We start from the raw sequence: 72,089 nt of genomic DNA, 5'->3' as shown, positions 1-72,089 counted from the left end.
CTCCCCTCCCAGGCCCTCTGCACTGCACTGGCCTCCCACTTCATCTCTAAAACTCAGGACATCCTGTCCTCACTCTCCTCCTATCACCTCCCCCCCTCTCGTCCCTGCTCTTCCTCTGGCCCTTCTGCAGCCACCCCTCCTCCCTCCTTCTCCGCCTTTCCCCTTTTTTCTGCTGACGAGGTTTCCAGACAAGTCCGATCTATGAAAGTCTTGTCTAAACAGATTCACCCCTGTTCCTCCAAAACTATCAAGGACCACATCGACTCCCTGGCTCCTGCCCTGGCTGACTTTTGCAACCACTCCTTCGCCTCTGGAGTCTTCCCATCCCCCCTCAAGCACTCCCTTGTGCACCCTCTCCTTAAGAAACCCTCTGCCGACCCCTCCTGTCGGCTAACTATCGCCCAATCTCCATCGCTCCCTTCCTGGGCAAGCTCCTGGAGAAACTGGCCATCTCCCAGCTTAACCTCCATGCTGAAGCTGTTGATAGTCTCCATGACCATCAATCTGGCTTCAGAGCGGCCAGAAGCACGGAAACTGCTCTCGTGAACATGCGTGAGGACCTGCTCTTGAACCTCGACTCCAACACTCCGTGTGTTCTCATTCTGCTCCATCTCTCTTCTGCCTTTGACACTGTCAACCATGCCATCCTGCTCAACCATCTCCGTGATAACCTGGGTATCACTGGTCAGGCTCTGGCGTGGCTGACCTCTTTCCTTTCCAATCGACCCACCCAGGTCCAACTTGGGTCCTTCCTCTTTGACATCTTTTTCTCCACCTGTGGCGTTCCCCAGGGATCTAATCTCTCTCCCTGGCTGTTCAACCAGTATCTGGCACTCCTTGCCCACTGCATCGCCGCCCTCTGCCCCAACTTTCAGTGCTATGCGGATGATACCCAGCTCATTTTCAGGCTCCCCTCGGCCTCCTCCTCTCCCTCCCTCATCTCTAACTGTCTGTCTGCTATCCAGGAATGGTGTGCTGCCAATGACCTCTGCCTTAATGCTAGTAAGACTGAGATCCTACTCATCGGCACACCCACTCCCTCCTTCCCTGCAGCTCTCTGGCCGGCCTCTCTTGGCCCTCTTCCTGCTCCTACCTGCAAGGCAAAAAACCTCGGGGTCATCTTTGGCTCCACACTCTCCTTCTCTCCTCATATATCTGACGTCTCTAAGAAGTCACATTACCAGCTGCACCTCCTCAGAGGTATTCTTCCCTTCCTCTCCTTCCCCCAGAAGCTCACTGTCTCCCGAGCCCTGTTTCTCTCGAAGCTGGACTACTGTAACAGCCTCTATCTTAATTAATCTGCCTGCCTCCACTCTCCGCCCTCTGCAACTCATCCAGAACAGAACTGCGAGACTTGTCCTTGGCCTCAAGCCCAGGGACCGTATCTCTCCAGGACTGAAATCTCTACACTGGCTCCCAGTGGCTGCGAGGATTAAGTTCAAAACCCTCTGCATTGTCCACAAGGCCTTCTGGGGCCTGGGGCCTAAATACCTTCAACTCTCTCTTCCTAAATATCTTCCTTCCCGAGCCCTACGCTCATCCGTCTCCAACTCCCTCAGGGTCAGCCGCTTCTCGAAGCAACGAGCTGGGGGTAGATCTCTCTCCGCGGCAGGGGCCTCCCTCTGGAACAGCCTTCCTGCCTCCCTGAAACTTGAGGAGAACCATCTCCGGTTCCGGAAGCACCTCAAAACCTTCCTCGTCACTTCTGCTTTCTCTCTCCCTCTCCCCTGCTAAATTCTTCACCAAAACTGCACTGATTCTGCAACTGGGCCACTCTCACCGACCTCGGTCCTGGGCCCAGTCACTCTTCACTTGCACTGCCTCCCTGGCAACCCCTGCACTGCGGGACTGTCTCTGTATCACTACAGCCCCCCCCAGCACTTGTCTGCACTTACCTTGCACTTGCCACCAGCTGGCCCTATTTATTTATTATTTTATTTCTATTCTACTTATTTGTACTGCACTCCCCCCACCTCCCCCTTCCCCTTGCACTTTTTCCCTTCCCCCTACCCCTGCACTTGCGCGGTCTGAATGACACCTGGTCTAGTAGGATCGCTGTCTGTCTTCCCCTTGTTCCCCCCTCCCTGCCTCGCCGCGCCTTGAAACACTTGTGTTTAGGCGCGTTACAAATGCCATATCATATCATATCATATCACCAGTCATCATCCCCAAACGGACGGACAAACCGAGAGAACTAATCAAACCTTAGAACAGTACCTCCGATGTATGTTGCATCAATCTGAAGACACTTGGTTTAATATCTTGTGGGTGGCTGAATACGCTTACAATAACTCTGTACACGCCTCCACAGGTTTGAGTCCATTTTTTACCTTACATGGCCGGCACCCTCGGACATCTGCCTATGATCCTCCTGAATCCTTAGAAATGCCAGCTGTGAAAACTCTGCATGAAAAAATTGCCACCGCACTGGTCAAGGCACGAGAGCATTTGTTTGTTGCCAAAGAGGCCCAGAAGAAATTTGCTGATCTAAAAAGAAAAAACACTCCTGATTACAAGGTTGGAGATTTAGTGTGGCTGTCTACCAAAAACTTAACATTGAAGGGGTCACGAAAATTCCTTCCAAGATTTCTGTGACCATTTACAATCGAAAAAGTGATTAATCCAGTGGCCTTGAAATTGACTCTTCCCAAGAACTTGAAAATCCATCCAGTGTTTCATGTTTCCCTGTTAAAGCCAGTCAGCCCGAATACCAGAATTCATGAAGTGCCAGCCCCAATGGAAGTTGAGACTGATCAGCCAGAGTATGAAGTCAAGGCTATTCTGGACTCCAAGGTGGTGCGCAAGAAGTTGTTCTATTTGGTGGATTGCAAGGGGTATGGTCCTCAGGATAGAACATGGGAACCCCAAGAGAACATACATGCCCCTAGATTGCTGAGAGCCTTTCATAGAAATAACCTGTGCAAGCCTACCAAGGGGGATTCTGGCTTAGGAGGGGTTTTGGGGGGGAATACTGTCATGAGCTTGGGTCATGCCCCCAGATTAGCCTCTAAGAATTCGTGGACCACGGCTTATCATGCTTGGTCTGTAACAAGGAAAAAAACATGTTTAGGCTATGTGGCAAAAGACACTTACTCATTACCTAAGATGGCGGCCTAGTGGTTCTATGGAAAGTGACAGTTATGGTCTAGTGCTTCACACTCGCAGCATATATAAGCCCCTCCCCTCACCTGCTCCGCGCTTTGCGTCATCTGCTTTGCAGTGTACGCTTACCGCGGCTCCAGTTCCAGTCACAGTTTTTCCTCAGCTCACTCTTATAATCTCCTGCCGTGGTTCCATAGTTTTCTGCTGAAGTTAGTCGTATACATTCCCGTCACTTCCACAATATTTCCATGGTGTCTGGTTTTAGTCAGCATTCTCGGAAGTTGCCTTCACGGTTACTTCAGCACTGTTGCCACGCTCATTCCTGTCAGCGGAACATTTGTGAATTTCCCTCAGCAGTCGAAGCATGTTGTTTCGTCAACCAGCATTTATCGCAAGTATTGGCTGTTAATGTTGTTGCGCCCTGTTTTTAGTGTGCATTTCCAGTCAGCGGAGTAACATGGTTTTTGTGGCAGCGATAATAAGTTGTTCCCCTGTCAGTCAGCCTTTCACACATGCTATGTAGTATTACATTTTGGTGACAAGGTTTTGAGTCGTCATATCTGGGGGTGTTACAGTTTCTTCCAGTCAGTAAAACTACTAGGGTCATATTGTTAATTGTGGGAAGTCTTCTCCATTAGTTAGCATACACCACACGTTTAATGTAAAAAAGGACAATACAATTTCTCTGCAGTTAACATTGTTCTGGCCAATTGTTCACACGCATATTGAGTTGTTCCTCATTTGTTGGGTTGGATATGACTAGGTGTTCATGCACGTTAATTGTTAATGGAACGGCTTAATTGTGCTATTCTTGTCGAGGATAGTATCAAACTCCTTATCCATTCCTATTACCTCTTCCTCGCATGTCACGCACACTAGCGATCCTTCCTTCCCTCAGAAAATTACATTTCATTTCCATTCTTCAGAACAAGCGCCCCTGCGTAGAAGCAGGATGGAGAGCTCACAAACAAATAACTACAGGTAACGCCTCCCGAAGTGTCTGAGAGATAATTCCTGAACGTGTGCATTAGACTAGCATACTAAGGATTGCTGAATGTTTCCTTGTAGATCACCAGACTGCATAGATTAACTACGCACACTGAGAATAGCACCAAACAGATTTTCCAGAGAAGTGCTCCCGCAGAGTTTCTGAGGTAAGCGTTACACGTGCTCGAGGCAAAATTGCTCCTGACTCCAGTTTAATCTTAACTTCTACAAACCCCTTCAATAGGCAAACGTCATAAGGGCCTGTTGTCCATAATGAAACTGCCACTTTTGCCATGTTCTCATCAAAAAATTTAGGACGCTTCTATTTTCTGGGGAACCTCACGTCGTGTTGCTCTCACCCAATAAGTGATAGTCATTTCAATTACTACTTTGTCATCTGATGGGTGGTCCCTAAACATATCCTCGTCAGTGACATCAGTCAATCGTTTACCCTCTCCAATGGCAATCACTGTGCTCCATCGTCTGCCTTCATTATCAACTCCATCAAGCATAGCTAATTCTCCTCGCACTATAGCTGCTTGTAACTCTACGGGAAAGATATGTCCCCCTTCTTCATCCATAGGTATCCTTGGCCTGAATAGAAATTCATCAGGTATCCTCACAGTCTTACCCACTAGGCCAGGTAACCATGTTAACAAAATGCGTACCCCATAGTGAAAGACTTCTGGTTCTAACAGTATTCCGCGTATGGCCATTTGCCCTGTAAATGCCATGATAAATTCAATTACGTTTAAATAATGCATTCCTGGAGTTGAACATACTATGCCTTCATCAGTAAACAAAATCGTCATGTTTAACTTTGTCATTAAATCTCAACCCAGTATATTAACTGGTGTCTGCCTTGAATACAATAATGGTACAGACATATAACATTCTCCTATAGAGACTGGCAATTTCTCAGTAAAAGGAACACTACTTGTATTGTGAACACAAAATCAAAATATCGAAGCTGAGTACCCCAAAAGGAAATACACCGAACACGGGTTACAAAGGAACATACAAAGTACTTTATTTTATACTGAGCCCAGTTACAAAAACAGAGCAAAATCAGATAGCTATCGGCCCTCAGTACAACACAACGAACTCCAGCGTGGTTCAGTGTGTTCAGTGAGAGACGTACATTAGAATGCATTTGCTTTTTATGCATTCGGTGGGCACGATGTCCAGCCCCACTTCGGGTTAATATTCCTTTTAATACATCACCGATCTAGGGTTTGTGCCAAGTCTCGAACAACCGCATATAACTGGTTTGCCGTTAATACATGTATCAACAAGCCTATGCACTAACTGTGTATTCTAAGATTTTCCATGCAGGCCTTCTCTAACATTAATACAATGTAATTAAACAGATGTTCTACGTTCAGTATTTGAATACATTGTTTCAACATATGCTCGTGGATTCGTTTCATTGCACGAGTAATCCTTTTACACACAGGTCAACGAAGGACAAGGTCTCAGTTCACAACCTCAACAAGTGGCCTGCAGGCAAGTTACATATTAGCTATGTACAGAGGTCAAGACAGCCATGTTGTATTCTGGAATGACATCGTCCACCATTTTAACTCACAGGGTGACTTTTACAAAGCGAATCCTAAAATGGCGCTTTGACCTAAAATGGGGGTTTACATGGATTTAAGGTCAGGACCTTGCAACACGGATTTCTTTCGCAAGCGACTTTCGAGCAGCTTGGCGTAAACCAATATTAATATATTTATTATAATAGGAGGCACGATATACTTTCTCTTTCGACAGTATCTCCTGTGAAACCTTGAGCATTCATGGCATTTCCAGATAATGTAAACTTCCCCTCTTGTATACATGAGCGTGTTGCACCTATGTCTACCAAAAAAGAAAAAGATTTAACTCCTATAATGACATCAACCCTCGGTTCCTCTTGAGGATTGGGAGTCTCAGATAGCACTGAACACATCAAGTCACCCAGTGAGCTGTCCTATTGTGAGTACATGCTTATTCACGTGCCCATGAAAGGGTTCCCTCCCTCAACGGTGACACCCCCTATCCTAGGAGTCAGTAACCGTCCCATGCTCGGGCCTTGCTGTATTTGCATGGGTGTGTGCTGTGATTACCCTTGTGGCAGATTCGACGCTGTCTGCTGTATTTGCAAATCTTGTTGCATACTCAGCGTTTGTGCTTGTTTCATTGTCTGATTCTGGGCAAACCCCTCTCTACTTTGCGGACTATATGCAGACGGCTGAGTGGTCCTCCCTCTTGATGACTGCCCATTTTGTACAAACCCTTAAGTTCCACACATGCGCGCTATGTGCCCTGTCATTCCACATGTCCAACATACAGGAGGGACTCTCCTAATTTGCCCTTCCTACATGCCTTGGCTTTCATTCTGCGTATCCTGAAACCCTCCTTGATTATTCTGGAAATTTCCCTGATTATTCTGGAAGCCTCTTCCTCGGAAACCTCCCCTACCTTTTGGTACAAATCCATTTTTACCTTGATCAAACTGCCTTTGGTTATTCACCTGTGGCGTTCCTGCTGCTTTCTGTGAACCCGACTCTCCTCCGCCAGTCAACATCGGCTATTCTATGGCATATTTTGACAATTTCTTTTGCAAACAATTTTGCTTCTTCACCTTTCCTAAAATCATCTTTCTTTCGATTCTTCTCCTGTAGCAGTCTGCAATAATGCACAATGGTCAGCTGTAAGTCTGACCAAGGTTTTGCCTCCATACCGACCAGTTTCCTGAGCTGTTTCTACACTGGTTCTGGCAGCCCTTGACATAATATATGGTAGAATACAGGTATAGATTTCCCCCATGGTTACCGCGTTTCTAAAGACCACTGCTCTTGAAAATTCTGAATGTAAACAAGAGGACCCTCCCCTTCCTGCATCTTCTGTGCCATTATAGCTGCCATATCTGATGTATCTGGATACTCTAAGCACTTTCCAGACTGCTGCTCTACAGTTATTAAATGGTGCTCCATTATGAGCAGTTTTCTGCGCAGTAATACTCGAGTATCCTGCTCTCAACCAAATGGTGACTGTTCTCTCCCCAAGAATAGGGGCTTATACCAACAAAGTTCCTCTTGTCATTTTCCCTAACTCATGTATCCATTTCCCAGCACTGGAAGTTAAACTCAGAGGTTGGCACCTTAAATTATCCTTATCCATTTGTGGCCATGGTATATACTGTGGTCTGGCCCCTCCTTTCTCCAGTTAAGGAAACTGTGAGATCCCAAACTCACATTCATTCCCCTTTTCTGTCTGTCCATCGTAGGGACAATGGTTCTGCACCGCTTTCTTCCCAGTACCGACCTTAGCCTGCTTCCTTAAGGTGGCGAGTCCCCCCTCTCACTCTGGGATTGCCCTCTTGGTCGATCTAGCCGCAACAGAGATTCTGACACCTGAGACTTGGGTAGGTCTAGATCTGACCATCTCACTTCTCTGTCCGTCGGAGAACATCCCTCAGGACCACATGCATTATCTCCCTTCTCCAGATGGAAGGCTTCTCTGTCCTCGTCTGACATATCCTGTCCCCAACTTTTATGACTTCCCTCTTTTTCATCTCTATTCAGAGTTAGCCAGCCCAGAGACAACTCTTTATGATCGAAATTGTATAAGCCTCCCTCCTTGTTGTGTAACTGCGTACTTTTGAGTCGATCGTTTTTACCCTTTCCTTTTGGTTTTTCCTTGGCCCTCATCTCATGATAGACCTTATTGATTGCGTACCCAATGCTTCTTGTATCAAACTCATCCTCTAAATTTGCTCTAGATGGACCTGTCATTGGCTCATGTGTCGTGAAGAATTCTTCTATATCTTCCCATGCTACTATTGGATTAGGCTCCATTCATTCTTTATCTATGCGATCAAGGTTGCGTACCCTCTGTCTTCTCTTGCATTCTATTTCTTCATCAAGTTCTCTTCGCTTCCTTGCCTATTCACTTACCCTTTCCTCTTCCTGTCTTTTCACCTCTTTTCTCTTGTTTTCCCTATGTATCTCTTTGTCTCTTCATCTTTGTATTCTTTTATCTCTTAATTTCTGCTCTTCCTCTCTCTTTCTTTCTAGCTTATCTCGTTCTTCAATTGCCCTCTTCCTATTATCATACATTCTTTGCTCCTTTGCCCTTTCTTCCTTTTTTGGATGCTCATCTTGATACAGCTGTTCCCGTCTTTGTCTATCCTTTCTTTTAGCTTCATCTCATTTTAATCGTTCTCTCGTTCTCTAGTTTTTGATTTTTTTTGTCTTGACCTTCCCTTTGCCTTACTTCCTCAATGCTCTTTCCGTCAAGTTTGAGCAAAATCTGACCGGCCATCGATTCGTTCTGGATGAGTGCTACCTCATCAGTCTTATCTTTCTCTCCTTCCATCTCTTTATTTCTCTCTCTATGTCTAGAGACATACCTGGTCTATCACTTCTCTCCTTGTCCCTTCTCTCTTTGTCCCATGGGACTTTTGGAATCACATCCCATTCTGGAGTCTTTTCTGGACTTTCGTCGCTGCTATGCACAGGCGACTCATATGCTGGATTACTGTACCCCATTGCTGCCTTAAGCTCCCTCAATGCCTGTCATCCTTCGTACTATCGCCATTTACTTCAGGCACAGCGGGGGAGCTGAAGGCTCCCCACCCCCTCTTTGCATTGGTCAAGCATCCAGTCTTCAGGAGGTGGCTCTTCCTTATCCTTCTGGTACATTTTCCAAAGCTCTAAACTCGCTAGCATTTTTTCTAAATTTTTTCCCGTGCAAGTATGTCGTCATGTGTTGCAAAATTGCTTTTGATAGTGATTCCCCTTGTAGCCATGGCATGAACATCTTATCTGCTGTGCCTTGACCCATTCCGCACTGTACTGTTTAAGCTTGGATGCGTGTTTTGGCAAAAGCGGAGTAATATTGTCCATTTTGACTTGTAACACTTGACTGTCAATACTCGCCGTTGTTTTACACTTTATAAATACGTTTCAGAAAAATAACACAATATGAGCGTGCACCAACTGTCGCAGCTCCAAACATTTTATATCACATTCTATTTTGATCTATTTATTCACTAAACATCATCATTTCAACTAAACACATAAATAATACATTTTCAAATCTCTGTGCTTGCTTTTCACTTAAAATTTCACAATTTCTTCACCACTTATACATTATACAACACATAAAACAAACAGACGAACTGACAGACTTGGCCGGCCTACATATATCTCAGTCTACGCTCCTCGAGACTGTTCCTTTATTCACGCTCTTCATGACTATCCTTGCCCCTAAAAATAATCCTACAGAGTTTGAGTCGTTCCCTTTAGACAATCTTTAAATGTGTCCATAGTCTATGTCATCCACTATTGGGAATCTGGTTACGACTCCTGAAAAAGTGCTATGACGCAGGACTCTGGGCTTAATCTAACTGTGATGCTCCTCGTCTCACAGTTTCTAAATTGCTTGACTTTCCCCGCCCAAAGTAAATTGCTTAATAACTCGATGCTCATCATCTCGAGCTATTCACCTATTAACTTGACGTTCGTCATCTCAAGTTGTTTACCCCAAACAGCCTCCACTATTGTTCTGTCCACTCACTACCCATTTGCATTTTGCCACCTCACTCAGTTCTCCATTTGTGATTTTGACTCTCAGGATTGTGGCCTCCTCAACCAGCCACTTCAGCCTTCCGTCTGCTCAGCTTCCTGTAGAAATCGGGAGGGGATTCCGTAGAAACCGAGGAACCCGTCCCACTTGCACTTGCAAGATTCTTTAAGCTAATTTCCGTATCTACGGGGAGCTTCAAGTCTTTTCAGCTGAATGGCGTAGGACGTCCGATATTATCGGGACCCCAAAGCTTACTAGGTCGACGGTTCTTTAACCATCCTCTACTACCACGTGAACCGGGATTACCGACCAAGCCCTTTAAGACGAGGTAGCAATACTTTGAGACGTATTGGGTCTATGGGAACCTCTAGGTATACGTTCCATACTTGTCTAAGAGAGTGATATGGTCTTTAACGTCAGGTGGGGCAACTAAGCCCACCCCCCAAACAGGTCACTATGAACGTCAACAAATAGACAATGTCCCATTGGTTACACAAACTATAGGGCTCTGTACTACGTGGCCCTCTATAATTGTTTGGCACCCTTGCATCCATCAGTACTTTTCCACCTACACCAGCAGCACCCAGGCTGGTCTCCAGGTGCTGGTGGGTTGGTCTTGACTATAGCTTCCCACCAATTAGAATATCATCTATCATCACCTCTGTGGTCTGCACTTCAATTAAGGCTTTGAACTCGGCCTTGGAAATATTCCTTGCTCTGGAGAATACGAGGGAGTGAAGCATGCTCTGCCTTCTTGCTTAGGAGTGGTTTGTACGATTGCCCATTTTCAGCCATCCACATGAAGACCATGATTTTGAGCTCTGGTGTATTTAAAATACTACTATTTAAGGCATCCTCTGACGTCTTCTTTATTTTCGTGCACGTCTTCTTAACAGGAGTTTGTTCCTTCACACGTTTGTAGCTACTGTCTGATCATTCCAGCTTAGAGCAGCCTTGGCTTCTTGGGGCTGGTCCAGCATCGCCCTTCTTGATTCCCCTCTGTAATTCAGTTGCTTTTCAGCTGCAAAACATTGGAAAAGCCTTCCTTTTTCTAGTCCAGCTCTGCTAAAATGCTCACACTTATATATATATGTCGGTGCATGCCGCAATCTATTCACTACATAGCTAGCCTCAAGAATACTTGTACACATGTAAAATAACTTGATATCTTCATCTTTTCTGTAGCATGAACATCTTCATTTCGATCCCGAAATGCTGCACGTCTTAGATACTTTCTTGATGCCTATAGAAATATCTAGGTTCTCTTGTCTCTGCATCTCTTCTGGGTGCATCAGTCTTAGTTCGTGTGACATCACCAATCTGCTCTTTTGCGCACTTTTCACACTTCTTCTGGTATCTCATTCAAATGGCCACCATACTGTTGCGTATGCTGGTATGGTTTTCGCAATGGGAACCTTGCTTCCAGGGTTCTCCTTGGTATTGGTATCTTCACTGGCACTGCACGTGTTTTACATTCTGGTTCCCAGAATATAGGCAACATGGGAGCGGTGCTTAAGGTGGGGATACTTGGCTCCTTCTCTACAATTGCACAGGAGGGATGCACAGCTATTAATATGTATAAAATAATTAAAATGTCTCCTTGATTTAAATAAGCTCAAGGTGCACAGGGTTGATCCCAAACTGGGGGATATATTAAATACAAATGAAAGCCCTACAAAAATCATAGAGAAACCCAAGCACACTTATATGGACAACAGTCCTAAAGATTCCAGAAGACTTAGCGCTTCATTACAGGTTTCACGGTATCCGGCGGTAATTCCAGTGGGATAACGGCAAACTGCCCTACAGTTTCTGCAGCTTGACATCCTGCTGTTATCAGGATATTACAGGCAGAAGAAAAGGCAGTAAATCCCCATCCCATATGGAGTCCCATCGGACTCCGTGGAGGGAATCGCCGGAATTACCGGCATTGGTATTGCCGGTGCCGGTAATTCCAGCATTTATTTGCATTTATTTGCGAGTGGGGGCCTGATTTATCTCCACCTCTTGGCTAGAGGTAAGTCAGTGCCCCCCACTGGCAAACTTGTGTTTTGTCGGTCTGGGGAAATATCTGGTGCTGGAATTACCAGCAGTTTTACCAACAACTTTCCCAGACCGGAAAACATCTAATGAACTACTTAAACACTTTAATAAATATTTTCTCATGTGGACATGAAAAGGCAGCCGCTACCTGATCCTGAGTCTTGGGGTGGTATTATGTCAGAGGATCACATGAGGGGAGGCCCAGGTCAGGAAGAAAGGGAAAACACTCTAAATAACGTCCCTAATAATCGTACCATGTTAATGGTTTATTGCGAAGTTGAACATTCTGAGGCTAAAATGAATAAGAACATCAGGGACTTCAAGTCCCATAATGCTATTAGTATTGAAACGATGAAGAGGGGCTCAGAGTTGCAGAACTGTAGTGTGCAGTCTAGTAGTTGTAAGGACCCATATCTGAGTAGGACCTTTAAACATGTGCCATATCACTGCATCACCATCTGCCTCCCTAAACCTTGCCCATACCTGTTTACCTTAGTGATGGGCCCTTCACAATAGCACATGGCTAGTTCTTTAGGAAGAAGGGCCTCAGAGTGTATTCGGGTCACAGAGGCATCCACACTGTATACCTACCATGCATGCTTCAATATGGCGGTGGGACTCTGGGCCTCATTACAAGTTTGGAGGTAGCCATGCCCTTAAAAAGGGCATGGCTACCCCCAAACTCAGGTCCGGCTTCGGATCCCGCGAAAGGGGAATTACTGGGCCATTCCAACCTCGGCGGGCCCGGTAATTCCTCTTTTTGCAGGACCCGGAGCCGGTACGTCCCCATTCCCATTTGAGCCCCCAAAGGGCACAATGGGAATGGGGAGGATGGTAGCAGCAGTACCGTTCATAATGTTACCGTTGCTACCATCCTGTTCTGCTCGCGTGTGCCGCTTTGCACGCCTGGTCTGACCAGGCGTGCAGAGCGGCACCCGCGGGCAGAACTCGTAATGTGGCGGTACAGTGACATCGACGCCGGCAGCACTACCGGGGGCCGTTATCAATGTACCGCCACTGTCGTAATGAGACCTTTTCCATTCTCAATGACAGAAGGGAGGCAGGCAGAGCAGAGGAAGCCCGGCTGTAGCATGCTACGACCTCCCCCTGCCCTGACCACCTGCCTTATGTTAATACCAGAGGGACCTGGGATTCGGGAGGCAAGCTCTGCTTCAATGTCCCTGGACTCCCATGACCACACCTACGTCACCATTGCTGCCTGAATTTGAGCAGTGGGGATGGGTGAGTGGGGATAGTGCAGCACATCTGCACTCTTCTCCTGCTGCCCAAACCTCTTTAATGCCAACATGTGAGGATAAAATCGTTTATTTATAAATTGCCTCACTTTTCTTGACTTGCCCTAGATGTGTTCATAAATGACCCAGCTGTCTGAAAGTGTGGTTCTGAATCCTCGTGCTCTGAACCCCTACCTTGTTGGTTTTTGATTCCACAGTGTATTGATTGTTAATGGATCATTTGTTCTGAAACCTATGAACTGCACTTATGATACAATTGCAGAGGAATGTTCCTTGTTTGTATAAGTCAATAATACAAAAAATATAAATAGATCCAACCTCATGACTGATGAAACATAAAATGACATGTGGCACCATCAATACTGTGGTGCTTTATACTCTCCTCCTCTGGATGAAAAAGGACAGAGGCTCTTTGAAGGTTCCAGTGTGAGGTTAAAATCTTTTTTTCCTTTTACTATTATTATTATTATTATTAGTATTATAATTACTATTATTATTATTATTATTATTATAAATAATAATAATACGTTCTTATATAGTGCTTTATTCCAGACTTCTTAAACTTCTAAGCGCTGTAATAAGAGGTATTATCACTGCTCGATTTTTTAAGGTACTACTCCTTTACATTGTTTTTTTTTGTATTGCTCATTAGTGAATTTTGTTTCATCAGTTTGTAAAGCTGACCCAATGATTGTCAGGGTTGAAATGACGTTTGGCTACTTTTGTAAAATGTGCTTCACAAACGAACCTGGAGGCTGTTAACTTAATTATGTCTTCCGCTTGTTTATTTAATAGCCACTTTGACTTTCTCTGAAGAATGATAAATGCATAAAATGATTTAAACAGACCCCGAAGGGTCGGGAGTTCACTTGGTTTGGCATTTGCTTATTTAAGGTCCTTTGCTGTTCTGAAAGTTGGAAGAGCAGTTCGTGGCCTAACTGGAGTCGAGAGCTGACATCCAAAGTGTGCGGTTTCTGTGGCGCACAGCTTCTTCTGTTTAAACAGTTATGGGTCGCATAAACAAAGAATGATTATTTAATTGGTGAGTCATCCAGTTGAATGGAAATGTACGTGGATGGGACATAGCCTTCGGTTTGCCGATCTTGCGGTTTCAACTCCTGTAACCATCTGCATGTTGTGCAAGTGATTGTTTAAGTAGAACTCTTAATGCGGTTTGTTTTTAAATGACTAGAAAGTCAAAATTCCCGTATAGATAACGACAACCTTGTATTTGAAAGAATATTAAGCTGAAGCCGAAAGCAAACAGCTGAGTATTAAGCAATCGGAAGAGGGAGGTTTTTGTTCATGCGTGTCAAAGTTCCTAACTGACAAGCATGAGCTTTGCTGCTGGCTGTAATCACTGGGGCTGTTTCACATGTTTGCTTAAGCAAGTGAGTGAACACGCCATCACATACCGTTCACTTGTGTGAAAAAGAATGTGATTCACAGAGGACATTGGAATAGTCACATCATCGATGGGACCCGTCCAATGCCCCTTTTCCGCTCCAAATGCAAATTCACGCAAATGCCATTGTATAAACCCCTCCCTATCTAGTGCCTGATCCTCTCCTGTAGCTGGGGAAAGTCTCAGATATCCAAAACACGCTCCAAAATATTAACACCATCCACCCAGAAAGCGAACTCCAAGAAAAACCTTGACCATTCTCCGTGAGCTCTGAATGGATCAACAGCTTATTTTCCTCAAATGAAAACTGCAATGAAGAGATAGATACCGGTGGGAGTAATAATACTCGCCTTTGTGCTTCTTGATAGGATCTAAACCCCCACTCACGCTAGTGAAGGGGGTTGGTCGTCCTATGTGGAGATCACAGGCTTCCTATTATGCAAGTTTAAAGCTATTGCAAAAAAACATTCGCCACATGTTGAATATTTTTATGCTAAAACACTTTAGAAGTAGATGGCTCAGACCAATCAGCTGCACAGAGTATTTCCTTCAACCTGCCCCCCAGAAGAACTGACTTAGAAGCCAAGGCCCCACTAGCAGAATTGGCACCACAGATGGAACAATCCATGTCCAACGCCTTCATGACCCATGCCCAACGCCTTCATGACCCATCTCACACAGCGAGCCAAAGTGCCTGAGGAAATAGCCCTAAAAGCCTTTCTCAAGGAGATAAGCAGCTGAGGGGTGGTCGGAGAGCGCAATACACCAGTTACATGGGCATAGCACTCTTAACAATGAACCACACATAGTTTCTGATCCTCCCAGAAAGAAGGAAAAGAAACTGAGGAAGTCATAAATTTAGTTCTGCGAGGGATAAAAAAGGTTACCCCATCAGGAGAGAAAGCTTTGTTATCCACATCCAATGCTTTAACATCAGACACTCTTTTAGTGGAAACAAGACATAGCAACATTGTTAGCTTTGCAAAGAGTTGTTGAAGCGACAAACCTTAATTGGCAGCCATAATTAAAATAAACGGAATACCATGTTAACATCACAGAAACTAGGATATGCCCTGCAGAAATGCCTGAGGGAAAATTGTTAATATTTCTATAAGCTTTCCCTTCCTTAAATAAATAAATTTGAAAGTTAACTACTTCTATCGGAGGGGCAGAAAAAAGGGATCGATAACCCCTTCCATGTACCAGCCAAGCCAGTGTGGGAGTAGGAAGATTGTGTGGATCGGAACCATGAGTTCCAGATGACCTGACAAGCGTCTCCCCGAAAGGCCTTGGAATCCCAGGACTAGCATAAATCCTCTATGCCATGAGAAGAAGTTGATACTGTAAGATTAATTCATATTAGTACCCAGCTGGGGAGGCGGGGGGGTTCATCCTCTCACCAATGAGGAGGCTTGGAATAGGGGAATTACCAGATGGTAATCCCTCTGCTCTGAGCCTCCTCACCGCTGGAGGCTGCCATCTTCCCCCGCCGCAGAACCAGGTAAGTGGTCCTCCCCCCCCTCCCCATCCACAGAATTCCCTCCTACACCTCACCCCCACTTACCTTCTTTTCTGTCCATTTCAGGAGTGGATGTACTGGAAACACTTCTGTCCCCAGCGCGTCTGCTCCCGATCTGCAACAGGCCATCATGGAAAGGAAGAAGGGACTACAAGTAGTCCCTTCTTCCTTTCCATGTCGACCATTTTTTGTTTACCTTTCCCTATTTTATGAATGACCATCATTGGAAAGGGAGAGGGGTCTATAGTCCCTTCTCCCTTTCCATGGTGGTCATTTAGTTTGTTTACTTTTAAAAATTGTTTTCAATGGCCTCCATGGAAAACAGACTTTGTTTTCCCTTCCCCGGCAGTCATTTTCTTTTACTCTTTTTTTCTGTTGTGAAATGAGCGCAACAGAAAAAAATACTTTTAGTAGCTTACGGGCCAGGATACTAATAGCAATAAGCCCCTAGCAGGGGGGCCATTACCACTTCATGTAATGTCCCAGGGCTTTCGTTAAGAGCTCTTTGCATTGTGGGACTTTTAGTGTTGCATTTCACCCTTGTAAGCTCAGGACTACAAGTCCCAGAATGCAAAGTTACAATTTGGACAGGACTAACATCTCCTGAATGGAATGGAATGGATAAGGTTACGGTGGAAAGAAAGACAAATAAAGAAGTTAACTGATTTGCCCAGAAAATTGCCTGTCTCCACGTGCTCCAATCCTAGAATAGGGCAAAGTATAAACGACCAGCTACATTTGCATGGATTATCTTCCAATATGACTGATTAATTCCTTGAGTGAAATTATAATGTGCACAAACAGTAACATCTCTATCTAAGTGCAGAATGGATCAAAATCTAATGTTGCCTGGAGGGGAGATGAGAGAGAGAAAAGCAAGGTGACATCAGCAAAAGAGGAACGTCTTCAATCCTTTTTAAAAGGCCAGGATGCTGCAGAGCAGTCACATATTATAAGTGAGAACATTCCATAAACAAGGTCCCATGATGAAGAAAAAACTGTTCCCCACGATTTAAAACTATTTTTTGAAACTGTAATCAAAAAAGCAGAGGAGGGATAGTTCCAAGATGGCTGTGAGCATGAGAGGACACGCGTGAGCTCTCTCCCTGCCGAGCCCGAAGCAAATGTACGGGAGCGAGTGATCCGGGGCGTCAGTGACTGGAGTCAGTGACTGGTGTCCAGTGCCCCTGTGGAGAGTGCAGTGCTGGGCGCCACCCCCCGCCGGCATCCCGACCGAGAGGCAACGAGTGAAGGCGGGCCGAGTAGTGGGCAGGCCCGAAGGCGGAGGCAGAGAGGAGCGGTGACACAGCGGCTGCGTACCAGGTGGCGGCTGCGGGATTGAGGACCTCGGAGCGGGGGTCTGGCTGGAGTCGGGCCCCCCACCGCAGTGAAATCACCGGTGAGGAGCTGCAGCCACGGAGGTGGTCCGGGAGATATCGGGTGCCCTCTCCCCCCCTGCCGGAGCTGCAAGGGAGAAACTGCTTGGGGGGGCGGTTTGCGCGCGAGGCCCGGCCCTGGAGCGAAGGCAGAGGAGGGCGGTGACTGTGCGGCCGCAGACTTGGAGGAGGCCGCGGGGCACAGGGGCGCCTGGCATTTTGCAGTGGCGGACCCGACTGGAGTCGGGCCACTTCCCCCCACTCCAATGACAGCAGCAGCAAGCCGGCATCCTCCAGGCAAGTGCAGGGCTGAGGGGGAGAGCGAGCCTGGCGACGGTTGGTTGCGGCTCAGCGCCCTGAATGAAACCAGCATTGATATAAATCTTGTGTCCACCCCCCAAAGAAGGAGATTGAGTACGGCACTCGTATGGGGAGACCGGCGCTTGAGTGTGACATTGGCAGAGTATCTGGGGAAACATAGAGAGGCACCGAGAGCGGACCCCTCCCCCATTGGGACTACGGTGACGGGGAGAGCCTGGTGAAGCAGCGCCCCCAACATTACGATCTGGTTAGGACCTGCACGTCTGCAAGGAGGGGGCATTCAAGCGGGGCCTCCAACACGCCGCGGTTGTACTAGGGAGTCTCTACCACTCAGGGGACTCTGCATAATTCCTGGGGGGGTGACTCCCCATTAGTGCCCATTTACACACTTGGGTGCTACCATAAATAAGCCATGCCGGATGCAGAGGAGGATTTGAGCCCCAATGTCCAAGACAAGACCAAGACCCGCGCAACAATCGCATTCCCCCCCACAACGGAGACAGCATAAGAGTCTGAGGCAGCTTTGGAGTGCGGGGACCGCAAGCCCAATGAATAGAGAGCCTGAGGCTGCACTCGGACCGTGAGGGGCAGAAAATGGGGGATGAGATCCTCACTAAGAAGGACATACAATCCTGCTTCAAAGACCTGCAGGACCAGTTCTTGGCGTCGGTGCAAGAGCAGTTTCACACCCTGAGGGAGGATATGCGACAGTCATTGCAGGAGGTGCGTGCAGATTTGGCCAAGGTCGAGGAGAGAACGGATGGCCTTGAAAGAACGGTACAGCATATGGAAGATGAAGCAAAGAAATCGGATGAGGCCTTGGAGCAGATGGTGAGAGCGGCACACAATCTCGAGCTCCAATGTGAAGATCTAGAGAACAGGTCCCGATGCTCAAACATACGTATTAAAAATCTGCCGGAGTCTGTTGCAGATGGTGACCTCAGGGCGACTGTTTCTCAGATATTTGTGGCCGTTCTGGGCGAGGACCCCGATCCCCAGATAGGAATAGATTGAATACACAGGGTGGGCCCAAAGCGACTACCAGAACCAGGAGCAAGACCACGGATGTCTTGCTGGCTATGACAAGCTTTATTAAAAAAGAACAGATTATGAGAAAAGCACGTCTCTCTGCCCGAGTCGCGATCAATGGGCACGACGTCCAACTGTATCAGGATCTCGCACAAGTGACTATCCTGAAGAGAAGACAGATGGGGCCGGTGGTCCAATATCTCAAGGATAAACAGATTGACTATAAGTGGACCTTCCCTTTTGGACTGCTCTTAATGTGGGAGGGGGCTCAGCGAAGAATTGTGACATGCGAGGAGGGGGAGCAGTTGCTGAGCTTTTCACAGGAGCGCGGAGACGACCTGAAACGTGTGAGGGAGAACCCTCAGGGCCCTAGAAAGTTGGACAGATGGCGGACTGTCGAGAGGAAGCACAGAGGACGGAGGAGACAAGGAACACACAGGCTGGACTCTCATGCGACCTCCTAGGCCTATGCCTCGGACTGTGCGCAGGGAGGGGTAAGGAGGAACCTCAGGAACAGAGGTACAGAGGAGCATAGGATGACGACAGGATCACGATAACTAATGCAGCCTGGAGAAGGCAAAATCTTGGTATATGGAGAAGCCAGTGGCAGAGTTTAGGACTCCCCGCACAAGTTACCTGAGAAGTGTTAGAGGAATGGAGCAATGTCAGCACGCTCTGATGCTACTAGTAACCAGGCCCAACCCAGGTGGGATGGGTGGGAGGATGTTTGGTGGGTAGGGGTTTCAAGACTCTGGCGATGGGATCTCTTTTTGGGTGGCAGTTCAAGTTCTGCAGGACTATAACCACAAGAAAGGACTACACATGGATAGAGGCAGAGTAAGGGGGATCAGTATCCTCTCGCACAATGTGCGGGGTATGAACACGACGATTAAGCAGAAAAAACTGGAGAGGCAAGCCTGGAGAGAGGGTGCAAGGATTCTAATGTATCAAGAAACCCATGTTCATAAAAGAGACAAAGACAAAATTAGAATTAGAGGTGCCTCTCAAGTGTACCAAGCGAATGCGTAAGAAAAAAGAGCAGGGGTTCTCATAGCCATTCAAGATGGAGTGGGAGCATAAGTGAAGGACTGGCTGGCCGACAAGGTGGGGAGGTTTCTCTTTTTGAATGTGGTGATTGAGGGAGCAAAGCTTACCCTTGCATCTGTCTACGTGCCAAATTCAGGTCAAGACAGCTTTTTGAAAGAAACCTTGGCAAAGGTGGAGACCTTTGCGACAGGGAGATCATATTGGGTGGGGGCCTGAGCGTGGCCTGGAATCCGGTGAAGGATCGGAGCCCAGGGGTGAGATCACACATGCATAGCCCATCCACAGCCCTGAAATCGATGGTGGGCCCGCTGGCGCTGCATGATGTCTGGCGAATCAAGAGAGGCGACGGCCACAGATTTACACATTATTCCCATGTCCACAATTCACAATCTCGAATAGACTATGTTTGGGTGTCCACAGAGTTGCTGGGGAAAATAGAAGACATTAATGTGGGCCCCATTGTGCTGTCAGACCACGCTCCACTGATAGTAACGCTCTCAATTGCTAGCACAAAAGGGAGAATGTGGTCTTGGAGATTCCCAAATGAATTGTTACAAGACCACGTTGTGATGGGAACGATACAGGGAGAAAATAGCCCTGTACTTCACGGAAAACGACACAGGAGAGTCCACTAGGGCTACTGTATGGGACGCCTTTAAAGCCGTATTAAGGGGAGAGATTATAGCGCTGAAAGCATTTCAAGACAAGCAGCGGCTAAAATACAAAGAGGACATTGAATCGAAGATTCGAGTCACACAAAAAGAGTTGATAGCCCAGCCAACGAGGAAACTAAAGACATCCCTGAAACTGCTGCACAAGCCTCATGCACTGCTGCAGAACAGGAAAGCCGAGCTGGCGCTCCTCAGGGCAAAGCAGAGGTACTACATTAGTTCCAATAAAGTAGACAAACTGTTGTCCAGTCAATTGAAGGATAAAACACGTAGAATTGCTGTCACACACTTGACGGATGAAAATGGACAAATGCACACGACAGATGAAAAAATGGCAGAAATAATGGCTGGCTACTATCAAGCCCTATATAGGTCGGAAGGACCTCAGGAGTCAACACAGGTGCAGTTCCTTGATGGCGTCCCCCTTCCCCGAATCTCCGAAGCGGAAAGAGACATCTTGGACATAGAGATATAAGTGGAAGAGGTCGAACAAGCAATAAGGAAACTGCCAAAAGGTTAGGCGCCGGGACCAGACGGTTACACGGACACCTTTTACAAGAAGTTTCGGGGTGTCATGGCCCCCAAATTGGCAGAGCTATTCAATAGCTTCAGGGGGACGGGAGTTACAACCAGGTCGATGAACGGAGCAAAAGTAGTGGTGTTTCTAAAACCAGGTAAAGACCCAGCTCTTCCGGGATCATATAGGCCTATAGCTTTGATGAACATCGATGTGAAGCTTTATACCAAGATCCTGGTGGACAGATTAGCTGGACTCCTGCCCTCCCTGGTGGGCGTAGACCAATCTGGTTTCGTACTAGGGAGACAAACGTCTGACAACACCCACAGGGTGTCCCATATCATAGAGAAGGTTGAGCACACTAAGACCCCGAGGATCCTAGTCTCAATTGATGCCGAAAAAGCATTTGATAGGGTCGAGTGGTCGCAGCTCTTCTCCACAATGCAACTTATGGGATTCGGACGCCACTGTGTGACAATGGTGCAGGCAAATTATAAATGCCCTTCAATAAGGGAGGCACTGAATGGAGCCCTATCATCACAGATCTCCATGTCCAGAGGGACGAAGCAGGGGTGCCCTCTCTCTGCGCTCCTGTACACCCTGTTTCTAGAACCCCTGTTGATTAAAATAAGGGAATCCCAGCAGATACGGGGAGTGTTGATGGGAGGGGTGGAGCACAAGGTTATGGCATTCGCCGACGATATGCTCCTGGACCTGACAGCGCCAGAAATGTCCCTTCAAGCCCTCCTCTGGAATTGGATAAGTTTGGGGAGGCCTTAGACCTGAAGATTAACAGGAGCAAATCGGAAATTCTGAACCTGACGGAGGACCCGCGCATTGTGGACAATCTGGCGCAAACAACCAAGCTGAAGATAGCTTGCCAAGACATTACCTACCTGGGAGTCCGGTTGACACCATCGATCAAGAAGCTTTATGGGGTAAATTTCCCCCCATTGCTACGCCGCTTGAAGCAGGATCTAAATAAGTGGAATCCGCTTAATGTCTCCTGGTGGGGCAGGCAGGAGGTGGTGAAGATGGCATTCCTTCCAAAACTGCTATATTATTTCCAGACTCTCCCAGTACGTATCCCAGGTGCTTTCTTCAAAGTACTTAACAAGATGGTAATGGCATATGTTTGGCAGGGCAAGAAGCCTCTAGTAGCGATGGCAAATCTCACGGCCCGCAGAGAAGACGGAGGCCTGGCGTTCCCACATTTCAAAAAGTATCATGAAGCGGCGCAATTGAGGGTTATTAAGCAGTGGGTGGATCAATCTCCACAGAACCCGTGCGTATGCCAGGACATTGCGGTGGCGGGAGGTCCTTTATCCAACTTGTTGTGGGTTCATAGGAAACACAGACACCCGAACACAATCATCAGTGAAGTAATGGGAGCTGGCCTGTAGGCTTGGGATGGGGCAATTTCAAGGGGAATCCTCACTTCAATACCATCCCCTTTCATACCATTGTTTGACAACCCAGAGCTCCCCCCTGGTATGCAGAACCAGGCTTTCACTAGCTGGAGGGAAGTAGGGTGTGTCATCGTTAAAGATATGTACACGGGACAAAGAGTGAGGGCGTTCCAAGAATGCAGGCAGGACTTTGGGTGCTAGCCAAAGGACTATTAGCAATATATGCAGCTTCTAAACTGGCTCTAGCGCCCTGACATCAAAGAGGCGGCCACCAGACAACTCACAAGTTTCAAACACTTTTTAACAACCGACCCAGGAACACGGAAGCTGATCACCAATCTCTACGCCCTGCTAAACTCCCAGGGGGAAGAAGTTACTTGGCGCTACATGAAGAAGTGGGAAGAGACTCTTGGGGAACCTATAACCAGGGCCCAATGGCGTGACCTGTGGAAGAAGCTTCCGAAACTAGCCCGATCCATTCAACTAAGGGAAATGTGGCAGAAAGTAATATTACAATGGCACTATGTGCCAACGAAACTTCACGCTATGTTTCCCAACCTCAGCGGGAGATGTTGGCGTGGATGCTTGGAGGAGGGTACCTGGCTTCACATGTGGCGGAGTTGTCCAAAGATTGAACCATTTTGGGACTATGTAATAGAACAAGTCAGTGCTATGGTACCGGGGGCGGAGGGCCTAAAGCTACGGACGTGGCTCCTGGGCATCTGGGACCCGAAGCAAAAGGTCCACACGAGAAACCAACAGAGGGGAGTCATGACCCTGGTCATTGCAGCTTGGCTCACTATAGCCCAACACTGGAGGGACCCTCAACCACCGACGATGCAGGATTGGCTGATAAAAGTATGGGGGCTAGTGGTGGTGGGATGGGTGACATATAAACTACAAGGTGACCACGAGGCCTTCCGCTCAGACTGGGGGAGTATTCTCGCACATTTGCAGAGCGATTTTATGATCCAATGGTGTCCTCACAATATTAGAATCCTGGACTTGATATAAAGAATGGCGGAGAGAAGGATTCTCACAATGTATATAGTTGGACAGTTGTGTGTTGTTGCATATGAACTACCACAGGCCTACAGAAAAGTCTTAGGGTAGGGGTGTGATGGGGGGAGGCGTTTGGGAGGGAAGGGGGGGTTGATCTTTGTTTTGTATTTTGTAGAGAGTTGTTGACTAATGATGAAAACCAATAAAGAGATGTTCAACAAAAAAAAAAGCAGAGGAGGAGAGAAGCAAACATCTCGGTAGGTAAGGAATTATCTTGGCAGCCACGCAGCCTGGCACCAGACTATGCAAGATCTTAGAAACTAGACAAACGTACTTAAATTGATTTCTCTCTATGGGGACCCAATGCAGGGAATCACAAGCTTTGGATACTGAATGAAACTTAAGTTTAGGTGAACTGTCACATTCTGAATGAGCTGTAAGATTTCCAGCTGAAAGTCTGGAATGCTGAGGAGTAAAGCGTTGCCATAATCCAGCCTAGAATTGATTAAGGCCCCAGTTACAGTGGCCATGTCAGCTTGCGTCAAAAAGGACTGTAAACAACAAAGTTGTTGCAGTCTAAAATAAGTGTGTGTAAAGAACTCAGAAATGTGTCAAGTCAGGTTGAGTGGATTAGTAAGAAGTTCGCTTTTGGCTGAGAAGGATAGATTCAGTTTTGAGTAGATTTAGTTGAAGATGATTATTCAGCCTGCAAACTTGGGTACTAGAAAAACAGTTGGTGAAGGAAGTAACATTTTCTGAAGGGGAACACATATTTCATTTGATTTGAGTGTTGCTGGCTTTGGAATGAGAATGGAAACCTCAATGTTTAAGCACAGTGAAAAATAGTCTTATATATACTGTAAAAAGGACCATGCAGAGCCTCACATGACAGCAACTGGAAGAAAGATGACCTAAAGTGGCTAATGGAGTCCTGTCCAATAAAACCAAATTAAACCAAGCCAAACGCTTGTCGGAACCAACTGCAGCTTTATTGAGGAGAGATATTAAAATAGAATGTGTCACTGTATCAAATGTATTTGAAAGAGCTAGCATAACCAGCAGGAACAGGTGCCCTTGCATCTGTGTTAGTAAGAATGTCGTCACAAACAGATACAAGCTAATTCAGTACCATTGTGTGGACAAAAACTAAATCGAGTAAAGAAGCCTAAATTCTTTAACATGTGATTGAAGTTGAACCACCATTGCCTATTCTAAGGTAATCTGTAGGGCGGACATTCTTAAGATATTTGGATCTACGTTGGACTTCTTCAAGAGATAGAGGGGTAATCGAAGCATGCTTAAGAGACTAGAAACATTGGAAAAAAAGACTAGTGAAGGAAACTATCTGCCAGAGAGAGATATGTGAATTTGGTTATAAAAGGGTCAATTATGTCATGACAAAGCAAAGTGATAAACTTGTACAGACACCAAAGATGGAAGAGGAGGGAGATAAAGCAGTGAGCAGAGGGGCAAAACAATGTCTAAGAGATGTACTTCTGGAATGACACTTGCAAGGGGTGATTGTAGGGTTAGGGATATATCAGGATGGATATCAGTGGTTGTATTAAGAAAAAACTGTTGAATTCATTCGTTTTTTTTCGGGGAAGCGTCAGGTGGAGGATTCAGGCTAACAGAGAAAGAACAAATCTATGAGTTTACCGAGATCCTTAGATATATGATTCGAAAGATTAATCTGAGTTTAAAGAAACTCCTTTTTAGCTTTAAATATGGCATATAAGTCTTCAGATGTATTTGTATTTGTATTTTGTATATTTGTATTGCGCACATGGCCCAAGGGTATCTGGGCGCATTTTTTAAAAGGTACATGGTTACAGATAACAGGTGATGCATGGTGGCTTGCGCCGCAGAGTATGCATGCTATTATCAGATATACAGAGATACAAGAGAAAGATTACAACAAAGCAGACCTTGACATTAACAAGGTTATGCGACAATACAGGAATAAATTACAAAAGTATGTATACAGTATATTCACAAATTTACACTAGAATACAAAAGTTAGACAGAAAATGAACATGAAGATATATGCTCAGGTGTATGTCCTATTACAGAGGGCCGAATAGGGGCCTGAAACCAATGCACGGTGTAGGATGTTAGGTACATGTCATAGCAAGGTCCTGTGCAGAGAGCAATATTTTGGCTTTACTCTTAAATGAGTGATATGATGGTTCCGCTCTGAGTGGGTTAGGAAGTGTGTTCCATAATTTAGCAGCAAGGACTGGGAAGCTAGGTCTGCCTGCTTTCTGGAGCTTAAAGCTAGGCAAGGATAATGAATGGGCTTGGGCAGATCTCAGTGGGTGGGGTGAGGAGTGGGAGATGAAACGGTTAGTTAGATATACAGGGGCCTGATTAATTGGCACTTATGGGTGAGAGCAAGGGTTTTGAGAGAGATTCTGTGAACAACAGGGAGCCAATGTAGGCTACGCCTAGTGTCACAGATATGAATTTTCCTGGGGTTGTTAATAGCGGCACTGATGGCATTATTCTGTGTTACCTGTAACTTGTTGATACTCCTTTGGCTAGTTCCAAGATAAAGGGCATTACAATAGACGATTTTGGCCATAATGAGGGTTCTGGCTAGGATGATACAGTTAGCAGCGGTGAAGAAAGGCCTACATGCAGTGATGAGTTTGCATGTATAGGCTGAAGCCGAGACCACATCATTAGTTTGTCTCTTAAGAGATAGGGTAGAATCAAGATAGATACCTAAGGTTTTAGTATCATTGGATACCTTGATGTTATTGCATCAATGAGAAATGATTTAAAGGCTAAGTCCAGTTTATTAAGTCTGAGGTGGGAACCTAGGATAAGTAACTCAGTTTTTTCATCATTTAAACAAAGCCTGTGATGCGCCATCCAACCCTGGATTACTAGGTAGACATCATTAAGGGTTTCCGAGTCAGTCACGCAGTCACCAGTGATTGGGATGAGTATCTGGGTGTCATCGGCATAATTGGTATAGGTGACACCCAGACAGTCACGAATATCAATGAGTGGCTTTGTGAAGATGTTATACAGTGTAGGAGAGACACAGGACCCTTGCAGGACTCCACACAAGACTGGTGAAGTTTTGGCGCATGCGGATGTGGAGAAGACTCTCATGGTTCCATTTGCCAGAAAGGATCTGATCCAGGAGGGAGATTCATCAGAGAAATGGGCAGCAGTTTTAAGGTGGTGGCAAAGAATTTGGTGGTTGACCAGATCAAATGCTGCCGATAAGTCAAGCAAAATTAGAAGGGTCATCTTACCATTGTCTTTTAAGTCTTAGATTTGCGTTTTTAAATCTATGAAGGCAGGTTCTGTTCTGTGCCTCAGTCGGAATCCAGTTTATTGTATTCTAAATAATCCTGAATTTGTAGGTAGGCTGCAGAGTGCAAGATAATAAGTAAGAAGGGTACCGTGGTGATAGGCATGTAGTTAGATGGGTAACATGGATCTAATGTAGGTTTTTTTAGTAATGGGATGACCCACGCATCCTTAAGGCTATCAGGGACTATGCCAGAATTAAAGGAGGCATTAATAAAGGTGGTGATGAAGGGCGATAAATCATGGGCAGCTTCCCTGATAATGAGAGATGGACAGGAATCACCTTGACAGTTCAATGGTTTGAGTTTTTTAATAATATTTTCCACTTCGAAGATGGATAGAGGTGAGAATCTGAAGGGTTTGAAAGTGTGTGACGTTGAAGCAATATTGTTAGGGGCTGAGTTAAATGGTGTATCTGCGAGGAGGCTACATTTGATGGCGTTGATTTTACATTGAAGAGTGGAGATTTTATCAAGGAGCACTTTTTGGATATTAGTACACCATGTTGTAAATGTCTTTTTTAGCTAGGAGTATCGCTTCTTTGCAGTTAGAGGAGGCTATAATCAAAAATCTGTTGTTTGCGTCTGTAGGAAGACAATTCCAGTGTGCCTCAGCGATTCTTTTTGCTTTGCATAGATCTCTCAAGTGTGGTGTGAGCCGCGAGTTAAAATGACCACAGGGTTTATGTTATCACAATTTCAAAGGGGCTATGATGTTTAGTGCTTTTTTGAATGATTTGGTTGTTGGTATCTACTAAGGCTGTTGGGTCTGAGCAGGATACTGATGCTTTGTTGAGGAGGAGAAGGATAAGAGGGAGCAGTTTCTCTTTAGTAATGACCTTCTTATTTCTGGTACAGATAGGTGGGGCAATATTTTGTTTAGGACTTTGGTAGTTAGATTTAATGGAGAAGGTTATCTTGTGATGATCTGACCACATGCAGGGTGTGATAGACACTGTGTTGATACTGCAATTATAATCAGAGAGCCAATCAATAGTTCTGCCTTTGATATGAGCAGGTACCTGGATATGATGGGTGAATCCTAAGTTTGTTAAGATAATGGCAATGTCAAGGGCTTTGGCGTCATTCAGGTCTTGGAATCCAAGATTAAGGTCACCCAGCAGTATAATTTGGCACTTGGGTTTGGTGTTGGCTGCAAAGAGGGATGAAATATCCTCAATGAAGGTGGAAATGGGCCCTGGAGGCCGGTAGATGAGATGCATGGTGGCAGTTTGATTAGGTGATATTGGCAGTTTAACTGATAGTAGTTCAGCAGAAGGGGTCTGCTGGTTAGGAATGGGCCTGAGTTCAAGGGATCTTTTGAAAATGAAGGCGACGCCTCCACCTTTGGAGTGGTTGGAGTTTCTATCGCATCTGATGATGGCGTAATTATCAGGGACGGCTAAGGACAGAGAGGGACCAGTGCTGCAGTGTGTACCCATGTTTCAGTAATGGCTAGGAAGTCAAGGTCTTGGATGACAATGAAGTCGGCAATGTCCAGTGCATGCACTAGGGTCGATCTAGCGTTAACGAGGGCCCCTTTGACCGTGGTGTCTTTTGTGATGTCAGAACGATTATCGAGGAGAGTTGGGATGTCAACATGGGTTGGAAGTCATGATATCTATATGTTCAGTTATTGTTGTGGACTTGCCCAGAGCATTGTGCGGTTTGGTATTGGTAGGAGTGTAAGGGAGTCGAATTTTATGGCAGAATCTTGAGCCTAATCTATGGTTCCTGAAGTGGAGAGCACATGGTTCATTAGGCGTGGGCTTGGTGGCGAAGTGTTCCAGCCATAAGTCTGGGGAGTTCAGGTATGGGTTGGTACTGGGCATAGTACAAGAGAGGTCAATGTTATGAGAGTATATGGTAGGGGTAGGTAGGGATAATGAGTTGTGGCTCTGCTGGCTCTGCTGGGGTAGGTGAGAGGAGTAGTGTATATGCAGGGCATACAATAGAATACTGTAATTTAAGTATAGGTGTCGAGTCAGGGTGCAAATTGTAGGTGTTGAGGAAGGCGTTGTACTTAATGATAACGGTTGTAGTGAATAGCAGGAACAGAATACAAGGTGTCAGTTGGATCCAATACATTGTTCCATGCGTGCTAGTGGTGGTGAGCTGGGTCAACGTCCAATGTTTCAAAGGCTACCAAATTAGGAAGGGAGCAGTACGGCGACTTAGTTTGATGAGAGGGACAAGGCGTCCAGGCCCCGTAGACAGTAATACAGGTGTGTAGGCACAACAGATTAGTGTGATACAAATTTGTCATACAATAATGTAAATAGCAACAAACAATCATATAAATTGCTGGCAATAGTTAACTATGCAGTAGTTGGGCAAGAGAAGGCTCAACAAGAATGTGCTCTCAAAGGCTTTTGGTGGTATTACTGGTAATCTGTATCAGATCATGGTAGCAAGAGATGGCATCACTTCTCCCCAGAGGCGAATCTCTTCCCATGAGACAAGGGAGGTGAGGCTGCTAGCCAATAGTCTCCATAGGGGTGGTAACATGCGGGAGGATCTCCTGGGGATAAGGATGCATAACGCCCAAATCTTATCAACATAAGATCACCTCTTAAACTATGTGTTATTGTGAAATATCATACCCATCTGATGACAAAAATACTGAGACAAAAAAAAAAGCTAAAACATACTACATTTGAGCAGAATTAAATCTAGAACAGCTGCTGTCAATTGGAGGTACGTTACGCTGGGCCCAATCCCGCTATTTAGAGTAAACAGAAAAGAAGGACTGTGTTCTTCATCATCTGCTGGCCGGTCTGGCAATGGCCCATGTGGGTCCGGTAAGCTGGAAGCTGTGATAGTCCACGCATCCCAACTGACTAAATTACAAAGAGCACAAAACGCTGCAGCCAAACTGCTACTAGCACTTGGGCCAAGAGACCACATCTCTATAGCCCTCAAAACTCTGCACTGGCTTCCGGTTGCCCAAAGGGTGACTTTCAAAACCTTATGCATTTCTCACTGAGCACTGCATAAAACCGGACCGCAATATCTTCAAGACAAACTAAAACCCTATCCCCCTGCACGTACTCTAAGATCAAGCTCAGCTGGCCTCCTAGTCATACCAAAAACAAACTCAGCCAGGCTAGGCGGATCATCATTCTCAGCCTTGGCCCCCACGCTGTGGAACGCACTCCCGCCCCACATCTGACTCACTGAAGAACTCTTGCCTTTCTGCAAATTAATGAAAACTTGGCTCTTCCCCTAAAAACCGACCCCACACTAAAAATAACTCAAACCTGATAACTGCACTGCAATGACTTTACCAAATGCTTGAGCATAAATAGCAATTCAGCATCAATATCCGAGTGAGAAAGCGGAAACTAATAATCGTTATTGGTTAGCTAAAATGGACGAACAAATTAAAATGAGTGAAAAGAAAAACAAACAAAAAAAGAGCGGACGAATGCGTAGAGCGGATCAGTGCGTAGAGCGGATAAGTGCATAGAGTGGAAGAGGGCGTGGAGCAGATATAGGTTGTGGTGTGGATGTAGGGTGTGAGCAGATAATAGAATAGAGCAGATGTAGGGTGCTGAGGAGATGTAGCGCGTGATAGTGTTGAACAGATGTAGGGTGTTGAGCAGATCTAGGATGTTGAGCAGATGTATGGTGTGGTGGTGTTGAGCCAAAGTAATGTGTTGAGCGGATGTAGGGTATGGTGCAGGTGTAGACTGCGGAGCAGATGTAGAATGCAGAGCGAGGAGTGGGTGTAGAATGTGGAGCGAGGAGTGGGTGTAGAGAGCAGAGCCGGTGTCGAATGCAGACCAGGTGTCGAGTGCGGAGCAGGTGTTGAGTGTGGAGCAAACAGACAATGTATGAGGATAGAACGAGTGAAGTGATTGGTGGGAACGAGTCAAGTTGGTTGGAAGAACGGGTGTAATACAGCGAAGAAACGGGTAAAGTGGGTGGTAGGAAATGAGGATTGATCTGGAAGAACAGGTACTATACATGATCGAGACGGGTAAAGTATGAGGAAGGAATGGATGAAGTATGTGGACAAAAGTAGGGTGGATGGAAGCATGTGATGGAACGGGTGAAGTTGATGGATCAAATAAAAAAATGTTGGCACGGAAGAAGTATGAGGCTGGAACAAGCAAAGTATGTCAGAGGAATGGATTAACTAGGTGGAACGGATGAACTGGGTGGAAGGGATGAACTGGGTGGCACGGATGAACTGGGTGGCACGGATGAACTGGGTGGCACAGATGAACTGGGTGAAACGGATGAACTGGGTGGAACGGATGAACTGGGTGGAACGGATGAACTGGGTGGAGTATGTAGATGGAAAGGGTGAAGTATGTAGATGGAAATGATGAAACATATGTATGGAGTGGATGAAGCATGTGTATGGAGCGGACTAGCCACCCCACTGATTAGCGTACACCAACCGATAATGCATGATGAATAAACGAAGTGAGTCGAGCGGATTAAGTCGGTAGCGTGGATGAAACGCGTAGTGCAGTTGAGTACGTTGAACTGATGAGTGCGTTGAGCGGATGTGTGCGCAGAGCAGATGTGTGCGCAGAGCGGATGTGTGCGCAGAGTGGATGAGTGTGTAGAGCGTATGGGTGTGTAGAGCGTATGGGTGCATACAGCGTATGGGTGCGTAGAGCGTATGGGTGCGTAGAGCGTATGGGTGTGTAGAGAAGATGGGTGCACAGAGCGGATGGGTGCGTAGAGCGGATGGGTGCGTAGAGCGGATGGGTGTGTAGAGCAGATGGGTGCATAGAGCTTATGGGTGCGTAGAGCATATGGGTGCGTAGAGCGTATGGGTGCGTAGAGCATATAGATGCGTAGAGCGAATGGGTGCGTAGAGTAGATGAGTGCACAGAATGAATGAGGGCATGGAGCATATGAAGGCATGGAGCAGATGAGGACATGGAGCGGATGAGGGCATAGAGCGGATGAGAGTGCAGAGTAGATAAAAGCGTGGTGCGAATGTAGGTTGTGGGGCGGATGTAGGGTGTGAGTGGATAATAGAGTAGACTGGATGTAGGGTGTTGAGCAGATGTAGAGTGTTGAGCGGATGTAGGGCCTGATGTTATTGAGCAGATGTATGCTGTCAAGCAGATGCTAGGTGCGATGGTGTTGAGCAGACGTAGGGTGTTGAGCTGATGTAGGCTATGATGCGGATGCAAGTGTAGAGTGCAGAGTGGTGTACAGTACGGAGCGGGTATAGAGTGCGGAGCGGATGTAGAGTACGTAGAATATGTGAACAGTGGGTGTCAAGTGCAGAACAGGTGACGAGTGCAGAGCGCGTGACGTGTGGAGAACGGGTGTCGAGTGCGGAGCAAACGGGTGATGTGTATAGATGGAACGGGTGAAGTAGTTGAAGGAAACAGGTGAAATGTGTTGCAAGAAATGGGTGTAGTAAAGGTAGGTACAGAGGATGGATCTGGAAGAACGGGTGATGTATATGGACATGACGGATAAAGTATGAGGAAGGAACAGGTGGAGTATGTGGGCGAAAGGGGTCGAATTTACTGAATAGAACGACTGGAGTATGTGGATGGAACGGATGAAATCGATGGATCAAATGAAAATGTGGTTGGAGTGAAGGAAGTATGAGTCTGGAACGGGTGAAGTATGTGAGTGGAATGGACCAACCGGGTGGAACAGACGAACTGGGTGGAACAGACGAACAGGATGAAACAGACGAATTGGGCGGAACGGATGAACTGGGCGGATCGGAGGAACTTGATCAATGGGTGAAATACTGTGGAAGGAAAGAGTGTAGTATATAGATGGAAAGATGAAACATGTGAATGGAAGGAGTGAAATATGTGAATGGATCAGGTGAAGTATATGGATGGAACAGGTGAAGTATTTGGATGAAATGGGTGAAGTATGTGGATGAAACGGGTGGAGTATGTAGATGGAACGAGTGGAGTATGTAGATGGAACGAGTGGTGTATGTAGATGGAACGAATGGAGTAGGTAGATAGAACGGGTGAGTATGTAAATGGAACAGGTGAAGTATGTAGATGAAACGGGTGAAGCCTGTCGACGGAACGGATGAAATATTGTAGATGGATCGGGTGAAGTATATGGATGACCAGGTGAAGTATGTGGAGGAACAGGTGAAGTATGTTGATGGAACAGGTGAAGTATGTAGATGGAACAGGTGAAACATGTGGATGGAACGGATAAAACATGTGGATAGAACGGATGAAATATGTGGATGGAACAGACTGAGTCCATGGAACGGATGGAATACATGGAACTATTGGAATGGGCGCAATCTCTATCACCTAAAATAAACCACCATATCACACCCCACGCCTACTCTCCTCTTTACACCACCACACAAATAGAACACAGCAATACTAAGTCACCATTCGGTATAACTGTTCTCATACCATCACTTGTCCCATGCCGCCCATCACCCTAACTAAACACTGCTGGTTACGCACCTTCCAGCCTAGGCGTTCTCCTCAGGCCTAACGCAGCCAGTTCCGGTCTGGATAACAACCAGCTAGAACAAACACATACGCTTGATCTCTCAACCACCGCACCTACCACTATGATGCAGCTGTCACTTGAATGCCACACCAGCTGCACACATATACGGTGCTCACATGCACCTTTTGACTCTCTCTACTGTCTCTACTGACCTGAACTTCGGTTCCCGAGGGCATTCAACCTACCAGCGCCTTGAGACCATACCAATGGTACATAAGGCGCTATATAAATGCAAAGTAACATAACATAACATACAACCAGAGGGAGAACCAGCCGACCAAAGAGGCTGCATCAAAGCCTGGAAAACTGGCAGAGGGCTTCGGGAGACTGTAGCAACATCAACTCCAAGGCTGAAAAGAGGAATAGCGGGACGCCCGAAAAATGTCTTGTGAGTCGTTTGGGAACAGAAGCGATACAATTCCAGATCCTCAGAGGCGGTGGCACGAGATGTAGTGGGGGGACCGTGCGGTCTGACAATGGTGCCGAAGACCACCTACCTTAGCCTACAGCAGAGTCGTGTAGGTGACTATCAGGAGAGAGTGACAAACCGTGGAGGAGGCGTATCCTGTCACGGCAGGACCGAGGGGTCCGAAAGCTATGCCGAGGTGGTCCGCTATATCTCGAGGTGGAGAGAGGCAAGACACAGACTATTAAAGAAAGAAGTTGAACTAAGAAGCATGGACCCATGACCACCGCCCAAACCAGAGATTAGTTATCTGACAAAAGGTAACGGGAACACATACAAGTCCAGGAAGCTACAAGACTGTAAACCATAATGAAATTGAGAAAACAGTAAACCATTTTGTGATACAGTTCGCAAGCCAGTTCCACAAATGTTTGGTGCTGAAGAGTTGAGAGGGACTCCAGGAACAGCTTCATTGTCCCAGTGGGGGCAGATCAAGAATCGTACAAAACCTAGAGTTTGTGAAAACTTCCCTAAGGGAACTACAAACCTTATTAAGAACTGTGAAAGACATTAGGGAACCAGTTAGGACAGGAGAGTCATTCTCCTAGCCCCACAAAAACGTAATGTGACTGTTTATTTTCTGTCGCGTCACAGAAAACCCAGAACATTTGTGGAACTTTTGCATTGAACAACCTGAATGGCGTTTAGATGCTTTACATGGAGGAGAAGGGAGTCATTCTCCTGGATTATGAACTACAGCTGGGCTTTATGGTGTTTGCTTGTAGTGACAGGGATAGAGTAGGAGCTTTTGTGACTGGGACAGTGCATTTTTGTTTTGACTCATGCTGACTTCCTGACGAGCACCTGTGCTTCTCTAATTTAGCTAGGGAAAATCCCTTATAGTTAGGGATAGATAGGTTTATATTATTATTTAATAAAAGTGTATAGCAACCACTGTGGCACCACTTGGTCAGTCTCTTGGTTGCTAGTCACTACCAAACCTGCAAGGAAATTTAACAGCTGTCTCGTGAATAAGAGTTGGCACTTCTCTGCAAGGTTTTTTCTTTTTGCAGAAACCTTTTGTAAAAGTTTGATGTGAGCTTTCCAAGGTGCGGATTGTTTAATTATTTACTGGGGTAGACAGGAGCTGATAGATTGCAAAAAGCCACATATACTGATTGGCAAACACTGTAATATTTAGAAATGAAATTTAAATGAGAGAAAATGAGACAATAGGACTGAAGAGCACATTTGATATAGAAAGAATACTTTTACTGTGTGAAAGGGAGATATTGCGATTAAGACGAGAGGTCAAAGGAGTGATCAGGAGTGGTAGCATAACATAGTTTAAATAATGGTCCGAACATTTAACTGGAACAATGATGTTTAACCAAAGCTTTAAACCACTTGCTAAAATGGAGAAGGGTGTTCTGGACAGACGACATGGAAATTAAAGTCACCCAAGATTGATAAATGTTACAAGTTTAAAGCTAGACTAGTTAGATAATCAGTCAATCCATTCAAAAAAGCTAAGTCCTTGTCAGGAAGGCCGTAACATAAAAGAAGATTGGGGGAAAAAGAAATATTTAGGAAACAAACCTGGCAAAAATAATCCTGATAGAGAGCAGTGAAGATGGTCTGAGTGTTCTTAAAAACAATGGTCACAACCTCACCATGGTTCCGTCATGCTTATGATATAGATTGTAATAATTGTCTGGCACTAAAGTTGAAAAAATAGCAGAGTTTATTAACTGAAAACCAACATTCAAAATTAATTAACAAACTTAATTACAATAACTATCGTTTTTGTTGTTTTGTTAACCTACATTTGGTAAGCGAAATTGCAATGAAGAAATAAAAAAAACCAAAAAAACAAATCATGAGATAGATCTAAGATCAGATCATGTAAAAGAAGAGTATTACTCACTGCCGACCAGCCATTAATTAGGGCACAATTAAGAGCACTTACCATGGCTTCCTTCATGAAAAAGGTATAGAATGGAATAATTTTCTGGCACTAAAGTTGGAAAAATAGCAGTGTTTTTCACTGGAAAGCAGGATTCTGAATGTATTAACAAAATAAATAGGTGTAACTACAGTGTTTGTTCTTTTGGTAACCTACATTGCAATAAAGAAAAAAAAGAAAAAAAAATTATCATGAGCTAGATCTAATAGATCTAAGATCAGTTCATGCAAAAGGAGAGCATTGCTCACTGCTGATCCGTCTGCAATTAGAACACATTTAAGATCTGGAGCTCATTTAATTGTAATAGGAAGAGTTCTCTTAACAACAGAGAAGGAATGGATAGATTCCTGAAGGGATATCTCACAATTATTATTAATAGTGACTCTGTATGGAGTTAAATCACAAGAAAAGGATTCAAAAGCTAAAAGCTCTTTTTTTATTAGTAGCATGACTGAGGAAACATATTTAATAACAGAAAACTGTAGTGGAAGACAGAGCGAAAGAGGAGAGTGACACCTAACTGGTTGTGCAAGATAGATATCTACCAGCTGCCAAGGTGAGATTGGAGGAGCAAAGAGCAGCAGCATGACACTTCGACCGTGCGAGCAGTATCAAACAGGCTCAAATAGGCTTCACGTCAGCACTTAGTGCTGATACAAGCCTTTTGAGCCTGGCAGCACAGAAACATGCTGTACACACCGCCGCATCCCAAAGGGCAGCAAAGGAGATCTATTGAATGTAGTAAAGCGTATGTGTAAGAGATAATACTAAATGAGTCCTATGGCTAGAAAGCCTGCTCACTTTGGAAGCAAACAGACTAGCGGAGGATATTAATATAAATATTGGTCTGATATTAATAGAGGATGACGTTAAAACAAATAAGTGGAAAAAAGAGGGGGTGAGGCGCGCACTCTAGTTCCCAGTTTTGTATACCTGATGCAAGTAGTAACAGTGTTAAATCCCATCAATGATCAGGTAATAACAGGGTTAAATCCCATCTGCTGCAGTTCAGTTGCTCTTCTCCTCCAAGTGTGTTCATGTCTCTTACAATCTTCAGGGAGGCAGTCTTTTCAGGTGTTACTAATTAGTCTCAATTTAGGTCTCAGGGAATTCTGGTCGCTGTAGTCACTTCTGGTAACCAGGAACCAACTTCCTCCAATAGCACATTTTTTTCCCATAATAGGGAGAGGGGGGAAAACCATCAATGTGGCTCTCCTAGGTAGGGCATGGTGACCGCGGTGCTGCTGCCTCTAGAGCCCGGGACTCACGAACCAATGTGTAGAAAAAAGAGGGGGTAAGGCACGCACTCTAGTTCCCAGTTTTGTATACCTGATGCAAGTAGTAACAGGGTTAAATCCCATCAATGATCAAGTAATAACAGGGTTAATTCACATCTGCTGCAGTTCAGTTGCTCTTCTCCTCCAGGCACTTTCATGTCTCTTACAATCTTCAGGGAGGCAGTCTTTTCAGGTGTTACTAATTAGTCTGAATTTAGGTCTCAGGGAATTCTGGTAGCTGTAGTCACTTCCGGTAACCAGGAACCAACTTCCCTCCAATAGCAAGATTTTTTCCCATAGTATGGAGAGGGGGGAAAACCATCAATGTGGCTCTCCTAGGTAGGGCATAGTGACCCCGGTGCCGCTGCCTCTAGAGCCTGGGACTCTCAAACCAATGTGTAGAAAAAGAGGCACGCACTCTAGTTTCCAGTGGAGAGGAGGGAAGTAAATCAATTAAGGACAGTGCCATAGAATCCCATCCTGTAAGAGAGGAGTAAGTGGTGGATGTGGTTGCCGACAGTGTTGAGAGGTCAAGGAGGACGAGGAAGCATGAGTTGCTCTTATCCTTGATTTGTAGGGCACCATCCACCATTTAGATGGTGTCTGTCTCAATACCATACTTGGGGTGGAATCCCGACTGATAGTCATTGCGGAGGTGTAGTTGTTCGATTCCGGAGGGTAGTTGTGCAGCGACTACTTTTTCTAAGATTTTTCCAATGAACAGGAGGTTCATAATGGGGCCAATAGTCTGCCAGGTCACTTGGGTTTAGAGTATGTTTATGCAAAGACTATCGTATGAGATCAGTCTTGAGGGTTTCTGGGAATGACCCTTCTATGAGGGAGGCATTAATGAGGCTGTGGTGTGTGTGGCGCGCCAGTCCCATCACTTGTTTATTAATGGAGGCTGGATTATATCATCAGAATAGGAAGTAGGTTTGAGGGAGGAGATTGAATTTGATGATCTGTTAGATTTTGTTCACTTATCAATAAAAACATTGCTGATACCATCACATGTATCCTGAGTTGTTGGCACCCAGTGGTTGTGTGAGGGTTTGGGGCAATGTTTTACTACTTCGAAGAGGATTTTCCTCTTGTTAGAGGCTGCCATGAAGGTGCTGGAGTAGTACGAGCAGCGCACGATTCCACGGTGGGAGCCTTGCTGCACACTCATTCAGAGACGTGGAACGGAAACAATATCACTCCGTGTAAAGTCTCCGCACATACCTGAAGCGGATGAAGGAGAGAAAAGTTTGGGAATAAATCATGAGAACCATGAGGGCCCACACTGCAAGCAACTTTTGAACCACTATTAGAAGCCTGCAGCGCAAAGGGAGTACCTATCATGTGTATACCATCAGCAAGACTTGAGAACCACACTATTGAGGCAGATTGATAAGTGGCTGCCCTAACATCTCCTACAATACCTCCTCTAAGTGAGAACAACAGAAGTTGCTGTGTTCATTTCGATGGGTCAACAGATTCATGTTCTTTGATGGAAGAAATTGGTCCTGATGAAGATGGCGAACGAAGATAAAAGCCATTGAAAATGGTCGACCATTACTCCGGAAGTCTCATAAATAAGGGAGACCCATAGAAAAACTACTAAAACATATAGACGCCCATAGAGGACTAAAAACCTCTTGGTGTCGTCGCCTCTCTCTCTTTTTTACCCACAATACCACCTCCTACAAAACAAATAGGGGTTGCTAATATATGAGATAGCATATCTTGTTTTTGAAATTAGATGCTAATTGAGAACATCTAACGTAGTGGGAGCTATTCTCCCCTTTAGTAACAGATGGTTCTTCATCTCTTGGGAACCCTCTATTGATCTCTATATTCAAAATTTGCATTTATTCTATTTTAGACACCTATTTTCTACTACCATAAGCTCGGCTGATAAAAGCAGACTTCACGGAGGGCAAATAAATTGTCCTTTCCGACCAATAGTCCCGCGTGAACTGCTTGAACCAACCGAGATAGACAGTATATGGAAAAATGGCCTCTTAAAGGTTAATATTTTAACTGTACACAAGAATATACTACCTTGCTAGCGTGGCATTCATTTTAGCAATAGGGTAAGTTTCCATCTCACCTATCCCTTTTAGATAGGAGTTGCCACAGCGCTTCCTAAGGTCATCCACATCACCCAGGGAGAGGGTGTTCTTCTTCAGAGGGCAAGTGTTAGGGTACACATTAGAAGTGCAATACATTATGGCATAATGATAGCCTGTTATGTCCTTTTGTTTTGTGTGATAATGTTACTAGCAGCTAACCGAGTGGACACCACCCCAGTTGTCTGAGGTGTATTCTGTAGAATAGCAACCATCCCTGTTTTGTTTGCAAAGGTGGAGTAGTAAGCAACTTTGGCCTCAGCAATCAGAACCCTTTGGTTGCCGTGGAAAGATTTGAAGTTGGTGTTACAGTTTTGCACCACAGTTTCACTAGGACTCTGAGCGTTAAGTGGGTGCTGTACCAGTGGGTAGATGGTTTGGTCTTAGCATGGCTGCTTTTTAGTGGGGCATGAGTGTTACCAGTTTTATAGTGGTGTTGTTAAATAATTGTAGGAGGGCAGAGGCATTCCGTGTGGTGGCAACATCTGTGAATTAGCTTTTAGGTAATTGACCAGAAAGGTTTTGAATGAGCGGTGCTGAGTATTTAGCCTGACCTTTGTGGGCCGGAGTCGAGCTTATGATCAACAGTGGAATGGCGGCATGGTCAGACTAGTTGAGTGGGATAGAGTCTGTGCAGGTGATAAGGGGGATGATGTAAAGACTATCTCTAGGGTGTTGCCTTTGTTGTGTGTGGGGGAAAGCACAATTTGCTTAATGTTCATAGATCCAGTCATTGCAAATAGCATGCTTCGAGGTTGGTTGTCAGCGTGAGACTCAGGAACATTAAAGTCTCTGAGAAATACATTATTAGTGTGTACTAATTTGGCAGAGTATATTACGTTATATTTGTCGGAAATGAAAGAGACACTCCTGTGAGGTGGTCTGTAGATAAGGTGGAAGGTGATAGATTCAATGTAAGATAAGAGATAAAGAAAACTAGCAGCCAAGTAATTCAAACAAGTTTGTTCTGGGAAAGGGGATGGTGGTGCATGGCTAATCGCTGCTGTGAATGTTTGGCACTTTGCCTCCTGCCCTTCCTGGCCAGTCATGTTGTATGCAGTAGCCTGGGGGTAGGAGGATGTTGACAACATGGGAGGAGTATGGGGTAAACCATGTTTCAGTGATACAGATGGAATCATCGTTATTGTATGAGATGAGATCATCTATCTCTGTAGCATGAATGACTGCTGAGTGAGCATTGATCAGCATGAGTGATGTTAAGGATTTCAGTCAGGCACACACCCGGGTCTTACCTAGCATGGAGTGTGCAATGAAATACTTATTTATTATGTCTATAGGTTTTATTACACTATATTAACGACTATGAAAAAGAGAATGCCACACGTGAATCTCCACAGTTACGCACGGCCACTTGTAACTCTTCACGTGTAATACTCTGGATTCCGTTCGGTAGGGGAATTACTTTATTTAATCCAAATCACTAATGGGTTATGGTTTAATGAAACAAAATGGGGAAAATCAGCGCAAGAATTGTTCTGACAATGTTAGTATTCCGAAGTTTAAGATGGGATAGGTTGAGATTGGGATAAGACAAGGCAATATATAATGGGTGACTATTATTCCTGTTGATACTTAGAGTCCACTGTAATTAAGATTGGACCATCAGGGTTCTGGTCATGGGATCGGGTCTACTGGCAGCGGGGCATCTCTGGCAGGATGATCAGCGGGCGGTTCTGGTCAATTGGACTGGCACCTCAACTGGATTTGGAATGGATTAGCCCTTCTGGTCACTGGACATGGTTGTTTAGTGTGATAGTGAGTTTCAGCAGGCAAGCGTGATGGTAGCAAGCCAAACTGGATCAGAATTAAATTCCCTTAAGTTTGGGATGATTAAATTTGGGTGTAGCTAAAAAGAGTTCTGCAAATGCTGGGCCTTGGTTTTTGCAAAGAAGTCTGGAATCAGGACAAGATGAAGAAGTCAGGAACAAGTTGAAGAAGTCAGGAACAAAGCGCTGCGTGGAAATCAGGATGTGGTCAGGAAGCAGTGTTTCTATGTGTGGTGAAGTTCCTATATTTATCCAACCAAGTGACATCACAAAGTTTATGGTATGGGCAGAATTTCAAACCACACTGTGGCTGTGAGTGGCCAAAGGCACATGCCTTGTGCTGGTTGGCAGTCAGAAATAGCTGTCATATTTTTATAATGCGATTTGGGAACTCCCACATTGATTTTGACCAAAACTTAACTTTTGCACAAATATACATTTCTAAAATTATGTCCCCTAATAAACCCAGACACATACATTACATATGTGATGGGTTAGTTTCACATTCAATTCCCATCTCTGTGAGTGTTGTCTTTGTCATTCTGTGGAATTTTATCATTTTTAATCATAACATTTTGGACTAATGATTTCTAATTCAGTACATATCTGGGTGACTATCACTAGAGCATGGGTATACAATATCAGACTTGCAGTATTAATAGTTTTGCTACAATTAGGGTTTTCCTGTAACTTTGGGTCCTTAGGTAGTACAAGGTTCATTAAAGTCTTAAAAGCAAGGGCCTAAAATTAGATTAACATCTACCAATTTTTAGATTTGTCCTCCTTCAGGTTTCACAGTTAAAGAGTTTCAAACTTAATCACAAATAAGTATTTAAATACCAAAAGGTCTGGGCAGTTATTTTCTTTTCTTTGTAACTTTCCTTTCAACAGGCAAAGCTGTCACATTCCTTTGATCTGGGAGGTGTGTCCTCTCCCTGGAGTGGGAAGCTCCCCTGTAGAGATAAGTAGGCAGCCTGCCATTGTCCTTGGCTCAGCCAGAGACGAAAGTCTGATGGGCTCTTCATTTTCAATATGCGGGAACTTCCAGCATCCATTAAGCTTTCCTGTAGCAAGGGAGTGTCAACTGAAGTGTCATCTTTCCCAGGCTGGGCACTGTCAAGTCAGAATTATGTATTTCCTTAACTCCAAACTGGGTTACTTTAAAATTCACTTTAAGGTCTTTCATGTAAAACATATAAAAATAAGCACAGTTTATAAGGGATTTAGACATTTAAAAGAATTAAGCGCTTCACAAACATGCTGTTAAATAAGCAAATTTGCAATTTCTTCAGGGAAAAGAAACACCTTTAAGCTGGGTTTTTACATCAAATTTTCTTATGCAGCACACATCTATTCAGCATCATTTCTGTGCTTGAGTGCTGGAAATTGTCTGCAATCTGGAAGTAAGTATTCAGCTTATGCTTGGAGTCTTCTCTGCGCAGCTGAAATTGATATGTTGCCACCGTTATCTGCATTTTTCCTGTGTAACTGAAAACAAATTTTTGCTGGACTGGTGTTTCATAAAATACATTTCTTAGCTGCTGTCAGTCAGTGAGGACTGGTTTTCTCTGACTGAACTGGATGATCTGTGGTTTCAGCACACTTTTCATTTCAATGGTTCACTTGGAAAATGACTGAATTTCGAGCAAAAATAGTACTTTGAAGGTTGCAATTTATTGGGAAAGCTGCATTTTAAAGGCATTTTCCATTTTTAGCCCACTTCTGTGGCCTTGCTTCATGTTACATGTACTGCACCGACTGGCATTCTCCTGCAGTGAGTTCTGTTTTTACACCAACTTTGACTGTGTGTGGAAGGGATGTGCAGCCTTTTCTGATTTATGAACCATGCACAGTTTTGCAGATATGGCACGCGCAGGGGTAAGCGCATCCATTTTTGGCTGATTCTTCCCCCATTGGCAAAGGGGTGCAGTGGGGCACATTGGCATGGGTAAAAATATCCCACAAAGCCCCTCCCCCTGACTTCGGCGTGACTTCCAGTTGTGGGGAAGTCGGGCACATGGGATTTTTCTTTCTGTCCATGTGAAGAAATCTGGTTGCTTCTCCCATTAGCGATGGATGCAACATGCTCTCCTCGCTGGTTCAGGTTGGAAGTGTGTAGCGACACTCCGGATCTCTTGGGTTTTTTCCTCCCGGTCCCCAAGGAGGTCCTCCTTAGCGATTAGATGTACTTGCAATACTAGAAAACAGAACATAGCACGGTTATGAAAATGTTCCCACTACTGTTCCCCGGGGGATTTCAGCAGTGGGATAGTTGCATGCATTTAATAACAATTGACACTATTCCCCACATATATTCAATGATAATTTACCAATTTCCTTGCATGTACTCAATGAACATTTAATAATTTTCTAGATGTCTGGATTTTCCCCCTCTGTGTTTCCGGCAGGATCTTCTATTTGGTGCAAAGTATGCCTGGGGTGGCAACTCTTTATCTGGTTTATGTGGACCCACTTGTCTTCCCTTTCTGTCAAATTTCCCTTGGGGATGCGGATTCTGTAGGCGACTGGTGAGATTCTGTCCACAGTTTCAAATTGGCAGGAATTTGCACTGCTTAGCTTGGTTCCTTTGGAAATTGTACAAGTAGACCTGTCTCCTACTTGATATTCCTTTTTAGTGGTCTTAAGGTCATAGTGGGTCTTCATACTGTCTGCAGATCTTTCTAAATTCCGTGGAGCATACGCAAAACCATGTTGAAGGTGTTTTCTCAGATTCTCAACATACTCATGAGTTGTGGAGGCATTTTCCAAGGTCTGCTCTTGGGTTCTGTAGAGCAGATGTTGGGGTAGCACCATCCTTCGTCCAGTCATCAGCTCAAATGGAGACATTTTTGTTGCAGAAGAAGTGGTAGATCAGATGGCCATCAGGACAAGGGGTAATCAAATATCCCAACTTGGCCCAGAGTCTGCCACAAACGTTTTTAAAATGCTTAAAATGGTTTTCCTGTGCCTCTCAACTCCACCACTAGAGGACTGGGAATATGCAATATGTAGTTTCCTTTTTTTTCCTCTTTGTCAACACTTTGCTGGTGAAGTGACCACCTCGGTCTGACTCAATCCTTTGGGGTAGTCCAAAACGCGAGAAGGTGTGATTGATCATCAGGGCAGCTGCTGTTTCTGCCTTGCAATTTGGGGCCGGGACACATTCCACCCATTTAGTAAACAAGCATGTAACGGTTAACATGTACTTGTTCCCCCTAGAGGAGTGAATCACATGCCCGATGAAATTGACTTGCAAATCTGACCAAGGTAGTGTCATCCTCCTCTTTGGAGGGGAGCATGGTGTGTGAGTGATGTTGGCTGAAATTGTGCACACACAAGACACCCCTTCAAGTATTGGTCGAGGTCCTGCCCCATGTGTGGCCAATATGAAACCTGTCACAAGATTTCTAATGTCGTATGAAACACCCAATGACCGGCTGTGGCTGCATCATAGGCGTGACTCAGCATCATGCTTCGGAATGAGGTAGGGACCGCCCACTGGTCACAGCCAGATATGGATCTCCTCACCAACAAACCATCTTTGGACATTTCATCAACACTCTGAGGTCCTCTTTCCCAATGCAATCAGTATCCATCAGGGAAAAGTTCTCAGGGTCCTCAATGTGTTGATAAAACTTACCAATTGTTGGATCCCCCTTTTGAGCCGTGATTAAATCACCATCTGGGGTCTCCTTTCTCCACTGGGCAGTTGAGAGTTCATTGTGAGCATTTGTCTGGGACCAAGTGATAGCAGTGACCTGGATTTCCCCCAACAGGGACTCGATCTCAAGTAGATCCCCTTGGATGGCTCTGGTTTTGTGTTAGGAAAGATTTCTTAATTGTGGGTAATTTTCCTTTCATGTGGCAACCCCTAAACTTTTTGCTGTTGTTTTCACCATGATCTAGACTTTGCCAGAGAAGTGCAGCCTTCTGCCGCACTCCTCTGGGCTTTCGCTCCATTCTTACGGGGAAACTGACATGCCCTTAAGACAGTCAGTACCGGGAAATGTTGTTTTCCGTAGTTTCTTTATCATGTTGCAGCTTTCGTGCAACATGGCACAAGAGGAAACTGTAAGCTGAGTTACAGCTCTCTTGGGTCTCTAGTTTTCTACAGGCCCTAGATACTCTCTTTGGATTGTAAATGAACGGTGCAAGTGAATCACGGACGGGATTGGTGGCAGCGATCGTTTCTTGTGTTTTTGAGCTCCTTTTGGCGTTTTAAGCGTGTTTCTCACGCTTAGCCCAAAATGGTGGCCTGGCTCCCAAAATGACCAGACCACGAGGCTCTTTGTCCTGTCCGCTGACCGTCTTGCCCCCTTCACCTCCCCCAGGTCGAGCCGACCCGGGGCCTTCCTTATTGGGCATGTACTTTCCTGCGAAACACAAATGCTTTCACAGGCTTCTACAGGCCTGGTGTGTGCCTCCAGGATGGGGGCTGGGATGTCTGGTCCCAATACACATCCTGGGCGCCAGAGAGTCTAGGGTGGTGTGAATGCCTGGGACCCCCGTGGTCCGTGATAAGGTCCACATATGGTGTGAGTGTTTTATGAGCGGATCTCCCATTGGGTCCCCTCCGTTTTGGCATAAAGAGAACCGTGGATAAGAGGGGGCTGGAAACGCGACTACCATGTTGATCTTCTGAGTTCTCACGAACAAAGGAATACAGGAGTCAAGTATCATGCAACCACGAGGCTGAACCGAGGAAACGCTGGTGACCCGCTGAAGGGCTGCTCCTCTGCACTGCTGTCGCTTTGTAAAACCCTTTCTACCTCTGATCGAACGAGAAGGCCTGTACTGGTACTTCGACCCTTGGAATAGTGGGAACAACTATTCTCGGCATCTTCACCATCTCCTGAACGTAAGCCTTCAGAAGTGTCTCTGGGCCAACCAGCAGACTGACCAGCCTACCCAGGAGCCTTGCACTGTAACCGCCATCAGGTTGTGTTGTATTACGAGTCCTTGTCACTCTCTCTTCATACACTTGGCATTCCCAGGTCTGAAGTGAGTAGTGTACATTGGGCTGAAATACACACGGCCGCTCTGTTGCCCTGCTGTGGTAACAAACTGTGCGGGTTCACTGCGTTTGGGACATCCTCAACTCAACTTCTGCTGCTGCGGAATATACATGACGATGAGACGTCCCCTGCTCCTATCTGAACCTGCCAGCACTGAAACTGACGCGGAGAAGCCTGGGTCTGCTTGCATCGGGGACCGGTGAGTAGCATCGCTAGGAACTGGTCGCCCTCTTGCAGGAGCCCATAGCTTTTCCCCGCTGTGTCTAACAGCACGCCTTTCCGTACTCGCGCTCTGCTTCTGCCCACAGTGGAGGCTGCGCTTGAGTCGCGGAGCTCTGTCCATCTTCATTTGTTCACCGAACTAAACTGCCTGTTTCCCTCGAAGAGACTCCCCTTTTTATCCATTGGTACCAGCGTGTGCAGGTACTTTTGAGCACAAGGCTCCACTCTTCGTAGGGCTTGGACATCCTTTTAGTTAGGTGCCTCTGAAGGTGGACTGGGTTTAATTATTATTCGCATTGCCTGTTTTCCTCCCCATCTAGGTGGTCTACACATTTCGTGCGTCTAACTTGTTAGACTCGTTTGTATTTGTATATATATTGTATTGGTTTGGTATGTGTTGGTTTACTTGAGTTGTATTGTGATTTCTCGCTACGGTCAATGTTACAAAGGCCTTGTAATAAATGTGTATATATTTTTAATATAACACCCGCTTGGAGTCATTTGTAAGTGTTCTTGCTTTGTGTGCTCATTGCGGGCTTTCAGTCACCTTCACCCCTCTTGAGACCTAGTCTTGACCGCCGCGATCGCTACCTTGATTGGTCTGGCTTGTCCAGAGGTTACCCTGTTCCAAGAAACTAGGCTGGCCTTCTGAACCTCTGCGCCTCCAGGACAGAGTTCAGAAATCCATCTTAACATTTTGGCCAGCTGATCAGCAAGGTAATTTCCAGTGTTGTCTGGTCCCTCTACTTTAGAATGACCCTTGCTCCTTTTCCAGTAGATGGTCATCCCACTGGAGGTGACCAGATCATCAATATTCTGTATTAGTTTTTCATGTTTTAGTGGTTTATTGTTAGCACATAGCATGCCTCTGGTTTTCCAATTAACCAGGTGCGCCACAAACCCATTCCGGACATAATCGGAATCAATGATTATGACCAGTTTGTGGAGTTGGTGTTGGACAGCATTGAGGATGGTTTGATGCACAGCCATCAGCTCTGCCACTTGACTACTACGGGGACCGATTTTGTACCCAGCGGTGGATTCTGGGGCATCATTCACCCAGGTATTCCCCACGCTGTCCACTAGTTCCTTTTCCCCGTTGTTGTCAACATGGTAGGAGCACCCATTCACATAAACAGTGGGCATTCCCGCACACTTGTCTTCTTCATAGACTTTGTGTGGGGAATTGAGGTACGCCTCCATGTTGTCCTTGATTTTAAGACTTTCGTCCTCGAGACATTTTTCTCTGGCACAATCATGCAAGTCAGCCAGACCTTGCGCGAGGGGACTCTTCTTGTTTTGGCCATATCTGACCTCCACAGAAAAGCCTTGCATTGACAGACTCCAGGAAGTAATTTGGGAATTACCCACATTTCCGGCCCGGATTCTGTCATTTTGAAGATATTACAGAGGCTGGTGTGGAGTCTCCACTATGATGTGTTCCCCCTGGATGAACGGGCAGCAATTCTTCAATGCCCACACCATTGCCAGGAGTGCCTTTTCACAATCATTGAATTTTTCCTCCACAGAGGATAAAGTCTTACTCACATAGGAGATTACTTTATTGACCTTGTCATGCTTTTGTTATAATACTGCAGTCAAGCATGTATTTGAGAACCCTGTCTCCAAGAAGAACTCCTTGTTTTTGACAGGGTAAGCTAGGCCAGGTGCTTGTGAGAAGCTTTTTTTGAGTTGTCTTACTGCCTCGGCTTGTTCTGGACCCCACTCCCACTTGACACCCCCTTCAACAGATGGATCAGGGGTCTTGTGATCTCTGCGTAATCCTCAATGAACTTTCTGCTGTAATTAGTCAGTCCAAGGATGCTCCTTAGCTCACGCAGAGCTGTGGGGTCTTTTAGTTTCAGGAGTGCTTCCACTTTCTTTTCCTGGGGACAGAGACCCTCAGGAGTTATCTTATGCCCCAAGAAATTGACACAGGTCCTGCACCACTGTGCCTTTTGGAAAGATAGTTTTACTCCGGCAGCCCTCAATTGTGTCAGAACATAACGGATCTCTGCTATGTGTTCCTCCACAGTTGAGCTTTTGATCATAACATCATCTACATAGGCCAGGTTACCCCTTGCACCCATGTCGGGCATGGCCTTATGCAAGAAGATATTAAATTAACTGCTGGAGTTGATGTATCAGAAGGGAGTCCGTGTCCAAGTGTATTGCTGGCCCCCGAAAGTAAAGGCCAGCTTGTATTGGTCCTCCTTACTGACAGGTACGGTCCAGTACCCATTGGTCAGGTCAATGGCATTGTATACTTTTGACCCGTGGATCTGGGCCAGCCCTTGGTCAATGTAGGGAAGAGGCCATCGGGAAGTGTGGACCCGTTTGTTTAGCTCCCTCAGGTCAGCACAGAGTCTCCACTGGCCTTTTGGTTTCAAAATCCCCAGCACCGGATTATTGAAGGTTACTGTGGACTGGACGAATTATCCCACGGGACTCAAAGTTTTTAATTATTTCTGTGAGGGACTCCATGGATGCGAGAGGCAAGCAGTATTGCTTCACAAACACTGGAGTCATACCAGGGTCCGTGGGAATTATGGTTGTATGGATTTCGGTGCGACAACAGTCATATGAGTCCACCGCAAAGAGATCCTGAAAATCTAAGAAAACTTGTTTCAATTATTGCTTTTGCTCCAGAGTCTCACAGGCATCAGCTAGGTTGATTCTCTCTTCCTGAAGCCCGGAAGACTTCTGGTTTGGATATCTCAGTGGCCTCTACCAGCTGGGTGGGGAAGTCCCTGGTTAAAGTACTGCCTTGGACTCATGGCTTCAGGTAGGGAAGACAGTCCTGGTGGACTTGAAAGATCACCTTATTCCTCCTGAAGTCACATGTCACCTCTTCCTTACCATAAGGGCAGGAAGAGTACACCAGGAAATTCCCCCCATGCCGGGTGAAGATCCTGCCTGGTGTTGTGTCATTTTCGCTATCACTGTCAAAACAGTCATTGGGGAGGGGTCTGATCAGTTCTTTACCGAAATTTATGGAAAAATGCCGGTCATCAACTGCCATTCCAATAATGGTGCCTGCGCCCAGAGTGATGCACCTAAGCTTGCTGTTATCCACCACTATTTGAATGGTGTTGTGTTCTCTACTGACTAGTGGTGTTGGGTTTACCCCCAAGCCTTGCTGTTGGAGATAGGGATTGAGGTGAACATATGCGTCAGGATTTTGCAGTTTCTGTCCTCTTTTAATTTTTACTTTAAGTGGGAATAGTTGGGTCCATTCTGGGATGGTGACTTCCTCTCCACTCTGAACTTCATCTGCATATGGCAGCAGTTGAGCTGACCGAAAGGCTTTCTTTGGATCAACAAAGTCCATGGGATTACCCGCTAATCGGGACCAGGCTTTGAAGTTTATCAGGTCCAAACTAATGGCAAAGCAATTGAGAATGTCACTGCCTAAAGAAAATGCGGCAGGGACATCTCACACTACCCAACAATTATGGACTACGCTTTTGTTGCCTACGGACATTTTGAGCATACACCTGCTAGGCAGGAGATGTTTGAAATTGGGAGGTTCCAGGTCCATTTCCCATTTGTCTATCAATTTAAATGTGGGAATGGCTGGATCTTTTGGGCGTTTTCAGAACATGGCTTTGCTGATGAAGCTCTTACCGTTGTTCACGCACACTCAGGCGAGAACAGAGTCCTTCCCCTCATTTAACTGAATAGTGATGAAAAACTGTTCTCCAATTTTCTGAATGTCAGCCAAGCTTTGAGCTGGTTTCTCATCATTTCCTTCCAGTGTGGAATGCCACTTGAGACTGGAAGGAAGGTTGGTTTTCAGAAATAGAGGGGACTTCCCATCACCAGTTTGTTGTCCTACTGCAATGACTGTCACGTCAGGGATTTTGTTTTGAAAGTAGAACTTAATTTGGTCAGGTTTTTGTAAAGCCATGTGGCATGTGCCATTTAAACTAACATGGTTGACACTATGTTTTAATTTTATTGGTCGGTTAGTCTGGGTCCAGAGGACCTTTTTAACGCAGTCTATGAGAGGAGACAATCTATGCAGGATGTCATTCCCCAGTAAACATGGTGTGCCCTCTGGAGTCACAACTATGACCAGGGTGTTTCACCTTGTGTCGCCCAATTTTAATTTCCAAATCCACAGTCCGCTCGACTGCAAATTCATTCCCATTGAAGTTCTGAAGATGTCCAGGAAGAGGGGTGAGATGGATTTGGTATCTCTCCCCCATTCCTGAATGCAGCTGATCAAAGGCCCTCTTTGACAGAAGGGTGGCTTGGGATCCAGTGTCCACCAGTGGCAAAATGTACACTTCCCTTGTATTTGGACCGGGGCATAAAAGCTTCCCCACTTCTCCTCAAAGGGACAACGATAATGTGCATTTTGGGCCAATTGGTAGGATCATTTCTTGACTCTTGATTCTGACACAGGGGTAGTTTGGGCAGGATTCAGTGTGGGAGCTTGGGAATCTGTAAGAAAAATATGGCAATTGGATATTGAGGGAGTTTTGGGGTACCCTGGTTCTCATTCTGGGCCACCCCCCGCCCCTTTTTGGAGGCAGTCCCCAGAATATGTTTGGGCAAGGTAGCTTTCTGGCTGATCATTCTGGGGTTCAATGATGGGCGGTTCTAACTCAGTCCCCATATTTACCCAGTCTTGATTAGGATCTCTCAGGACCCATTTTTCTTTGGGTGGAGTTCCCTCATCCCTGAAGGAGAAGATCCTTTTCCCAGAGTCCTCTGAGGACCCCTCTCCTTCAAATTAGAGGACACCAACCTCCTCCACAAAATGGGTCTTTTTAGGTCTTTATTTCTCCTACCCACCCTCTGTTCCTTAGGTTGCAGACTTTCGGGGGCAGGAGATTTTGGTACCGGTTCCTGGGTTTCCAGGGGCTTTTAACAAGTAGGGCAGGAAGCTTCCTCTAAGGCTTTATCCCCCCTCCCCCTGTGCCTCTTCCTGTGGAAACGGTGGGTTATCGGGGTTCTCTCCCCGTCATTGCTCCGCCATGTTCATCTGAGGGTTCTGCTGAGCACTCAACATGCTACCCAGATCCTGTGACAAGTTCTGGACCTGGCACTCCAGTTGGAACACGCGCTCTGGCTGGTACGGGGTCTCTGGTCCATCCTAGGTGGATCACGTGAAGGGTAACTGTCCCTTCTCCCATAATACCCTTGGTTGGGATAGTTCTGGTAAACCTCCATCCTTGGCCTCCCCTCTCCCGGATTGGGCCGCCTGGGCTCAGGAAAGTGGGGAAAGCTCAACACCACCCCCACCTAAACATTTGATGTCAAATAAATGTACTTTACGAAATGTTCAATCTTGCTGTTTGCTTTTAAATCACAGTTTCATATTCCAAATTGTGGCGTGCTGTGTTGTGAGATGATCTGTGTTGTTTTCCGGATTCTGTATGAAGTCGCGTAGGAGCATTGTGGCAACTCCTTAGTAAGAAAAGTAGCTATTGGCCGTCATAAAAGTAGCTAGAAGTAGCTGAATGACGTCATAACCTAATTTGCATAATTCACCAGGTGCATGTGGGTGATTGCCGAGGGCATGGTTGTTATAGCCTCTCATTGACCTCACCCCTTTTTTGTAATGAAAGTCACGAATGCACAGATGCAAACTCATTACATCCATATGCATATATTCACATGCAAATGCAGTAGTATTTAAATAAACCCCACAATGATTAGGTTGTTCTGTTGTCGCTTCTTAAACGTGTACTGCCATTTTTAGTATGCTAGTATTTTATAATCCATAATGCCTCGTTGTTGGAACAGCCTTCCGATTATCAGTGCGACCATAGTGCTTCTTTTATCATAAACCAACACCCTGTGTAGCGCAAAGGAACAGCGCGTTACTCAAGATGAACTTTTGTGGATCGACAGCAAAGACAAATGCAACTCACTGAATATTCTCTAAACATTTGATGTCAAATAAATGTACTTTACGAAATGTACAATGTTGCTGTTTGCTTTTAAATCACAGTTTCATATTCTGAATTGTGGCGCGCTCTGTTGTGAGATGATGCGTGTTGTTTCCCGGGTTCTGTGTAAAGTCACGTAGGACTGGAGACGACTGGGTGCGTTTGGCTACGCACCCTGTAACGTCACGGAGAGACGGAGAATATGAATGCTTTGATAATGTCAGGCTTAGGGGCGGGAGATATGATTTAGTGTCACAAAAACAGGTCAGGCAGGTCAATGGACAAGTGATAGGATTATCACATAATGTCGGCGCACAGCAGCCTGATTTATCATTTGTTTAGTGGACAAAAAGTCGGGTAAGGCCCATAGGAATAAGGAGAGTTCTTAGAACACTTTCAACCTGACAACGAACAATACGAACAGCGTTCTCAGAACACCCCCATTTTGTTCAATTGCAAACATTTCAGGACACCGCTCAATTTTAGCTTGCTTGCGAACAAAACGGACACATACTCCGTCCTCAGAACACCCCACCATTTAGTTTATATAGAAAATTTCAGAACAGCCGTGTTGTCCGCAGACAAATCGAACACAACAAAAGCATCTAGCACACAAAAAAAACAGAACATTGAACCTATCTCATACTCCCCCACCCTCTTACACACCAACACACTCCACTAAATACAATTTTTAATCCAAGTTTCACCGCGCTGCCCTCAGTCGTCGGCGAATGCAAGATGGTGGGCGCCACAAAAACTCTGATGCGCTTCACGCACCACGCCGTCCAATCAGTGAACACGTCGCATGTCCGCGGACATCACGCAAGCCGCTTGGCCAATCGGGGCGCTGTCCGCGGAGCAAACAGGGAAGTCCGTCCGCGGAGCAAACGGAGATATCACTAAATTTTTTGCCTTACATTTTGGTCATTTTAAAAAAAACTACTGGACAGATTTACACCAAATTTGCAAAAGCACGCTTTCGGGACCAGACCTCCACTCCTGCCGCAAATTTGGTGTAAATCCGTCCAGCGGTTTGGGCTGTAGGTGTGCGCAAAGTTTTTTCCCATTATGTCTATGGGAAAAACCAAAAGTTTTGGGACCCCCCTATAACTTTGCCCCCCCTGGACCAAACCTCTCCAAACTTTGCAGAGTGGGCCATATACTTTTTTTGCAAAGTTTGGTGAGGATTCGTCCAAAGGGAGCGAAGTTATAAGCCACCCAAAAAATGCTCTTCCTATGGAAACACCAACGTAACCATAACTACATGGACGCTACCGTGTCCATGTAATGTATATATATATATAAATATATATATATATTGGGGCAGCAATCACCAAGTGGTGACAATACAATTCAGTAAAGAAGTAAAGCAATTGAATTCACTTATAGTAATGCAGAATAGAAAACACAGGAAAAAGAACTGTTTTGGTTTGTGAACGGATAGCGTTTAGGTTACTATTTCCCCTTGCAAAGTTCTTAAGGCACAAATGAGCAATCCTACACAGACGTAAGTAAGCAGCAGGTATTCAGGAATGAAAAACAATGTCTAGAGTTTGAATGTAATTCTCCCTCCCCAAACAAGAGAGAAAACCGTTTTTGTAAATTGACACATTTTTAAATGACAGGTGAAAATGGCTTTGTGACACAATGCAAAGTGGGCAAAAAATGCTTAAATTGAAAGAAATTCTTATGAGGGCAACACTAAACAGGTCCTAACAAACATGAGCTACAAGATACACAACAGTACACACTTTTGTTTGGAATGGAAGTGTAGAAATACTTTGAATGAAAAAAAGACACATGCAAAACTTTTGAAAAATGTAAATTCATGGCAAAATTTCACGATGTGATTTTTGATAAAAATTGTTCAAATAAACTGTTCCGCCATGCGGTTTTTAGTTGAGGATGTAGCTACGTGTCTTAGGTGTAAATGAGATCTGAAATTACATTTCTCTCTATATAATTAAAGAAGTTAAGGAAGTTTTAGTAAGAGGCATTTTTGAAAAAAAATAGAACAGTGAAAAGCATATATTTGGTTTTAAAAATGACAGATTTGTTTAGTTACACTATATTAATGACTAGAATGCCACCTGTGAATCTCCACAGTTACGCACGGCCGCTTGTAACTCTTTGCGTGTGATACTCTGGTTTGCGTTCGGTATGGGAATTACTTTATTTATTCAAAATCACTAATTTGTTATGGTTTAATTAAACAAAATGGGGAAAATCAGTGCAGGAATGGTTCTGACAATGTTCGTGTTCTGAAGTTAAAGATAGGATAGATTGAGATTTGGATAAGACAAGGCAATGTACTATGCATGACTGTTATTCCTGTTGATACTTACAGTCCGCGGTAATTAAGATTGGACCGTCAGGGTTATGGTCATCGGATCGGGTCTACCGGCAGCGGGGCACCTCTGGCAGGATGATCAGCGGGTGGTTCTGGTCAATTGGACTGGCACATCAACTGGATTTGGAATAGGTTTGCCCTTCTGGTCACTGGACACGGTAGATTAGCGTGATGGCGAGTTTCAGCTGGCAAGCGTGATGGTAGCAAGCCAGACTGGATCAGAATTAAATTCCCTTAAGTTTGGGATGATTGAATTTGGGCCTAGCTAAAAAGAGTTCAGCAAATGCTGGGCCTTGGTTGTTGCAAAGAAGTCTGGAATAAGGACAAGATGAAGAAGTCAGGAGCAAGATGTAGAATTCAGGAACAAAGCGCTGCGCGGAAATCAGGATGTGGTCAGGAAGCAATGTGTCTGTGTGTGGTGAAGTTCCTATATTTATCCTAGCAAGTTCCTATATTTATCCTACAAAGTTTATGGTATGGGCAGAATTTCAAATCACACCCCCACTGCTGTGAGTGGCCAAAGGCACTTGCCTTGTTCTGGTTGGCAGTCAGAAAGAGCTGTCATATTTCTATGATGCGATTTGGGAACTCCCACATTGATTTTGACCAAAACTTAACTTTTGCACAAATGTACATTTCTAAAATTATGTCCCCTAATACAATACGACACATACATTACATATTTGATGGGTTATTTTCCCATTCAATTCCTATACAGAGTCCTTAAGTAGCTGCATGGAAAATGGTGATGGGTAGAGCTACTGGGTAGCAGGGCCTGGTCATGTGACCAGCTTTCTCCTCAATGCTGCCTGCCTACTTCTACTACTGCTATGAAATTACATTGTACTTCAAGGGTGGCTGGTAAGGTAATAGTGTGTTGCTTAGCAAGTGACTCATAATCAAAAGACATCCCCTCTATCTATTGACACACACTTGACATGATACCAAAATCCACAACAGCTGACAGTAGATAAAACCTAGGAAAATTGTACTCACAAGCCCTGTGGGAAGAGGGCAGAATTGGTACAATGCAGAACGCATGAAGACCCGCAATCCTGCTATGCAGAAGTTCAGCATCCTCAAGTCCAGGTTTACCTGACTGGACCATTCTACAGGGGGTACTGATATATAGCCCTCCCAAAGTGGTAAGACAACAGTAGTTTGTACTGTGTTACACAATATTGCACCCGTGTGGCTAGGAAATACCTGTCTCTCATGACATGTCACATAATTTCAGGGCAGAGACCTTATAAAAATGAGACTTCTAGGGCAGGGCTACCAGCTAAACAAAATGGCTGCATCTCTCTGAGTCTCTTGCCAACCCTGGGATTACCGTTAAAGGATTGTTTCCTATGAGGCACATAAATTGAATTTCGGTGTATGGTTGCATACATACTTGCATTATACAGCAGAGGAATTTAGCTGCCTTTGGCCACCATGTGTCGTGAATGCCAGATATTAGTCTCCATATTCCTGCAGTTTAACCATGTTGGGCAATAAGTCTCAATGTCACATTAGCGGCCAATAGTGCACTGTGTTTGAAGCAAGAAGGGGTGCAAGTGAAAAGGCTCATAGACCATGAAACGCTCACTGCGTATAGTTATTGCACAGGAACTGACAGGGAGAATAGAGACTTCTGCAGAATAGGAGTGGCAGAGAGCAGTAAGACAGACAGGGTTTCGTGCTTCAAAGGGGATGTTTCTTTTGGTATCCCAAAGTGCTGCTTTTTCCTCAGGAATGTTGGACATAAAAGACTTTCAAATGAGTCTATAATGCTAAGAGTTTCCTGAATAGCTACCATGAGTTAAATGATTACATGGCCTACTCTTCATACGTTATATGGTCCTTGGCCAAAGTATTAATATGGGGTGCTATTTTAATAGAGACTTCCAATAAAAAGAACTGGCACAGACAAATAATTGGAGCATTTAGACTGCAGACTATACAGGTTAACTAAAGTGAAACAAAATTGAACTTAAATATTTTCCCAACAGGTGGAACATACATTTATACACAAGAGACAGAAACATTAAGAACATGGAGAAAATTAGGGAAGACATTTGGCCCAGCAAACAAAAAAATGCAGATCTCATGGTGAGGGACAGGGGGCTAACATTCCCCTTTGCTGTGCATTTATGGTCTGGAACGTTGTCTCAGGTCCTTTCCAGACTACCGTCATAGTGCTACTTAGTCATTATCCCCTCATATTGTCTCTCCTTTTGAATTCCTTGACAACCTTTGGTATTCACCTCGTCTCTCTTTCTCTCCTTACGCTGCTCTCCCACCACTAACACTAAAGGTTGCGTGCTCTATACTCCTGGAGACACTCTTGGTGTCACTGTTACATGGTAAAATGTCTGTGATTGGCTTCTCTGCTCCCTCCCTCTTCATTACCGGCTCATTCTGCTGCTACAGAGACCATCTCTATACTCAAGTTGAAAAACAGTGACTCTTATTGTCAAAGCATGTCATGTTTTCAGGAAGAAAACAGTGAGATAAAAGGAGATATTATCCTACAAACTAGGATAATACTTTGATTTCCTTTTTCTTTACAAGTAAATTAATTTGCTATATGGTCGGCACTTCCCAACCTGAGCTCCCATAACACGGTTTCCAACTTGTTAAGCAAGGTATTTCACATTGGTTGTGGTCAAAGAGCACTTATGGGGGGTTGGGTTTGCTGTCAAGCCAGCCTCTTACTAAGTGGTGTAAAAAAGCTGCAGTGATGTTGGTGTTCTTACCAGATGTGGCTTTGGATGCTAATGCCATACATGTGTGCCCCAGTACAGGCTTGATGCTTCAGCAATAAGTGGTCCACAAGTGTCTGGAAAGTCTGTGATGGCCCATGAGGTACACATGCCAGTACTGTAAACTGAAAGAGCCTCTTCAGAGTGGACAAAGCTGTTATTTCTTTTTACGGCAGGTATAATAGGATTTTAATTAGCGGTTTGTTCATTTTGGTTTAGCGATGTATTTAGATTGGCCCAATTTAGCAACCGATTAGAACACACATTGAATGTAGAGGTTTCATTGACCTTTGAAGTTATACAAAACTGTAATGAATTGTCAGTTTTGGAAAAGATTGGGGATCGGACCATTTGCTAAATTGATATTAAATCACCCAAACCTTGAACATTTTTCTACTTTCTGCTTGATGCCCATTCTTCTAAGCTTAGGCAGTGGATAGCGCCTCTGGCTTACAATGATGGTGGGAGGAGTTCCAATATGATTGCATATCATCTTCATTCCCGCTGCATCTAGCTGTTCAGAAAAGAAGTTAAAATCACTCAGTTCTTCCAGTTCTTTGTGTTCTTTGTCTGCCAATTGTTCTGGCCTATCGCTGGGGTATACAGATGTGGTCATCTTCTTCCTTCTGGTTACAGATGATGGCAATTGGATAACTCTCATCTGGCTTGTATTAATTGGAAGCAATTAGAAAATGGACATGTTACATATTCTTTTTCTTCCGCTGGACAGGCTGGTGGACTTTGCAGTTCAAGTTCTCTATAACTTCTTTGATCCGGTAGGGACCAGGACATTGGGCCAACAGTTTGTTCTCATGGTTTGGCAACAGAACTAGTACTTGGTCTCCCAACTGGAACACTTGTATCCAGGTGTTCTTGTGGCCGAGGATTTGTTGTTTTCCCTACCAGCTGGCATACCACTTTCACATGTTCTTGGGTATCCTGTATGAGGCAGGAAAGATTGGCAACAGGATTCTTTTGCTCTTCCAAATTTTCCTGAGCATGTTGTGGGTATCGTAGGTGGTTATGTGTGATTTTGGTAGATTGTTGCTCAGCTACTCAAATAAAAAGGTCATAATCTGTGATCTGAAGGCAATGACAAGGAGGACTCATCATATAAAGGAACATCGGCAACGTGCTTGTCTTGGAAGCAAGATGACATGCAGCCACACAGGTTCGGTCCCGGGGTCCGCGCTTAGAAACATCTGGGTATTAAGCATGTCATAAATAACCTATCATATCATATCAAGAAGGTGAGGCATTGGGGCCCCTTCCCAAGACAGGAGAGGCAAGAGCAGGACAGAGAAGGTCATGGGAAAAGGAAGAAGGAAGTAAGCATAGGGCCAGAAAAAGGAGCCAGGGGAAGGACTGACAACGAGTCAAGCTTCAGGAGGAATCCTAAACAGAGCAAACACAATCGGAGAAAGACTGTGTTGAGATGCAGTGCGCTGGTATCCATGGCTCGCAGAAATACTGCCGGGATGCAAACGAGGCCTGGAGTGAAAGCGGATGCTGCCGCAGGTCCAGGAGGACTGCGCATGAGAGGATCATCGAACACAGATTAACGCGCATGCACAGACCAGAAAACATGGTGGCGCCCAGGGAGCCAGAAGCAGGGAGACTCAGAGCCCAGAGGAAACGCCACCGGGTATAAAGCCTCCATGTCGGCGTTCGCCGGAACCAGACATGCTGCCCTCATACACCGGTAAGTGGGGTGACACTTGCTTAGAATACACTGCATTGACTGCTTCATGCATTTATCAATGGCGATCAGTTCCTTAAGCAACATGTATTTGCTAAATCACAGGAATTCTTGATCTTTTGAGTCTCCGTGATGGAATATCCATTGGATCTGCATACATTGTTTAGTCATCCGGCCAAACACTCACCAGCTTGCTATTTTGTGGAGACTTGTGGAAACATCTTTGATTGGTCAGTGGTAGGACGTCTTTCTAGGACATTGCTATTTTTTTCATGACAATACCTTTCAACCATTGTTGATATTCAATGAAAATGTCAGTTATAGCTGATCCACCCAAAAGAGGCTGTAACTTTAATTCTGGTGCACTACACAATAAGAATGTCTTTTGTATGTCAGTGAATTCATTATCACCCATTTGATTGAACCTCTCTAACATGTGCATCCACTTAGGCCACTGTACTGGAGGAGTACCTGGAAATTGCAGAAAGGATGGCGAAGGTGCACGCATGTCAATATTTCACACTAATGCAGAGATCACAGCATAGTGAAATCTTGAGTGCCACTGCCATTGATGAGCCCATTCGTCGTCACCACTTTCGTGTCCATAGTTCAGTAAATGTAGTGGTAAGACGTGCTCATGTAGGAAGGAGGTGTCATAAATGTGCTGACTCAAAAGGAGTTTTCGTAGGTAATGATATCCTAAATGGCACTTTAACATTAAGCACAATTCCCAGAGCACACAGCAGCAGCTAGAACTATACCCCTGTCTCTAGGAAAACTTTGAATCCACAACCCACAATGCCTTGTGAACCTACCACTATGGAAACTCTTAGAGTTCAGATGAGGAAAGGAATGCATGCATGCACATTGGAGTGGAAGCAGGAGCAATACAACATCACTACTGCTGCCTGCGTAGTGTCAGCTATGTACTTCTGCCGTCTTGTGCAATTTTTGAGCGAGGGAACCTTTCAATTCCATTGCTTACAACTTCCCTGTTATGCCTGTGAGGGAAACATGCTAGTCTTCTTCCAGTGTTGTATGCGTTAGGATTTTAGGGACTCTGGGAGCCATAGGTCTCAGCTGAACACAGGTCAGCATGGTTCCACACTTCAAGTTTGACTTTCTTTTGCATTCTGTGACTTGTAGCCCTGCATATGTAAAGGGGAAAGCAAAATAGCGGATTGGTGTGATTTGACATTGGCATAATTGTTTGCAGCAGAATTTCCCGTAGTCAATTTTGCTGTGAACCCAATTTTGCTGTGGGCAAAATCATACCACTCCATCCCCCTTTCATCCCTCCAATACATCCCCACCTCCCCCCCACTTACCTTTCACCGTCTGCTTTCCATCTGACCCTGTCGTGTCAGTTCAGTCCCTGCAACGCTGGTCAGAACTGACGCTGCAGGGTCCCTTCCTCTGTTTATGTATATTTTTTTTTAAGTTCCCCTCAGCCCCTTATGGTGAGCAAGGGAAGCAGGTGACACCCCCGCAACCCCCGTTCCCCTTGTTTGCTATAATGGAACCGTGTGGCCCATTTGACCACATTTTTGGTTGTACAATCATTTCATACAGCCTAAATTCAGTCAAACGGGCCATACGGTAAAAAAATATTCAGTCAAATTGGCCAATACCAAAATAGCTACTAACAGAATACAAGGAATAAAAACTGGACTGTGTGTATATTACCATGTTACTAGTTCTAGTTGAGAGCTCTTTTACTGTGCTACACATGTTATCCTTTTTAAGAAAGGGTTGCAGTGCTGCTGCATGGGTTGTACCAATTACATGTGAGCTGTACCAATGCTGCTAATGATGTACCTGTTTTGTGTGAGAAGTTTGTGCTCCTGAACTGCTACTACCTCCTCCTGTACACACATTAACCAAGGTAACTGCTAGGAGTAGTTGATCTGGACTCCTAGGGTAACAGACTGCCCTACGCTTGGAGATCCTTGCTACTAGATGCTCAGGCACAGACACATTTGCAGGCTACACATTCCAATGTAAACTGGATACATTGATTAACAAAAAGCTAGTGGAAAGAGAGGAATCATGGTCTCGTCTTCAGAGCCTGCAGACTCACCATAGCACTTTATTTTGCATCCGTTGAAACTTAAACAACAGAGTGTAAGGGGGACCCACGTAAACGGTGTTGATGTAATCCAGCCATGAATTAACTGTGTAACCCAAAATCAATGCTATGTGCTTAAGTTAGAGAAGAGGAAGGGAATTCTCCAGCTGGTCACAATGGAGTGTACCTTGGGGTGCAGTGACATGTTGATATCAAAATAAAAGCATATATTCTGTACCTTGTCACCTAGGCCTAGGTTTTTCCCCGAACAACGATGATATTTTGATGGCCTTTCGAGTAGAACAATGAAGGAATACACCTATGCTGTAAATGTTCTTCCTCAGTTGTATGGGTGGGACTCTTGCAAAGCTGCTGCTACCTGCTCTGTTTGGTGTGTAGACATGCAGAGCTGTTGCTTGTGCAGCACTGAATATCACCGTTTGGCCAGTGCTGAGGCGAACATGCATTGCTACTGTCTGAACTGCGCTAGACAGCGGTTTTTAGTTCAAATTTTTAATTGATGTTTTATAATGTCACAACTTACAACATAAAAGAGTAAGCATATATGAAGACCAAACAAGTTATATTAGTTAAGAAAACAAAGTGCTAATAAAAGACATTTCTTTAAATAAAAAATAAAATAAAACAATAAAAGTTAACATGCAGCCTGTGCTATGCGATTGGGCTAAGGACAAGGCCTCAGTGGTTATCCACTGGTCTCCTCAGGCCATGCGATGGCCAATCTTAACAGTGTGTTCTTAAGGGCCCTTTCTGAATCTGAAGTAGTCTGAGCCCTGAGAGTTTCAGGTAGGTCATTCCAATACTAAGAGTTCACAAAAGCAAGAGATTTGCTACCTAGTCTCTGTGTTTTGCATTTGGGAATTTTCAGCAATGTCATGATAAAAACATTTATACAAAAGTGAGACTATTGACTGCCCCACTCGTAGTCCAGGCAGGCTGGGCTGGGTGATATATTATCAAACTTATTTGTGATGCAAGTTTACCAGCTTAATTACACATTTACAATTTCAACAGACCAATGCCACATATTATTAGAACAACGTACACAACCATCTCGCTTATGCACCTTCACAAAATCCAAATACTAAAAATCATTAGTCGTAAATGAGTCCATATCAATTTATTATTAAGACACATTTAGAAAAGTTAAAAAAGAGAGAAAGCAGAAACATACAGATATATGTCATCAATCAAAACATACAGATATATGTCATCAATCAAAACTGCATGATCGACTTGATCTAATCCTAAAAACATGATAGGGGTTAGTAAATTTGATGAAGACTAGCTAATGTTGATAAAGCAGTATTCTAGATGTAAGACTTTAGAAATTGATAAGTCTTTTGTCAAGTGTCGACATGTTTCGGCCTTGCTGGAGATTGAGGCACTATCTCTAGTGTCTCTACACCTGTGATTTTTTCGGCCTTCTTCATGTCTCTGCTGGAAGACTTTGAAATGGACTTATTTGGTTTCACAGAGGCAACGGTTTCTGAAGGTTATAGTACAGTAGTAGATACATTACTTCCTGTTGGCCATAAGAGCATTGTGAACAATAGGCAGAACAAAGCAGGATAGTGGTAGCTCTGACCTTCACAACACACATACCTGCAGATATGACCCCCTATAACTACTAACTCCTCATGTAAAATAATTACATGTAAATGCTCTCAAAGCCCTAACAAATGCAGACAAGTCTAGGCACTGTGGGTCCACTACAGTGGTGATGGACACAATATAAATATTGGATGCCATAACATTACATATTAACATGTACAAGTCCGCTTAGGGCAGCATTCTTTTTAGAACAGATTGGTAGACAAAGGGGGTCATTACAAGTCAGGCGGTACATGGTAAAAGTGGTGGTAACTGATATCACTGCCACTTTCACTGGACTGCCGAACTCGCAAGTCACTGCTAACACCGTTGCCAGTAATATCTTTGCCAGTAATACAGTCAGCAGGAAATCTGCTGACTGTACTACCAGCAATGGTGCTACCGGCGAAACAGTATTACCGGCTAATCGAAAGTTGGGAAAATGGTGGTAACACCACCTACATTAGCCGGTAATACATGCAAGACCACAGCAGAGCTACCTCCACCTGAAAGCAGGAGGTAAATGCGAACAGGTAATGGAAATGAGGCTACATGTGCACCCAATGCGCCCAGGTGCATCAAATGCACACATGAAGTGAACAAAAGGGCCACTCCTTCCTCAAACACACATCAACACCACCATGTTGCCTCTATTGAGGTGCAGGGGTTGGAGGACCAACACAGGGAACATGAAGCAGAGGAAAGGAAGAGGAGGACGGCGAGGAGGAGATGCCATGCAAGGCGAGCCCCCATACCCTGGGTCAGGGCATCACCACTGACCCTCACAGGCAGCAAGATACTCACCCTGTACAGGCTCAACAGGGAGACAATTGCTGAGCTGCTGACCCTGATCCACGAGGACATCAGAAGCAGTATCAACATCAGGACAGCTATACCACCACTGGTGAAGCTGGTGGCAGTCCTGCACTTCTTGGTGACTGGCACATTCCATCACACAGTGGCCACACTACATGGCATCTCCCAGCCCACTTTTTTGAATGTGCTTAGTAGAGAAATAGGCCATGTCATGCTCCCCCCCTCATCCTCGTTAGTGGTAACAACATGGGCCTGGCAATGATGGACCAGTGGCTGCACTATATGGGATGGTGCTTAGGGCGTGCTTGAACCCTGATAACTATAAGCCAGTGCTGGGAGAGGATCGGTGTGAGCTACGACAGGTGCTGGCTGTGGCAAGGCAGTTGTGTCTTCAGTGAAAGCCGTGCTGCCTGGCCAGTGGAGCAGCCACTGTACACCCTGTAGGTATGGTGACACCATCCAGAGTTTCTGGTGTTTCCACAGCCATGGTGGGTGGTGGTGGTGGAAGTGGAGGAGGTAGTAGTGGCATTGTAGCCCTGCTCTGAGGCTTGCTCCCACTGGCAAGGGATCTGTGCAGGGGTAAAGGCAGCCTCATGGGCCTGCAGTGGAGGGTCCTGCCTCATCACTGCCCGTGGACTGTGGACCTGTTGGGAATAGAATGTCATACTTTCAGTCATCTTTCAGATGTCATCTTACATACTCGTATTGTGTGTGTTCCAGGAATGTATCGGTGCAGTGAGTGCTACTACTTCTACATGGTGGTAGTGCCTTCTCAGGGTATACACGGTGCATGCATGTGCACACTATCAGTTGGCCTGCCAAGGTAGAATGTTGTGTGTGCAGTGAGGCACCACTTGGCGACATGGCCTTTAATGGCATGCATGGGTGCTTCTCATGTGTCCATTATTTGGCATACACATTTCACATAAAGTGCATATATAGGGCAACATTTCCCCACCTCCCCTGGCACATGTCTGTCCACACTGTGCATTTGCTGTGATGGCCATGTGATGACCCATTCCCTTGCACATGTACATCTTTGATGGAGGACACATACTTATGGTCACAGCATTCACATGTACATGGGGTAGGATGGACTTACCTGCATCACTGTGGGATCCTGCTCCACCCTCCATGCTGCCAATCCCCTCAATGCCCTCCATGTGAAGGATGGAACTGGCCATCTCCTCCGATGGCATGAGTTTCAGAGGTTACATCATGCCACCTCCTGTGGCAGCACTCTCCATCCTGTGTCTGGATAGGAGGCTGCACACCCTCACCTTCAAATTGTCCCACTGCTTGTGGCAGTCCCTGGCAGAGTGGGGAACAGTGCCCACTGCTGTCACCCTTGACATGATGTTGGCCCATATGGCCGTCTTCCTCTGTGCAGAGGTATCTGTACCCAAAAGGTTCCTCTGCATGCTCCACGACTGCAGTGAGCTCTGCCTCCATGCACTTGTACTTCCGCAACCGCAGTTCTGGGAGGAGTACCTTTTTCTTGTGCCACGATGCTACCACAAGTATGGGGACTGGATGGCAGCAGGAAATAGTGGATTCCCAATGGATTGAGTTTTTAAAGATGGCTGCCGCCTCGCTTCCTGTTTTGGCGGCAATATTATTTCTGCTGCCGGTATTACCGGCTACAGTAATACCATTAAAGGTGTTACCAGCAGCGGTAATACCAATCAATATGCCGCCGGTATCGATGATACTGCTCTTTATTTGGTGTTTTTTTTCTGGCAAATGCATATTGTTCGAGGTAATTACACTGGACGATATTACTGATACTGGCAGGGTGATGTGCAGGCACATGCAAGGTCATAATACGGCGGTGCTACCGCCGGTCACCCGCCAGTAATGGTAACACAGCCAGACCGGTATTACCGCTGTATTACTGGCATACTCATAATGGCCACAAGAAGCCAAAGACCAAGTGGGATACAAGGTCACACAGCCGCTCTCTCAGAAGACCCAACCAGCAGCGGTAATACCAATCAATATGCCGCCGGTATCGATGATACTGCTCTTTATTTGGTGTTTTTTTTCTGGCAAATGCATATTGTTCGAGGTAATTACACTGGACGATATTACTGATACTGGCAGGGTGATGTGCAGGCACATGCAAGGTCATAATACGGCGGTGCTACTGCCGGTCACCCGCCAGTAATGGTAACACAGCCAGACCGGTATTACCGCTGTATTACTGGCATACTCATAATGGCCACAAGAAGCCAAAGACCAAGTGGGATACAAGGTCACACAGCCGCTCTCTCAGAAGACCCAATCAGGGTATGAAAGTAATGTAAACTCTCCAAAGCTTGGTAAACTCCAAAGTAAAATGTTTACATATTCAAAAATAATGATAATAATGAAAGTTCAGTGGTATTTCATAGAGACTTTTATCAATCAATGGTTTTGTGAAAAAAATACGTCTCTTGGTATGAGGCGTCACTAATATCTTCTTAGTGAGGAAGAAAAAAGCAACTAGCATTTTACATCAGACCAAAACAATTCTTTGCCAACTGACAGCTTTTCAATGACTCTCTTGAGGGAGTGACGGGTTAACTGAACAGGAAGAGGTTCACCCAAGACTAAGAACTCTGGAGAGGAATATATATATATATATATATATATATATATATATATATATATATATATATATATATATATTACTGAAAAAACGTTTTTAAAGGGACATTATGGTTTAGTTGCACTAATAAAAACCTATGAAATTCAATGAAAAATCTTTGTTAAAGGGACGTTATGGTTACAAGTAAAACTGAAAAACCTCAGAAATTCACCAATAAGCAGCGATAACTCATGCCACCACCGTGCACTGCTAGGACTAACACCTAGGACATCAAAGATGACAACACATATGGCATTGATGACAACACTGATGACATCACATATCAGGACACTTGTTTTTGTTCATTGACATATCAGGGCCAGGTGGTTTTGTTCACTGACAGTCAGAATATTAAAATTCAAAAGGTGCTTCATATCTTGACGTTAACCTTGTTCTATGTTATTAAAGTACTTTCCTTAGGGTCATGGTGCAGATACATGAAGCAATAAGCAGGCCTCAAACACAGAATTTATTTGCATACATGAAGATAAACTTGAATGTTATTAACATGTTCTGGTGATGCTTTTTCTTTCTTCCTTACTTTAGTGCCCCTGTATGTGCCTCTGATTTGTATGCATTGTGAGTCTTCTTATATATTGTTTATACTAGCACACGTGTGTACTAAGTCTTGAATTGTTAGCTAGTTATTACAGGTGTAACATTACTCAAAACTCTGATAAGGTAGCATTCATTAGTTTACTATTCAAAATTACAAGATTATAAATACGGTACTTCTATGGTGCATGCTGCAGCCATTGCCTATGTTTATGTATGATTAGGTTCCTGTATGAACAACAACACGCCAATGTAATGTTTTGTTGAGATTAGTACATTCTTTAATAGATTAAGTAGTTCATTCTAAGTCTCCCGATCACCCCTGACATCTTGTTACCAACATTATAAACACAACCCCTTGTAGGGACTTTGCATCAAAATTAATTTCATATGTGATGTCGTCAGTGATGTCATCAATGACATTTGTGTTGTCATCTTTGATGTCCTGGGTGTTAGTCTTAGCAGCGCACGGTGGTGGCGTGAGTTATGGTTCCTTAGCTTACCATAACTGGGAAATTTATGAGGTTTTTCAGTTTTACTTGTAACCATAAGGTCTGTTTAAGAAAGCTTTTTCATTGAATTTCATAGGTGTTTATTAGTGTATCTTAGCCATAACGTCCCTTTAACAAAGATTTTTCAGTGAATTTCATAGGTTTTTATTAGTGCAACTTAACCATAATGTCCCTTTAGCAAAGTGTTTTCAGTGAATTTTATGGGTGTTTACCAGTGCATGCTAATTTCCTACAACTTAATAATATCATATTTACCCCAAAAATGTTGTCCAATTTACAAAGTTTCACCTTAAACCTCTGCCATATCCCACCTTCTAGCATCATTCTTAACACTTCTATACACTTTGTGTAACTTTTTCCACTTTTTGTTTGTGTTTGTCGATGTCCGCAAACATCTGATGTCATTATGGGCATTCCGGACAGCGTCACGTGACCGCACAATCGTGCGCAGCATGATGACATATTCGCGAACGTGTCCGCACTTCGCGATCAGGTCCATGCTTCCTGGATAGTTCGAGACTGCACTTTCTACTGATCTAGAAACTTTCAAGCTAAAAAGTTTCCCCTTGCACAGCTCCTACACCGATTCTTACGCATTATCTATTAACAATCTACTACAGAGCACATACTTGGAAGAATATTAGCAGAACTGCTATTTAACTTAAAAATGGCATCCGCTATTGCCAATCCTCCTTCCCAAGAGCCACCACCATCACCATCTTGAAGACCTACATAACAAAAGAAGCGCAGCACTTCCAGAGACAATGAAGAGGACCAAGTGGAGGAGGTTGAGGAAGTACCTACCATTAGCACTAAGAGAGAATTATGCGTGCAGCAGTTCTATACCACTGTTGGGAATGTACCAAAGGCTAAAGCTACAGTCGCAGACTATCTAGACAGAACTCCTACGGAACCACCTCCATGTGCCGTCACACCCATTCCAACCACCGCAATGCTCTCAGAAAGGCTTTTCCTTTCCTAGCAAGTATTAGGCTGTGTTCCTCCACCTCATCTTCCTCAACTAATACTGTAACCACACAGCCTACTTCAAAATCCAACCAGCTACCTTGCAATCAATAAAAGAGGGTATTGATCCATATCTTATGAAGACAACAGTCCTCTGTATATACTGCAATACACCACTCTGCAGGGGAGAGCAATTTCAAAGTGCTTTTGAAGCTGTAATCAAGGAGCATGAGAAACACAACCCCCTACCTTCGATGTAACACACGCGCAACATCTTCCCCTGTCCACCTGCCCCTCCATAATAGTGATTGGTGCCTCTTCACTCATTTCCCACTCCACCTTAGGTTCTAACATCTCCTGCAACAAAGAAAATCAAAAAACAACAAAAAAAAGTTCCTTTAGGAACCACCTTTCACAGATAAAAATTAGAACAAAATAAATCTTATAGACCAGACGTCCTTAGCGGGTCCCGCTAGGGGACCAGGGAGCTAATAACGGGCCTGTTATTAGCTCCCTCCCCATTCCCATTGAGCCCTATGGGGGCTCGAATGGGAATGGGGATGGCTTCCCTGAATGGGGAAATACCGGGTCCTCCAAGGTTGGAATGACCCAGTAAGTCCCCAATCAGGGAACCCGGACCCGAGTTTGGAGGCAGCCGGGGTGCTAATGACACATGGCTATCTCCAAACTCGGAATGAGGCCCCATGTACTTTACATTGCTTAGTAAAGTACATACTCTCAATAAGATTTTCCAGCATTTCCATTAGCATTTTGTATTATGCAGTGGAAATAATGTGGCGTTCATCCCCAATTCTAGGTACTGGAACGCGGGATAATGGCCCACCAGTCCAAGTTATCGGCCCAAGAGAAGCAAGGGCAGATAATGAGGGCTCCGGACTGTTATCCCCCATTCCAGCCCCTGCAATGGGGGATGAAGGCCATTGCCACCCCCGGTTGCCAAAGCGGTAACCCGGGGTGCTAAAAAAACAATGATTTGTCTTCCTACACCAGGACGCGCACAGCGTCCCGCTGTAGGAAGGAAAATCCTTTTCAAGATAGCCACCATGGAAAGGGAAGGCGGGGCTCCGTACAGAGCCCCTCGTCCCTTTCCATGGTGGCCTGCAGAAGGCGAAGAGAGAACCCTAAGATCATTGTACCACAAGCACATTTTCTTTCCCTTTTCAAATATATCCCGATTTCACATTTTTTTAACACATAGCCAGTCCCCAGTCCCTGATGGACATGGCCACCTTTTCCTCCTTGGTCTTCTCTCATGGTCTTGGTCATGGTCAGTAGCCAGATTGTCTGGGTCTTGACCTAATGCCATGACCCAGACAATCTGGCCACTGCCCATGGCCACTCAGTCACCAAAGGTATATCACTATTTTTTGTACCTAAATGAGGACACTTGTCAAAAAATAAAGCACAGACATTTGCAAAACCATGCTTTCAGGTCCTTGCCGATGCTCCTTACATGAAATTGCTGGAAAACTACCCATGTTTTATTTTTTCAAAGATTTCAAAATGTACGTACACACAATATTCATTCAACTTAGCCCCCACTTGACAAAATCAATTCAGACTGTGCACAAACATTTAAGGTTGGGTCACTAATCTTTCTGAAAAATGTTGTCTACATTCGTCAGACGGCAACAAAGTTATAAGCCATTAAAAATGTTGAGACCCCACCTCTAATTTAGCGCCCTCATGACAAAACTCCACCAAACGTTGCAAAAATATTTATATCTAGATCTAAAATCTTTTTGTAAATATTTGTGCTGATTCGTCAAATGGCACCACATTTATAAGCCTTTACAATATTTTGAGACCCCCTCTAATTTGACCCCTGCTGACAAAATCCCACCGGACTTTGCAAAACCATTTATATTTAGATTTAAAATCTTTTTGCAAACTGTTGTGCACATTCATCAAATTGCACCACATGTATAATCCTTTACAATATTTTGGAACCCCCCTCTAATTGTGTTCCCTCTTGACAAAACAGCACCACGCTTTCCAAATCCATTCACAATCATGTATAGAATGAAATTCCAAAATGTCATGTAGTTTCATTGAGTGCCGCCAAAGTTATAAGCATCCAAAAACTGCTTTTCACCAACCCTGTAATGCACAAATAAGCATAGTCACAGGACTGTCCCGGACTGTTCACGAATATCGGAGAAGGAAAACACCAGTTTTTTGGTCTTTTTATGGGCATATCCCATCCCATCTCATCCTCATCACCCCTCACCTCCCAACAGATTGTTTGACAAGTTTGACAAGTGCAATGTTGTGTTTTTCAATATGTTTTGACTGCGATGTTTGCGGACACCGAAACCTTTCCGGGCATCCTAAATGGCGGCCATTTACAAAAATTGAATGCACCTCGTGTTTTTTATTGACCAATCAGAAAGGTGCGCCCAATGTCCGCAGACCTCACGTCGTCCTCTGGGCCTATCGGAGGCCTGTCTGCGGACCGGACAGGGAAGTTTATTTATATAGCGCCTATACACAATGTGTTTCAAAGCGATTCAAGGCAAGGGAGGGAACAAGGGAAAATTAATTGACATTCTTACAGGCCATGAACAATAAGGATATGAAATTAACTATCGTACTTGGCCTGACGACATTTCAGATAGTGCAAGAGCTAAGACATAGATAGGGAAGGGAGGGGAGCGAGGGAAGGAAATGGAAACAGACAGGCGACTACCATACTAGGCCTGACGACATTTCTGGCCAGAGAAAAACAAAAGGTGAGGGAGAGGGGTGCAGAAAGTGAGGGGAGGAACAAAACAAGCGACTATCGTAGTGGGCATGACAACATTTCAGCTAGTGCTGGAGGGAGTACAGGGGCGAAACAAGTAAGGGGAGGTGGGAGGAGACAGACGAGATTGCTATCATACCAGGTCCAGGAACAGTTCTGATAGAGTAAGTGCAAGGAAGAAAGAAAGGGGAGAAGGGGAGGAGATAGGAAAAGCGAGAAAGGTAGAGTAGGAGAGAACAGAGAGTAAGCAGTCAAAAAGAGTGGAGAAGCAAGAAGGGAGAGCAAATACAATTGCAGAAGTCAGTACTAACACATAATGTTGCAAGCCAGGATACAAGATGAAGATGGGAACAGCATGATTCAGGGCCACCATGAGTACAAGATGCAAAGGAAGTCCAGCATGAGAGTTGAGAAAGGGTGACGCACTGTGTATCAATTAAGTCCATAAAAGTCAAATCCAGCATTGGCCACAAGACAGTGATGGTGAAACCAGAGTGTAGCAGGACAGACTCCTGCAGACGTAGGCTAGAGGGGCGGGAGTGGGAGCAGGGTAGAAGAATCAAGCAAAACAGGCAACACTTGTGTGCAAGAAGGGAGGGGGGCACAATGGTACATCACAGGGGGACCAGAAGGGGTGGGTATGGCCTGTGGGGACAGAGGGAGTAACACAGTTTGGTGCATGCTTACCTGGTGTCTCAGCAGGGGTTTGGGTCCTGTATCCTCCTAGTCCGTGCAGGTCCAAACATGGGGTTGCCCTTTTCTTTGTCAGCACTTCGCTTCGGACACCCGGGTGAGAGACGCCCTTGATCTAAGAGTTAAGAGCAGGAAGAAAGAGGCAGGGCTAAGAAGGTGGATGGGGCTTAGGCCAGGTGACCAAGATCCACTTGCACCTGCTCCCCATCTGCAAAGGAAAAGAGGCTGGGGGGCTCCTTAAGTAGGGAAAAAGAGCGGCAACCAGGAAGGCAGCAGGTGGGCAGGGCTTGCTAAGTGGGGAAAAAGAGCATCAAGCTAGAAGGTGCCAGGTGGGCGGGGCTTAGGCCAGGTGACCTAGATCCACTTGCACCTGCTCCCCATCTGCAAAGGAAAAGAGGATGGAGGGCTCCTCCAGTAGGGAAAAATAGCGGCAACCAGGAAGGCACCAGGTGGGCGGGGCTTGCTAAGTAGGGAAAAAGAACGGCAACCAGGAAGGCACCAGGTGTGCCTCATATTTGTCTGATCCTCTCTCTGTCACCTGTGGAGTTCTCCAGGGCTCTTCTTTGTCACTGCTACTGTTTAATTTGTATATTTACCCCTTGTTCAAACTGTATTCTCAATGTAATCTCTGTTATCCCTCCTATGCTGATCATACACAGATTTATGTCAGGTTAAAACATCCTCTGGAGGCGCTGGACCGAATCATGCCATGTGCTGACAAAATCCAAAAGTGGATTTTGGAGAACAAACTCCAACTAAATCTGCAAAAAACAGAGATCATCGTTTTTGGTTCAAAAACAAAAATGGCAAATGTGTTAAACACCATTCCCTGTACCACCCATTTTGGAGTCCCAACCAGATAAGCTCAGAATGTCAAAAACCTAGGATGCATTTGACAGTCTAGTCTGAGTTGCAATTT

This window comes from Ambystoma mexicanum, chromosome 5p (genome assembly GCF_040938575.1).
Source record: "Ambystoma mexicanum isolate Mex_15411 chromosome 5p, UKY_AmexF1_1, whole genome shotgun sequence".
Classification (NCBI taxonomy): domain Eukaryota; kingdom Metazoa; phylum Chordata; class Amphibia; order Caudata; family Ambystomatidae; genus Ambystoma; species Ambystoma mexicanum.
This window is presented reverse-complemented; position numbering follows the sequence as displayed.